Source organism: Cryptomeria japonica, chromosome 7, assembly GCF_030272615.1.
Source record: "Cryptomeria japonica chromosome 7, Sugi_1.0, whole genome shotgun sequence".
Taxonomy (NCBI): domain Eukaryota; kingdom Viridiplantae; phylum Streptophyta; class Pinopsida; order Cupressales; family Cupressaceae; genus Cryptomeria; species Cryptomeria japonica.
The window spans coordinates 49,760,666-49,832,754 of record NC_081411.1 but is presented as its reverse complement, the minus strand read 5'-3'; the positions used below and the strand labels follow the sequence as shown (position 1 = coordinate 49,832,754).

The window sequence follows — 72,089 nt, the reverse complement described above, 5'->3', positions numbered from 1 at the left end:
GATTGTTGTTGGTCTTATGGGCATCTATTGTTATGTCTCCCTTTTCTATTAAGTCTTCATCCAGGTTTTTCAACCTCATGCATTTGTTTGTACGATGTCCCTTGTTGTGATGATACTCACAAAAATGTGAATCATTCCACCATGATGGCTTAAATTGGGGTTCATAGTTGCATATGGGTGGTAGTAATGACTTTGTTTGCCAACAATTCTCAAAATGTTGACTCAAGGGATTACCCCAATCATGTAAAAGTCCTTCGATAAAAGGAGGGTTTGGTGTAGCCCCCTTGATTGTTGTTTCCTTGGTTGTTGTTGGTGTTGCCTTGGCTGGTGTGGTTGGGTTGACTGTTGTTGTTGTTGTTTTTATGTTGGTAGTTGTTGTTGTTGTTGTTGTGATTCCTATTTCATTGATTGTTATTGGGAGGTGTAACACCCGATAGGTTGAGAACTGGTTGCTTAGGTTTGACATTGTCCACTACACCATCATTAACCACATTCTTGTTTCTAGTCCAAAATCTAGACTTGTTTGAATTATTATAGTCATTAGTTATTGTAGGTGTTGTTGTTGGATGAACTAGGAGCCTTGTTGGTGAACTTTAAGGTCCCCTTTTTGATTGAGGCCTCTTCCACTTGGATGCCATTGTCGATGAGCTTTTGGAAACTAGGTAGACATTGTAGTTTGAGTTGATAACTTATTTCATTATTCAAATTGTCTATAAAAATTTCCAATTTCTCTTTTTCAGGAACATCACGAGGATACCTCGAGATCATATGCCTCCATCTTTGTAGGAATACCATGAATCTCTCATTGGGTTTTTGCTTCATGTTACATAGATCAAGCACGGTAACCTCATGTTGGATGTTATATGAGTATTGTGAAATGAATTTATTCACCAACTTGTCAAATGATCTTATAGGAGGTGTGAGTTTAGAGAGCCATTCCATGGTTTGAGCTCCCAAGCTTCTTGGGAATAACCCCATCAAATAGGTTTTGTTGTGGGCAAACTCCAAGCTCATGGTGCAAAATTCCCTAAAATGATCACGGGGATCACTCTTACCATCATACTTATGATACTGTGGGATATTTGAGTTTGGTGGAAAAGGCACCATGTTCAACCTTCTATCAAAAGGATAAGGACAAATGTCCTCCAAGGAGTACCGTATCGTGGACCCTTGTTGTATGTCCTGCATTTGTCGTTGAAGTGCTTGAAGTTGTCATGTAATATTAGCTAGGGGAACATTGTCTTCATTGGACCTTCATTGAGGGACATCCCCTTCTTCACTAATGTCATCATAATCATGGTTATTGTCTTGATTGTGGATGTTGTCTTGGGTGTCATCTCCTCTTAAGTGTTCCTAATTTTGAGTGGTGAATTTGTAGGCCCTTGGCCTTGTTCTTGAATTTTCCATGTCAAAATCCTCATGTATCCTGACTTCTTTGCTATTTAGCATGAGGAGGTACTTTTTTTTATCGGAATATATTAGCCTTTCCATGAACTTTTGGAAGGCAACACTTTTTTGGCATTATTGAATGAAGTCCTTGATGATCTCATTCTCTTCCACATGGGCGAAAAATTGGTTTCTAGGTAACTCATGCTTAATTCTGGTTGAGAATCCCACCATTTTCTTTTTTGAGATCTAGTGTTGACAAGCATTGATGTCTTGCTCAATAAAACTCTTCTGTGACAAAGGGAATTGGCACATCTTCATCTTCCCTTATAGGTGTTGGTGGCTCTGGTTGAGCTTCGTTGTATGTGATACAAATTTTTGGGAAGAAGGCGAGATTAATCTTTCCCCCTTTGTTGAGATTTTGATTGAATGCGTTCCTTTGAGTAAAAGCCCTACTCCTTAATGGTTTTTCGTCAAATTCGTTAGATTTGTATTTAAGATACAAGCACATATGACACAAGAATACTCTATGTGATAGAAAGAGGGCGATTGATATAGAGAAATTTCCTCCTCTTGATAAGAGCCCTAGGACTAGGTTGTCTCTTCTTCAACTCAGTCTTTTGATAAAGACTTCTTCTTCTCAAAATGAGGGGAGTGGTCATACAAAATGATCAATGTTGATGTTGATGTTGGATATGGATACTTTGTTTTGAAACTCAAGCTTTCTTTTCATTTAGAGGTTTAGTTTGATTCTCCCCCATGACAAAGTGTGTCAAATGATATGAGTCAAGCCTCGTGATATAGAGACTTAATTTGACAACTTGAGATATAACTAGGTATTATTGTTGATAAGGTTGGTTGGATGTTGGAATACTTGATCACTCTATTTGATACTCCTTTCTCTTGTTCAATAAAGTCTTATCTCAAGATAGTTGATGATTTGAAACCCGTTTTCACAAAGGTACTTGTTGGATTTGGAAACTCTCTTTTCTTAATGTTTCTCTTTGCTCTTGGTGTTGAAATTGATAGTTGGATTAGTTGGTTATAACTTACAAGATGTTTCAATGTTTGTGACAAGAAGACATAGCACACACGGAAACAATGGTCATCCCTATGCTAAACATTGAGTGTATATTCTTTTGAGTATGTATTGAAATCCTTGATGTTTTCATTCATTTGGATCACAATAAATACACATCAGATAGACTCTTTATTCAAAGTTCATCAACAATATCATAGCCCACTAGTCTTGATACTCTGTTAGCTCAAATAGTCTTGTCACCCCCTAAAGGGCACCCATTTTTTTGCCTTTTGCCAGGAATTAACCCAAAGTGAATCACTTCACAATTGGTTCGTTACCTTGGGAAATATATGGTGAGTAATCTTGGGGGCATATTATTCCCCACCCTTGCACTATGATATTGCAATGTGTGGCAATTGACTTGGTTTAGGGTCTCTATTGCTATGGCTTTTTAGTAAGGGCTTCTATTTGAAGATATCCTTTGCAGTCGCGCAAGCAAAATTGAGGCCTATAGCCCAACAAAGTATCGAACAAGATGTAGTCATGCAAGCATGATTGAGACCTCAAAGCCCTACAAAGTGCTCAATATGAGATAACTCAAATATGCTCCATCCTCCAAGATTTTCATCCCAAACAACAATTTATTTATAGTGAGTTAGAATACTTGGCTTTATCCATACTCACTTGGGTTTTTCTCTTCTCACTAGCCCCCTCAAGCCGTTCGAGAAGACATGCCCTCTAAAGGCTGTAAAATGCTTAAAGTAAAATAAAGAAATGAAAAAAAAGTGCGTTTGGCTTTTTGATCACCCAATTAAGGGGAGAGCATATACCTACCACTTAAGACAAAGCATTCAAAAGTTCATTTTATCCTTCAAGTAAATTGTTTGCTAACCTCTAATTGGAGATGTTGTTCCAAACAATCACAATGTGGATTGTTCTTTTTAATCTTGCAAGTAAATGTTGATTGTGAATTTTAACCTTTGCAAGAAAGTAGAAAGTTTGTCTTGTTCTTTTTAGAACCCAAATTGAAATGTGAACTTTAACTTGCAAAAGAAATGTTTGAAGTTTGTTATAAATTTTATCCTTGCAAGTGTGGTTCCTTTTAAGCTCCCAAATTGAGGTGTGAGGTTCTTTTTAAAGCACCAATTGAAAATTGTGAGGTTCTTTTTAGCTTGAAAAGAAAATGAGTTCAATTTTAACCAACTTTAGAAAAAAAAAGAAAAACTAAAATCAAATCCTAATTTAAAGTTAGTGAAATAAAAAATCTCTTGGTGGGCTTTCACAAGACAATTTCAAATCTCGGTTACAAATTTTCATAGTGAGCACCAATTAATGTATGCTCGAAATGTGGGATCAACCTACAAGAGGGAAAACACTTCAAACACACCAATGAAGCATCAAATCTCTTGGTGGGCTTCGACAAGCCAATTTCAAATCTCGGTTACAAATTCCCACGATGGGCGCCAATTAATGTATGCTGGAAATGTGGGATTAACCTGCAAGAGGTAAAACACTTCAAACACACCAATGAAGCATTGCATTAAATGTTAGAAATCAAAACAAATGAAATAGATTAAAAACTCTAAAATTGCCTCATTGTCCTCTATCTCTAAAGATCTCTAAGATTCAAGTTGGCCCTCACTTGGGAGAGTAGCTTGATCCTCAAGATGATAACCTAGAGAACGAGTTATATGAAAACGCTACTAGAATCGAAATGGGTGCAACTAGGATTCTCGTGAGAGGATAAGATGAAGATGAAGGAGATGAAAGATGCAAGCTAGGTGATTAAGATGCAAAGATATGTTCCAAATTGAAAACTAAATGATGTTATGTGTGTCATGTGTAAAATTCATCTTATTCAAAGTAATCAATTAGAAGCAATAGGGAAATCACGAATCTCTATCTAATGAATAGAATCTAACAAACAAGACAATGAAATAATGCAATATCAAGAAATAAGAATTATAAATAAAATCAATCAAAACTCCCTATCCCAAGATTGCATATGACTTCCATTGCTCTTCTCTTCTCTGTGGTATGATGGCTCGTAGATATTGCGCTTGTAACCTGCAAGTGACACAAAGATTCAAAGTTCGTGATTCAGAGGAATTGTGAGGATTGAAAATGGAGATTGAATGCTTAATTTATAGATTTTTGAAGAATCTTGATTGAAAGGTGGAACAAATTGATCAAGAGGTGGAACTCAGGTGAGCTCACATGCTGATTGTAGGAGTGAAACTCAATAGATTGAATAGATTAAAGGAGTCAATTGATTGAGAAAAAGCTAACTGAAGGAAGAAAAAGAATGATTGGAGGAAATAAAGAAGATGACAAAGAAAGCTTAATTTAGAAAAAGCTAACAGAAGATGGAAATAGAGATTGGAGAGATAAATGATTTAATTAATTAATTGATTGAATTAATTAATTTAGCACGTGCTTGCATTTAGATTTAGATTTCCAATTTAATCTTTGCATGAAAATTTAATTCAAATAATTGAATTAAATTCAATTTAGTATTTGAATATATTTAGAACTTGACTTTGATTTTCAATTTGGATTTTGAAATCGTGCACATGTAATTGAATTTGGAAGAACTAGAAGAAATAAGAAACTAGATGAAATTAGAATTTGGGCATTTGGAATTGGAAGAATTAATTAGCTAATTAAATAATTTAACGCAACTATTTAATTATTTAGAAATGAAATTTAATTAAATAATAAAGATTATTTAAATTAAAGGATTAAAATCATATTTAATTAAACAATAAATATTTAATTAATAATTAGAAGAGGGTTGATGCTTAGAGATTGATAGGATTGAGAGAGAAATTGAGAATTAATTTATTTAAATAATAAAGATTATTTAAATTGGGAAATTAACCATAATTAATTAAATAATTAATATTTAGAAAATGGTTAAAATGATTAAATTGACGAAAGAATAGGAAAATAGAATAATTAATAAGATGACGAGGAAATATGAAATTAGAAGAATAAGATTAATTAAAGTAATTATATAATTGAAGAATTATTTTATCAATTAGAGGAATAATTAGTACATGATCAATGAGACATTTTTAGGTGTCTACATTTGCCCCTCTTTGAGATAATGTCGAAACGACATTGTTTCAAAGAAAATGAAAAATTCTGCCCCAGTATGCCTTGGTACTGTTGTATAGTGTAAATATGCCCCCTCGAGAGATTGTTAATACATTAAAGACATGATTGATCTCTTGAAAAAAAGAAGAATGGTTAGTTGATTAGAGATAGAGATAGGTGATGTGAAGATGACAATGAAATAGAATATGAGAGAATGAACCCTAGAGTGAAATAAAATAAATGTTAGATGAATTAGAAGAAATTGAAGATGATTGATATGAGATGATAGATTGAAAATGATTTAGAAAGAGATGATGAGAAAAGAATTAGCAAACTAGCAATAAGCAGATGAGACAAAAATGAAATTGAAAGAATCATGAACCTGTGTCATTATTTATTGCACAATATATATTCATCACTGAGCCTTATTATTGAACAATGAAGCTTAGCACATCAGGGTATAAGGAACCAAGATGTAAAGATATCTCATTGTAGAAACAAACACGTAGCAGACAAGCACCAAACAAAGAAAAAGATAATGCCCATCATGGCTCCTGTAGTCACTTGTAGACATCCTTGAGTAGCATAGGAACAATATCTGTCACCAAATGATAAAAGATAAAGACTAACCCGGACAAAATTCAGTAGCTATATTGACCTTGTGCCTTTGTTCTCAGTTGCTTGATGTGATGGTTGATAATGTTTGATCTCAGAAAGTTGCGGACCCTGTTTAAGACTGACCTGTTTGATTTCAAGTGTATCTTCTTCTATTTAAGACAAGATAATGATCACTTTGATATGGATATGATACGATTGATAAGATAGTTTGATCAATTGATTGCAGATGTTTGACTAGATAGTCGTATCCTTTGTTAACTTCATGCAAAGCGTATGCTAGATATCTGCTAGGGTATTTGTTTCTTGCAAGACATTTTCTTGCAAGTTTTTCGATTGATTTTTGATTTTTAGTTCTTTTCCAAGAGCTTTTTCGATGTTTTTGGATTATGTAGATTGGTATTTGAATGTTTTTGGATGATTTTTTCAGGACCTTATATGGATTTTTTGGATTTTGAGTTTTCCAGTGTTTTTGGATTTTGAGTTTTTCGATGTTTTTGGATTTTTGAGTTTTCCAATGTTTTTGGATTTTTTTTGACTTTATATGATTTTTTTAGAACTTTATATGATTTTTTGACTAGATAGTCGTATCCTTTGTTAACTTCATGCAAAGCGTATGCTAGATATCTGCTAGGGTATTTGTTTCTTGCAAGACATTTTCTTGCAAGTTTTTCGATTGATTTTTGATTTTTAGTTCTTTTCCAAGAGCTTTTTCGATGTTTTTGGATTATGTAGATTGGTATTTGAATGTTTTTGGATGATTTTTTCAGGACCTTATATGGATTTTTTGGATTTTGAGTTTTCCAGTGTTTTTGGATTTTGAGTTTTTCGGTGTTTTTGGATTTTTGAGTTTTCCAATGTTTTTGGATTTTTTTTGACTTTATATGATTTTTTTAGAACTTTATATGATTTTTAGGATTTTTTCAGTTATGCCCCAAGTGTGCAGACTTGTATGATATGATGATCTGCAGAATGTGTGTGGAGATAATAAATTTTTGAAATGACCTATGTGAATGCAATATGCATGATGAAGATGTATTTCCTATTCGAACAAGATTGACTGAGTTTGTTTTAGCATTTGTAATACACCCATTGAAAATGGAGGTGCAAAACATTTCAAGGATAAGCGGTCAATCGATCTTTAAGGTCCCTCAGATCATTCAAATCAACACACTTAGTGACTAGGATTTACAAATGGAGATGCGGAAAACTTCCCCATTGGTTCTTGAAACTTCTATCTTATTTTGCCCATGTGTGTGCAGATGAGTTAATTCTTGCTCTTGTTTTCACTAAAGATCCTTAGCATCCTACATGACTAGCTACATGGATTATCCTAACTTCAAAAGCATCCCGAATAGAGCCTCGCTGCCAGCAAGCCTTGAGAGCTCTAACGAGGTTATAGACTGTAATTTCTCAAATATTGCTCCATTGCCAGCAAGCATTCATAGCCTTGATGGAGTTATTTGTGTGTTCCCATAGTCAAGATTTCTGTCACACTTGCATGCGTGATATTTCAATTATATATCATTGTTTTTTTGCCTCGAGATGGATATTTGGCATAACTCTTTTTCTTTTTTATTTTCTTGCCTTGACTTGTAAGTAATGAAACCTACTTAGGTGTGACATTATAGCGGTGCTGAATTAGAATTTTAGATTTTTCACTAGTCATATGATCAATTAGGTGTCTAGAATGAATTAGAGATCTTCTTAATATGTTTGAGATATAGCAATTGATAGATTTTGAGTTAACAAGTCCCAAATAGTGAAATCACTTCCCAACCATAAGTAAAGCGTCGTCACAGGGTAATGTTGTAAATGAATGACCTTAGGACCTCAAAGACTTTATGTCTGAATATCTAAGAAAGGAGATGAACCTTGTTTTTCTTGAATGTAAATAGATGATAAACTTGAACAGTTGCCTTGTTTTTATTAATGTTGTTATATGCAAATGCAAAAATTTTGAGGATGCGATGCGTTTGAAAACTATATGTAATGTAGTGTTTTGAATAATATGATGTGCAATGCAGAAAATAAAACCTAAACTAACCCATCCTTTAGGTATAATGTCGTTTAAGGTGCATGTTGTTCATAGGGTCAAGGATTTTTGTGTAGATAGTTCATTGGTCTTTGTTTGAAGAATCGGATAAAGATGTCTTTTCCAATAGGATATAAGCACTCAGCTAAGTGTATATGTTCAACATCTCCAATGTTGATTTTATTAGTTTTTGGATTTTGTGGATCATTAGAGGGAAATCCAGCTCTGGAACCCCTGAATTTAGCTATAGCCTTATGATTTTCATTGCAATCTAACTGTGGTAGATTCTCTTGCCCCCAGTCTTTCAAGTGTGGGTATATGAGACAAATTGATTTTGGTTTCAAAGTTATGACATGAGCGGGTGTTATGCTTGTTTCTATTGACGCACTTGAAGAGGATTATGAAGTCAACCAGGTGTTGATCTCATTAGATGGTGTTATGCTTGTGCATGAAGAAGATGATGAAACAATTTGGGTGTTGATTTCATTAGTTGGTGTCGTGCTTGTTTTTATCACCACATTGGCATGTGATGATGGCTCACATACAATTGTTGACAAGTTGCTCTGTGTAGTATGATCTGGATTGGTGATTTCATTGATAAGGGGTTCATGAACAACTTGTGTAGAGGGATTGGGATCATGAGGAGAAATGTTAAGTTCATTTGAGAGGGGATATTGTGAAGAACATGGAGGATTATGACATGGAAATGAAGGGATGGAGGGATCTTGATCAGAATTTAGAGAAATAATGGGATATTGTTTAGGACATGAAGGTAAAGGTATGATTTGATCTTGTCTTGGAAAGGGATTATTATGAAGGATACAAGGGATGTCCTGATCTTGTTTAGGAGGTGGATGTTGAATGGGACTTGAAAGGACACTTTGTTCTTGAGATGGAAGGGTTTGATTATGAATGGAATAGAAAAGAGCAAGGGGATCATCATAAGATTCTTGGTCGGTGGGATCTTGATCAAAAATTAGGTACGATGGAAGTGTTTGTTCTTGATCTTTATTTGTTTCAGGACTCATTTCTTCTAATTTTGGATCATCCTCTTGACATGGGGAAGGAGTTTGGAAATGCATGGAAGATTGTTGGAATGTTTTAACATTTTGGCCCGATGAAGAAAGATTTTGAATGAGATCCTCTGAATCATGTCTTAAATTAGATTGGATTTGTACTATGGATAGCCCTTGAGAGGTTGTGTTATTAGATAGAGATGGCATGGATTGGTCTTGTGTGACTTCAAGGGATGATGAAATGGTGGATAGATATGGTTGATTCAGGCTTTGGTTGAAAGGGATTTGATTTTGGTTTAAAGGAGTATGAGTTTGGGTGAAAGATGTTTGATTTTGGTTGAATGAATTTTGATTTGTACTTTGGTTGAAAGGGGTTTGATTTTGGTTGAAAGAGGTTTGAATGTTGGATTGATGTGAATTTTGATTTGGACTTTGGTTGAAAGGGGTGTGATTTTGGTTGAAAGAGGTTTGAATGTTGGATTGATGTGAAATTTGATTTGAAGTTTGGTTGAAAGGGGTTTGATTTTGGTTGAAAGAGGTTTGAATGTTGGATTGATGTGAAATTTGATTTGGACTTTGGTTGAAAGGGGTTTGATTTTAGTTGAAAGAAGTATGATTTTGGGTGAAAGATGTTTGATTTTGGATGAATGAATTTTGATTTGGACATTGGTTGAAAGGGGTTTGATTTTGGTTCAAAGAGGTTTGAATGTGGTTGAGTGAATTTTGATTTGGACTTTGGTTGAATGGGGTTTGATTTTGGTTGAAAGAGGTTTGAATATTGGGTTGTTGTGATTGGTATGATTGATGTAGTTGGTTGAAAGAAAAAGAAGGTTTACATGACTCTAATGTTGGTTGAACTGAGGTAGGAACAATTTTATTGAAGAATGAAGGTTGGCATGTTTGAATGGTCTCACAAGAATAAGAAAGTTGGTTTGATATTGATCCCCTCGTGGTCATCACTTCTCTCATCATGTTTTCTAACCAACCCCTATGGTTGTCAGGACTAACCATGTCTGTCACTTCTTGTTGCAAAGTTTTGATTTGTTGGACTAATATTTCTATGGATGGCGATGGAATAGGAATGGAAGGGATGAATCCTCCACCTTCCCTATGAAATGTATAATTCCAATCCATGATGTTTTCTTGTTTGGTTTGGACCTAGGATCACAACATGTAAGATATTTTCTCCATTTCTCTGAATGTGACAATGTTTGATTGAACTTGACTAGCTTGTTTGAGTTGAGGTTGAGTTTGACTGATCCTTTGATTGTGTTTTGGATGTTTGGGGTATGATTTTCTAGGATGATCATGCAAATGATGCTGAACTAAGACAAACATATATGAGGTCTAGACAAGGACATATATAAGGATGATAATGAGGACATAAGTGGGACTATGCAAAAGACATAGGACGATAATGAGTATGTAGGTTAGGACTATGCAAAGACTTAGGATGATAATGAGGACATAGGTGGGGACTTATGCAAGGACTTATGATGATAATGAGGATGTAAGTGGGACTATGCAAAAGACGTAAGATGATAATGAGGACGTAAGTGAGACTATGCAAAAGATGTAAGATGATAATGATGACGTAAGTGGGACTATGTAAAAGACTTCCTAGAGTCAAAAGTATGTAAGGACTTTTGAGTTCTGGTTTCAAAATGGAATTTATTTTTTGGAACTTCGTGTGTGGGATAATGTTTTGTAGTTTTCCAAATCTGAGAACAATTGCTGGTAGGTATGTATAGCTGACTGACTCAATTTTCAAACAATCTCGGAAAATTCGGAGATACGTGGGATAGGGCCTGAAATAGCCCAAGGGACTAACTCAATACTAGTCTAGCACAATGATACATAAACAGGCATAAAATACAATCTTAGGCTAGATAGTGGACACCATTCAATGAGGCCCCTCCAACAAAATACTGAAACAAGATAGATAGATAGAGAGTCTAGTAGCACTGGCTCCACTCCATGACACACACTTCTTGGGCATGCCATTCTCTCTTACCCTGAAGATCCGAAGATCTTATCACTGAGGGATTTCTGTCTCATAATGCAAGGTACATGAGGGGTATCTATGGGGTACGATCCACACTCCCAGAATCACTGAATGTAGGATTTTTGGCAACTATTTGGTTCTTAGTATTAGGTTTTGAGGGATCTCGATCCAACGATGGGTTCTCAGAGAAAGCCACTTAAGACTTTAATTGAGCTTATCGGTGCAGGGAAGGCCCCCACATACGTTGAATTCACTCAACACTCTAGCCGCCTTACCAATATACTTATATAGCGGCTCAAAAAACCCGCTCGAGAGTATGCTGGGAGAGATGATATCCCGAACGCATCCCAATTCGATGTACCTCTGTGGGGTGATGAAATCCCCAGTCAAAGATACCCCTCACTAGGTAGAATAAAAGAAAATTTGGATGTCGTTGTCACCTTCCTTCTTTCTCCTAAGACCTCGAAGGTGGGTGGAAAGTTAGTTAGTGCAACAGTAGGTCCACCCCAAACACAATAAAATTTCGTTACCTTAAGAAAAAGATAAATGATTTAATCTAATGCAGCCTAATTCACGTTCATTTTACAACCCAAATTTAGGTGTTAGATACGCATGAGAATGTCCATTTTAAACACCAAATCGAAAGATGAAGGCATACATGTCAATTTTAACCGTTTGTTGATTTTAAGCACTAAAAACCAAGTGTGAGATACATGCTTGTCAATTTTATCCCATGTTCATTTTAAGCACCAATAACGAAGTGTGAGATTATCCATGCATGTCCATTTTAATATTAATCTAATCCTCTCTACAAATCCACCATAGGTTGTAAATAGAAGACTAGTAGTAAAACCAAACTAACAGAAAAAAGAAACTCAAAACTTGACAGAGGCGATTGCGTAATTATACCTGCGCGATTGTGTGATGATAATAGATCGAATGTGTGAACCGGACAGAGCGAATGCGTAAATCTGACAGACCGGATGCATGATAATATCTAGTTGATTGCATAGCAATAATAGGTTGATTGCGTGACAGAAGGCAGACAACAAAAAAAAAGTTAAAAATTAAGAAAAATAAAAGAAAACTAAACCCGATCAGGAATCTGCACAACCAATTGTGAAGCCCTAGCCAAATCCCTCATCATCCATTCAATATTGATGAGATCGTATTTAACTTGATAAGAAAGAACTAAGCTATTATATCTATCAAAGGCCAGTTGTTCCTCCAAATCCTGTATAAATTTTTCTGCCTGGAGAACCTTTTGATAGTGTTTGGCTTCTCTCCTTTGTTGCTTCATCCTTCTTGCACCTGAAATCTTGAACTGAACTTTTCTTGCCATAAACTGTTATAATCAAATCATAAAATAAAAGCAATTTGATCCTAGATTAACCCAATTTGTGGCAGAATTAAACAGAAAATAATAGACACAAGAAAAATTAAACAACAAATCTTCCTGCGAATGCGTGAACCAGAAAGGGCGATTGTGTGATCTGGACAGGGCGATTGCGTGACCCTGTCAGAATGAATGCGTGACCCGAAGGGTCAAATGCATGATGTTGTCTATGCGATTGCGTGACGATGAATACTTGATTGTGTGATGAAAAAATATTTTCTCGAAATTCGTGCAATCTGAAAAAAATGAAAAATTCACACAATCTGCAAAAATCACACAGAAAAACAGAGAGGTTAATTAGTTGTTGTTCATGTCGGGTTCACCAAAATGTCGTGTGTAAAATTCATCTTATTCAAAGTAATCAATTAGAAGCAACAGGGAAATCACGAATCCCTATCTAATCAATATAATCTAACAAACAAGACAATGAAATAATGCAATATCAAGAAATAAGAATTATAAATAAAATCAATCAAAACTCCCTATCCCAAGATTGCATATGACTTCCATTGCTCTTCTCTTCTCTATGGTATGATGGCTCTTAGATATTGCGCTTGTAACCTGCAAGTGACACAAAGATTCAAAGTTCGTGATTCAGAGGAATTGTGAGGATTGAAAATGGAGATTGAATGCTTAATTTATAGATTTTTGAAGAATATTGATTGAAAGGTGGAACAAATTGATCAAGAAGTGGAACTCAGGTGAGCTCACATGCTGATTGTAAGAGTGAAACTCAATAGATTGAATAGATTAAAGGAGTCAACTGATTGAGAAAAAGCTAACTGAAGGAAGAAAAAGAATGATTGGAGGAAATAAAGAAGATGACAAAGAAAGCTTAATTTAGAAAAAGCTAACTAGAAGATGGAAATAGAGATTGGAGAGATAAATGATTTAATTAATTAATTGATTGAATTAATTAATTTAGCATGTGCTTGCATTTAGATTTAGATTTCCAATTTAATCTTTGCATGAAAATTTAATTCAAATAATTGAATTAAATTCAATTTAGTATTTGAATATATTTAGAACTTGACTTTGATTTTCAATTTGGATTTTGAAATCATACACATGTATTTGAATTTGGAAGAATTAGAAGAAATGAGAAATTAGATGAAATTAGAATTTGGGCATTTGGAATTGGAAGAATTAATTAGCTAATTAAATAATTTAAAGCAACTATTTAATTATTTAGAAATGGAATTTAATTAAATAATAAAGATTATTTAAATTAAAGTATTAAAATCATAATTAATTAAATAATAAATATTTAATTAATAATTAGAAGAGGGTTGATAATTAGAGATTGATAGGATTGAGATAGAAATTGAGAATTAATTTATTTAAATAATAAAGATTATTTAAATTGGGGAATTAACCATAATTAATTAAATAATTAATATTTAATTAATATTTAGAAAATGGTTAAAATGATTAAATTGATGAAATAATAGGAAAATAGAATAATTAATAAGATGATGAGGAAATATGAAATTAGAAGAATAAGATTAATTAAATTAATTAAATAATTGAAGAATTATTTAATCAATTAGAGGAATAATTAGTACATGATCAATGAGACATTTTTAGGTGTCTACAATGTGACTTAATTAAACTAGACGAAGATGCAAATCTATAAAAAGATGTGAATTTAAGCTAAGAGATGAACTAAAATGCAACTATATGCTATGCTATGGATGCTTGATGTTGATTCTTGGATGCTTGAAGATGACTTTGATGTTTGAGATGGCAAAGTGAGCTCCTTAACCTACAAATCGACTATATTTTTCTGCACAAAAGACTTGATCTTGAAGATGACAAGATGAGCTCCTTAACCTGCAAAATGACTATATTTTTGATGCACAAAAGACTTGATCCATTGAAGAAGGAATTGGCTCTATTTATAGGGAAAATGGAGAAATGGATGGTTGAGATTGAGTAATCTCAACAAGGGCTAGGATTGAAAGTTATCAATCCATGCGAGGGATTCAATCCAATCCCAAGTTGACAAATGTCACCTTGAGAGGGCTTTAGAGGAGATGGTCGTATTTTGAGACGTGAGTGGGGGAATTTAAAATAAAATTAGAGAAATAATAGTAAGTGGGAGATATAGGAAAATGCAAGTGGGTGAGGGAAAATAGGTAATTTTGGTAAATATTAAAGATTTATTTTAGCCAAAATAGAAGATGCAACTTGCATTTGTAGGATTTTGCAAGTGGGGGGATTTTTGAAAAAAATTAGAGTTTATTAAATGCAAAAGGGGATTTTAATTAAATATATATTTAATTAAAGGGGGAAAGGGGATAAATGGAGATTTTTAATTAAATGTGAATCTAGAATTAAAATGTCTAGAGGGGGGACTTAATTAAATGTAAATTTAATTAAAATGGCTAGAGAGGGGATTTAATTAAATGTAAATTTAATTAAATGGCTTGGATAGGGGATTTAATTGAATGGCTTAGATAGGGGATTTAATTAAATGTGAATTTAATTAAAATGGCTTAGATAGAAGAAGGGAAATATTAATTAAATCTTTAATTTGATTAATGGTCAAAATAGAAAAATAGGATTATCAATTAAATATTGATTTAATTAATTGGAAGAATTAGGGATAATTAAATGAATAAAATTCACTTAATTTGTTGTGAAACTTTTAGGTGTGTATAGATTAAACATTAATCAAAATCTCTTGTCATCATTTCAAGGTCCGGTACTCAAGTTTAATATTTTTATAAGATTTTTGAATCTTGAAATTTAACATCTCACTATTTGCAAATGATCTTTCAAGCTAAACTTTTTAACAAATATTGATTTTATAGTTTTAGAGCTTTAGATAAATTCTTAAGTCCATACTTGCTTAAATGTAAACTTTCTAAAAATAGAAAATTACAAAGAAGCCCAAGAAGACCAAATATTAAAAAAATGATACTTTTTTGGGTGATGTAAGATAGCTCTTACACATTTAGATGTTCATGTATCACCTATGGACACTATGCAATGAACCTAGAGAGGGTTAGTTTATGGGGTATCATGATCCAATTAAACACTTATATGACTTTGTATAAAGTATCATTTTTAAAATAATGAAATTATAAATTATGACAAGATGACTTTCACATAGTCTAAAATAGGGGAAGTTTACTAGTAGAAATTATAGCCAACTTCATGCACCCATAGATTTTAAATGGTTCATCAAATTTTGATGATTTTTGTTGTTGAACTGTTTCCCTATGTGACTTAGCTACTTATAGCTATAGTTATGGCTTCTAGGTAGTAATGATGCATGTTGTGGGATCCATTATGCATGTAAGGGTAAAAAAGAACACATTTCAAAATGTCGCCCGATACCTAGTTAAAGATACTCCAATAACCATGCACTTAAAATTGTCAATACTTATGCACAAGACCCAATAGTTGTGCATAAATGGCTTAGTAGTCATGCATACAAATGGGCCAATTATGGAGCAGAAAGCTAAAAAGTGAGTGGCTATTGGTAAATGTGAAATTATTAATGGGATTGTAGTTTCATTCTTTTGGTTTCTTTAAATTTGGTAACTATGGGTTGGGTTTGCAAGGAGTACATGTTCTTCCCCTGCATTTCTATTGGTGCTCTTCCCCTACATGTTCTTCATTTTGACATATATTTGTGTCTCATTTATCACTATCAAAGGTGTATCAAAGAAGACCTCATTGTTGAGGTACTTGCTATATTTTATTATAGAAATTAACACGTGATGCCCCTTACTAACATTAAGGAGGAGTGTTAGAACATAATATTATTAGAGTCATAATCTTATAACATGTATAGATCATTCTAATATAAGGTTATAAAACCATTTACATTATATGGTTTATTAAGTATATCCCATTTAAAATAATTGTAACTTATATAATAACTATCATATTATTGATTATTTGTCAATGGTGGTTTTGAATGTGTGATTAATACCTCTACAAATATTTTGTCACCTTTTTAATAGTTAAGGAGGTCCTCTCTCATTAAAAGGTGTTGAATTTGGAGATGAATAGTGAACTCTATTTATGAACATAAGAGGTATTATTGAACATGTAAAAATAGGTAGAAGTGGTTCCCTAGGTTCACTCTATGTTCTAATAGACTATTATGTTAATTGTTTTATATTTAAATGATAATTTATAGGATTTGTTTGGTTCAAATTTATTTATTTATGTATAACTTGTGTAATGTGTTTGATTTGTGAATCTTGTAATTCTTATTTTATCTATTTTATATTTATTCATAATGATTAATAACATAGTACCCAAATTTCTAATATCTCCATTTCTTAAAAACTTGTATACAAGTTTTAGAGAATGTTGGCATATGCACACTCCAATGAGACATTGAAGGTGATTGAAGGTTTTGTCATTGATGGCAACCTTACAATCCTATGGCACCGGCAAGGTATTACACCGGCATCAACAGATCATACTCTACACTGGCACTTAGACTACCGGCACTGGCAGAGAAAGGAAGTATACCAGCACAGAGGCCGACAGGATTTTTGATATATTATATTTTGTTTATTATTGTAAAAAACTTTGAAAGCTGACTTAATATCATTGTAAAATGACACACACACACACACACACACACACACACACATATATATATATATATATATATATATATATATATATATATATATATATATATATATATATATATATATATATATATATATATATATATATATATATATATATATATATATATATATATATATATATATATATATATATATATATATATATATATATATATATATATATAAGAAGTCATTGTAAGACATTTTGTAAGGATATGGAATGAATAAGGAAAAATAATTAGGCGGACCTATTATGCGAAATATAGGTTAAGGGGTATATGTAAAGAATAGAGCAGAAACCAGTACTAAATCTAGCATTGAAGATGCTATTGTAAAGCAGTACAAGTTATTGGATTTGTATAATCCACATTGTAAGTCAGTGAGACTTCCCATTTGAGTAGTGAGCTCTAGGCACTTGGCCTTCCTCCATGTGCAAGCCCCCTATTGTAAGTAATATTCTCTTATTGGCTAGTAAGTGAATATTGTGGGTCACAAATCCCACCGAGGTTTGTGTTATGGTGTGTTTCTTATGTGGTTACTTTCATTTCTATTTATTGCATTATTTCTTGCATACCGGTACACTGTTGTAATATGTTCTGCATGTTTTAAGTTAAGAAATTCCAATTACCAGTTAGATACTAATTCACGCCCCCCTCTCAGTATCTGTGGGAATCCTAACAATTGGTATCAGAGCTTGGTCCTCTATTTTCAGAAGCCTAACAGCTTGAGGAGGGTGAACTCGCAATAATGGTTCCCACTTTTTTGCCACTTTTGACACTGAGATGTACATTTTTAAAATAATCTTCAACTTCCGAGAACTATAACTTTTAAACTATTAAAAATTTGAAGATGATGTAAATTAGTGATTTCTAGCATTTTGTTTGTAGATTCTATATACATTTTTTTCAAATTTTTTTGAAAGAGTTTTTAAAAAAATTTCCATCTCCCTCGAAAAGTAGTTTTTTACAACAAACTACATTTTTTAAGAGTGATGTGCCTCCCGAAACGCATAACTTTTTTTCTATAAATGATAAAAACTCAATTCTTTCGAATTTTGGTTTGTAACATCAATATCCAGGGCTTGCATTTGGTTTTATAGTGATATGTTCAATATTTTTCATTTTATAAAGTTTTGAAGTCCGACTAGTCATAATTCAAACATAGGTTTACGTTTGAACACATAACTTGTTCTATATAAATCGAAATTCAATTTATTTTTTTTTGTTAGAAAGAAGACATCAATACCAAGGGCATAGATATTTTTCAAAAAAAATTTGAATTAGTTTCTTATTTTTCCCAATGCGTTGAACAGAGAAGTTCATGTTCAGTGAAAAACCAATTTTTAATAAAATTAAAAAATCAAGAACATAATAAATTCAAAATATAACAAAATTATATTCGTTGGAAAGATTGCTTCGAGTACTACCATCTAATATTTTTGGGTTATCAAGATTATTTCATTTGTGTATTGAACCAGAGCTCCGAAGTCATTAATTCTTCAGAACTCTAAAATTTTTTGGGAGAAACTTCTAATTTTAGGGTTTCGATCGAACACGTGTTCGATCGGATTGGGTTCGCTCGAACCAAAAGGGGTTTGAGCGAACCCCCATTCGCTCGAACCGGCGAGCTAGATTTTGGCACGCATATTTTTGTAACTGCCATGTTCGAGCGAACCCAACAATTTTTAACTGTTGGCTTTCGTTCGAACTCGGGCCGACGCATTTTTTTTTTTTTTTTTCATTTGTGGAATCGTATAAATGTCCATAATTTTTTTTCGCTTTTTATCACTCAAATGATTAAAATAATTCGCATTTTTGGATGAGAGAAGATATTTGAAAATTATTTTGAAGGTGAATAATTTGAAGGTTTTTTGTAAAAGCATGGGGAACAAGAAGAGAAGGCAAAATAAGACTTCAAGGAATTATTCTCCCGAAACCGAAGAAAGATATCGAGAACAAAGAAGACAAAGATATCATGATGCAAGTATGTATTTTTAATTTTATTTCTATTTAATTTAATATGTATTACGTATCAATTAATTAGAATTCAATATTTTTTATCTAATATTTTTAATAGGATTAAAAATAATTTTGTTTTAATTGGAAAACATAATTAATTTGAGATAATACATGTGTATTTGCAAATTTCAATTTCCATCAACTTGCTTGTTGTGTAATTGCATTTTTCTCCTATATAATTAAGTTCATTTATAATAGATAAGACCTATTAAGTCATAAAATTAATAAGACCTATTATGTCATAATTTTTAGGTTCTAAATTATATATATTGAATATTTAATCTACATGTACAAGTAATTTCATGTGATAGGTCCTTTAATATCACATAATATATTTGTCTTAAGGGTAGTTAAGTATATTAATTTTGTGAAATGTTTTTTCAAATGTGGTCATATTGATTTTAATAATAAGGCCTATTAGGACTATTACATTGATTATAGTTCTTAAATGTGACATAAATTTATAACAAAGAAGATATTTAATTTAATATGTATTACGTATCAATTAATTAGAATTCAATATTTTTTATCTAATATTTTTAATAGGATTAAAAATAATTTTTTTTTAATTGGAAAACATAATTAATTTGAGATAATACATGTGTATTTGCAAATTTCAATTTCCATCAACTTGCTTGTTGTGTAATTGCATTTTTCTCCTATATAATTAAGTTCATTTATAATAGATAAGACCTATTAAGTCATAAAATTAATAAGACCTATTATGTCATAATTTTTAGGTTCTAAATTATATATATTGAATATTTAATCTACATGTACAAGTAATTTCATGTGATAGGTCATTTAATATCACATAATATATTTGTCTTAAGGGTAGTTAAGTATATTAATTTTGTGAAATGTTTTTTCAAATGTGGTCATATTGATTTTAATAATAAGGCCTATTAGGACTATTACATTGATTATAGTTCTTAAATGTGACATAAATTTATAACCTATTAAACATGTTGAATAATTTAGGTGAACTATTTATATTCAACTTCACGTACATGCAAAAACATTTCAGATTAGGAGGTCTATTATGCAATAATAGGTCTTAAATATACTCACATGTGACAAATTATAGTCCACTTACATTATGGTCCGTAACAAATTAATATGAGGTCACCTAAGTTATCGTATGCATGCATCAAAATATTTGTACTTTTAATTTTCAAAATTGGAATTTCTAATTTATCAAAATTTTATTTTATGTGTTAAATTAGTGCTCAAAATTAGAGATTGAACTTTAATCCTAACCTGAGAACAAATTGAACTTTAAACCTAAACAAGTAATTTAATTAGAGTTATAACAATAAGGTCCTAAAAGTATTTAAATTTAATAAACCAAATTGAATGGGCTAATTTTAACATGTAAAGCTTTAAGCCAAATTCACCCCTATTCTTAATCCTAATTGAATAATCTCTGATTAATTCAAGAACCTTACACAAACTCTTAAATTATGTGCAGAACGGGCAAATGAACCTGTTGAAGAACACAATATAGTTGATGAACATAGGGAGGAGATTGTCCAAGTTGAACCAATGGAGACCTTTGAAGGAGAGGGGTCAGGCTCCTTACCTCCTACCACTGATATGGATGAGCATATTGTGGATCTAGCTAAACAGGTGAAGAGAAATATTTCTTATAAAAATTTAGATCATTTACTTGAAATGGATGTGGATGAGTTGAAACGTCTCAGTGAAGAACCTAGACATACTAAAAGGAGGTCAATGAATAAAAGTACAAAAGAAATAATGTCGCATTTCAACAATCTTGATACTACACTAGAAAAAGCTCAATTGTTATCAATTGTACTTACTCATAAAGACTTAATAGATCCAATGAAATTGTTGGGTATAGATACAACAAATCAAAAGAGGAAATCTTCTCAGCTACAAAAATCTATTGTTGATAATGTTAAGAAAGGTTTGGTGAACATTGGTAAAAAATCTCGAAAACTAGATAAGACCATTTCAAGAAGAGTGATGTTGACATCTTTAGTAAATGAAAGATTGCCTCAAAAAAGACAAATCTCTTCACTGTCATCTAAGTTTGGTTTTAGTAGAAGGACAATATCTAAATATGTTAAAAGGAGAAAGATTTTGGATGATACTACCTCAAAAGGGAATTGGGCAATTATGTGTAGAGCTCCTTGTTCTGATAGAATTGAAGATGTTGTTAGGAACTTTGTGACAAGTTTTTGGAATGATAATACTCGCCCTTCATCAAATAGTAGAGATGTTATCAAGCAAAGGATCGGTCCTGATCGTTATGATCTCCATGTAAAACATTGGATAGACACAACAAAACATGAATTGTATGTATTGTTTACTAAAATAAACCCTCATATAAAGATTGGACAAACCATGTTTGAACGGTTAAGGCCATATTATGTGAAGTTAAACAAAGTTTTCAAAACTTGTTGTTGTCGTTATCACATCGAATTTGACTTGTACTATCAGGTGTTTCAAAAGATTAGAGAAGATAATGATGGTTATGAAAATGCTCCTCCTAAACGAACAAGTCAATTCATAGCATCCATCTTATGTGATAAATCAGATGATAATGCAACTGGTCAAATAAATTGCATAAGAGGAATTTGTGGAACATGCGGGGACTTGGCTAAATTGCCTTTGAGAGATGAAGATACTGACATGAGGAAGATGGTAAATTGCAAGAGTTATAAGTACAAAAAAATTGAAACAAAATTTGGAAAGGAATCTACAAGACTAGATTATGTAGAAGAGGAAATACCTATTGGAACATTTATGGAAAATTTTCGTAAGTTGATAAAACCATACATATGCCATGGTTTTTTTGCCAAGTGGCAAGAAGAACAATTTAAAAGATTAAGAGACACTTTCCCACTTGGAACTATTTTATCTATAGTTGACTTCGCAGAGAATTACTCTTTTGTGCATCAAAAAGAGATTCAATCAGAGTATTATTTTTCAAAGCAAATCACTATTTTCGTGCATGTGTGTTATCGACATGCACAGATGAATTTAGATGGTGTTGATAGTACATTTGAAAATCGTGTCATTAAGAAAGAGTACCACTTCTATATCAGTGATGATAAGGAGCATGACACACTTTTTGTACAACATTGCTTTAAGAAGTTTTTTGAATATTTGAAAGATAGAGGCATAACAATAGTTAAACATTTTGTTTGGTCTGATGGATGTGCGGCACAATTCAAATCTTCGAGGCCATTTTATGCACTATGTAGATATCATCGAAATGACAAAATACCACATGTTTGGAGTTTTTTTGAGAGTGGTCATGGAAAGGGTGAACATGATGGTGCAGGAGCTTGTATCAAACGTGCTCTAAGAAAGCATCAAATAAAGTACACAGGAGAACGTATAGAAAATGCACATGATGTTGTTGAATGGTGTAAGAAACACTTTGAGCAACCTAATTATCCTAGGGAATCATCATCAAGAACATATAAGCCCATTCCATATAGAGTGTTTTGGGAGATAACCGGTACGTGTTCTCTTTTAGTATTTTATTCTATTTTTTTTTAATTTAACAACTTGATCTACATGTACATTCTTGTACACATGTACATTTTACAGATGTGGATAGAAAATCAATGCATGGATGCAAGAGTGTGGAGAGGACAAGATCTTTGCATTGTGTCATGAGTACAGATAATCGCCCATTGACATTATACACTAGAGATTATTCATGTTTTTGTTCTGAATGCATTTTCGAAAACTATGTTGATTGCAAGAACCAAGAGCTTGGATATGTTAGTGAATGGAAAATGGTGCCACTAGATGTTTCTGACACATACGAGGATTCAAATGAGGATGAAAACTTTGAAGACATTCCTTTGATTTCTGGTGATTACGATCATATTTCAGGATTGATTAAAAAAGGTATGTATGTACATGACGTACACATGTAAACATTTCCTTAAAAATGACATATAACTTAGAATTTATTTAACTTGTGTCAAATTGCAGGAGATATTTTTGCAGTCATAGCAGAAGATGGAAATATAGAAGGTGTTAGTTATTATTTATTGCGTTGCACAGAAGAGAGAAAGAAGTTATCAAAATCTGAGATGAGTGATGGAATGTCATTTCCCACAGGTTTGAGTTCTGATTTGAATATGTACATACATACAAATTGCTTGTGTGAAATTTTTTAATTTCTCACATTTCTTATATACATGTACATGCAGGATCAATTGTAGTGCAAGGGACATATTTCAAACAAGTTAAAATTGTTCAACATGGGATTCATTTCACTGAATACCAAATTGATAACAAGGTATATCAGTATAGTCACTTGGTCATTATTGTTGGCCTAATTCTTCAAACAGTTCCACGTCGAGGGCGGACTCAAAAGTGGAGACTAGATAGTGAAGATCATGACAAAATATTAAGTGTTATTGAAGAGCGTTGTGAACCACTTGATGTGGTATGAACTATATATACATTTAGTAATCCACATGAATTGAATTTTAATGTACAAGTTCAAGATAAATTCTAGATCTCAAGTAACTTGTTTTGAAACTATTTAGGATAAATATTTTTTAAGTTTATTTATACATTATATCAAATTAGGATGTATTTAAATGTGCACGTGTTTAATTGTATGTAATTGTATTTGTATTTAATTAAAAAATGCATATTTAAATTAGAATGTAATATGTACATTTGTAAAATTGATATATTTAATATGGAATTAGGACATGTACATGTTGTGAACTATTTAACTACAATATACATACCTAGAAGCTCACATACCTACAAATATACATACCTATGTAATATACATGTACTGGATGTGAACTATTCAATACATGACCTATTAAGTTTAGTTTGTTCATTTCATACATACTTTTTTGTTTGAAAATCAAACATGTATAATTGAATACATAATCTTTTGTTTGAAAATCAAACATGTATTTAAATCTAATCTAATCAAACATGTATAAATCTAATATAATCAAACATGTATAATAGATGATCAAACACAAACCAGGTATACAGAATAATCTAGAGTCTAAACAAGTCGTTGTACATGCATGAAATATACAATCTAATCAAACATGTATTTAAATCTAATCTAATCAAACATGTATAAATCTAATATAATCAAACATGTATAATAGATGATCAAACACAAACCAGGTATAAAGTATAATCTAGAGTCTAAACAAGTCGTTGTACATGCAAGAAATATACAATCTAATCAATCATGTATTTAAATCTAATTTAATCAAACATCATGTACATAAATCTAGAATATAATCAAACATGTGTATAAATATAATATAATCAAACATGTATAAAACTTATAACATGTATAATCTATAGTCTAAACTCCATGTATAAAGTATAATCTAGAGTCAAACACAAACCAGGTATAAAGTATAATCTAGAGTCTAAACTCCATGTATAAAGTATAAAGTATAATCCAGAGTCAAACATAAACCAGGTATAAAGTATAATCTAGAGTCTAAACTCCATGTACGTGCATGAATATATATAATATGAAAGTATATAAAAAGATAAATGTAAATGAGCTATAAAGTTTGGAGCAAATCAACAGGGATCATCATGTTGGCTACGAACTGAGCGACCACCTGAGGGGGAGTCCTGCAAAAGTAGAATTTATTTAAATATTAAATATAATATATATATCTCTCTAGACGTGCATGTACATCAAATATATATATACCAAAAACCATAACTAACCTGTACACTAACAGCATCTAAAGAATCTCTCCTACGCACATGCTCAGAGCTCAAGGAAGGAGTGACATGAGCTAACTGTCAATTTAAGGATTAGTCCACAATCAATTTAAATGATCTACAAATTAAAACTTAGAACTCTAGATTATTTAAATTAAACATGAGATCTATATATATAGATTTATCAGGTACAAATTTGCAATGTATGTATACATATCTTCTAAAATTTTAAACGCACATGTACATGTACATACCTGTGTATCACCTAGAGTAGGCTGTATAGTCTGATCCTGTCCCATGATCATATCAACAACATCACTCGTGCCAGCATATCTCTCTCTAGCTATATGTATCACTGAGGAGTGCAAGGGGCTAACTAGATGAGTGGGCATCGTGGATGAAGTGTCTGACTGTAGTAGCATGTCCATAAATCTAGTATGGCTCAAATCTCTCAGCTGATCCTCAAATGAGTCCAAACCCTCATCTGCGATATGTACCTGATCAGCTCGTATCTCCTCACATGAATCCAATCGGCCCTCATCTGTGATATGGAGCTCATCAGCTTGTAGCTCCTCCTCTGCAGCAACAGAGTGATCTGTAGGCGGGTCAGTGCCTGGAGCATGCGTAGAGTGATGAGAATGCTGTGACTGCCTCGGGGTATGCGTCGATGCCGCTATAGCCTGAACATCTCTGAGAATCTCCTCTCTAACATCACCCAATGGTATCCCAAGTCGAGATGAAATAAAACTATAAGCATGTAGTAGGTCCTCGACTAAATACTGCGACATCTGTACATGTCTACTACCTCCAACTATAGCTACTACCTCATCTGGGGAGGGGATGCCAGCAGAAATATACCGATCATCTGAATCTGAAGCCCCCCCATGACTAGAAGATGCATGATCTATGGATGATCGCGAACGTGGTCGACTCATCATATATCTGCCCACCCTGTCAGAAGATATGGTGGCTGCTGCTGATGCAATATGTCCAATCCTATCAATTGCTTCTCTCTGAGAAGCAATCACAACGTGATCTGCTATGGGTGCCATCGCTGGGACTACTGCAGGAAATCTCTGGCCAACAAGGTCCCTGTGTCTAGGCGGAGCTCTATCACGCCTACGATATGCATCTCTATCAGCAATCCTACCCCTCCCCTGTCCATAATATCCCAGAATATCAAGGTAGTTTGGTTTCATCTGACAATGAACCTCATCAAATACCTGTTGTGCAAAGTATAATGGAATCTGGTCGTTATTAGGATAACGACCATGGGCTGCTAAGAATCGTGGGTAAATCAGTGATGCAACCTGTGGGTCGATACATCTGGTAACCTGATATCCCCTCACCTTACTCTTCTCCTGATATTGTGGGAAGCATCTCTCCTTGATGGTCTCCTTCGAGACCACCCCCACCACATTAGCAAAAGAATGAGGACCCCTCACCTCACTCCTCAACTGTCTATATATATCCTCTATAACCTAAGGTGAGAATGAGGTATGAGATACTAAGCAGTCCCTCAATGTCTGCAAACTGTCAAAAATGGACGTGCACGTACTCTTGTACACGCCATCAGTACGAGGGTCATCTAGTATGGCCCTCAACCTATGCAACTCTCGATCACTGTAATGAAAAATAGTAGCAATGTCGGGCAAGGGGGGATCCTACTGTGGAGGATCTTGCTGTGGTGGCTCCTGATGTGGAGCCTGCGCAGGTGGATCCTGATCAGGAGCCTGCGAAGGTGGATCCTGATCAGGAGCCTGCAAAGGTGGATCCTGATCAAGAGCCTGCGAAGGTGGATCCTGATCAGGATCTTGCAAAGGTGGATCCTGATCAGGAGCCTGCGAAGGTATATCCTGGGATGCCATCTATCTAGGTACATGTCATAAAGTTAAAATAAATACGTAAGCAGAGAGAGAGATCATTTTCATGAGAGAGAGAGAGAGAGATCATTTTCATGAGAGAGAGAGAGAGAGATTATATACATATAAATCTTCATGACAGAGAGAGAGAGATCATTTTCATTTTCAAAAAATACATGTAAAAATTTCAAATATTTCAGTGAGAGAGAGAGAGTTCATATATTTCAGATCTAGAGATAACATATATTTCAGAGAGATAGAGAGATCTAATGTACATGTACATATTTAAATCTTTGACATACATAAAAAATTCAAGAATAGAGAGAACTAACACGTCATATGTATGTTAGGACACTATATTATCCTACGAGGAATGTCATATGTACAGTAGGATGTTATAAGGGGTCATATGTGGGTCTAACCACATATGACCCCTTAGGACACTATATGATGCTAAGGGGAATGTCATATGTATAGTAGGATGTTATAAGGGGTCATATGTGGGTCTAACCACATATGACCCCTTAGGACACTATATGATCCTAAGGGGAATGTCATATGTACAGTAGGATGTTATAAGGGGTCACGCATGTGTTAATGCATGTTGACCCCTTAGGACCACATACGACCCCTTAAGATAGTATGTGATGGACTAAGGGGTATGTCGTTCACACTAGGATTCTATAAGGGGTCACGCATGTGTTAATGCATGCGTGAGCCCTTAGGACCACATATTCAACCCCTTAGGACACATAGGAAATTTCATATGTACAGTAGGATGTTATTAGGGGTCATATGTGACCTACTAAGGGGTCACATATGTGTCAATGCATGCGTGGCCCCTTAGGACCACATATGACCCCTTAAGACGCTATGTGATGAACTAAGGGGTATGTCGTTCACACTAGGATTTTATAAGGGGTCATATGTGGTTATAGGATTTTATAAGGGGTCATATGTGGGTCTAACCACATATGACCCCTTAGGACACTATATGATCCTAAGGGGAATGTCATATGTACAGTAGGATGTTATAAGGGGTCACGCATGTGTTAATGCATGTTGACCCCTTAGGACCACATACGACCCCTTAAGATAGTATGTGATGGACTAAGGGGTATGTCGTTCACACTAGGATTCTATAAGGGGTCACACATGTGTTAATGCATGCGTGAGCCCTTAGGACCACATATTCAACCCCTTAGGACACATAGGAAATGTCATATGTACAGTAGGATGTTATTAGGGGTCATATGTGACCTACTAAGGGGTCACGTATGTGTCAATGCATGCGTGGCCCCTTAGGACCACATATGACCCCTTAAGACGCTATGTGATGAACTAAGGGGTATGTCGTTCACACTAGGATTTTATAAGGGGTCATATGTGGTTATAGGATTTTATAAGGGGTCATATGTGGGTCTAACCACATATGACCCCTTAGGACACTATATGATCCTAAGGGGAATGTCATATGTACAGTAGGATGTTATAAGGGGTCACGCATGTGTTAATGCATGTTGACCCCTTAGGACCACATACAACCCCTTAAGATAGTATGTGATGGACTAAGGGGTATGTCGTTCACACTAGGATTCTATAAGGGGTGACGCATGTGTTAATGCATACGTGAGCCCTTAGGACCACATATTCAACCCCTTAAGACACATAGGAAATGTCATATGTATAGTAGGATGTTATTAGGGGTCATATGTGACCTACTAAGGGGTCATGTATGTGTCAATGCATGCGTGGCCCCTTAGGACCACATATGACCCCTTAAGATGCTATGTGATGAACTAAGGGGTATGTCGTTCACACTAGGATTTTATAAGGGGTCATATGTGGTTATAGGATTTTATAAGGGGTCATATGTGGGTCTAACCACATATGACCCCTTAGGAGACTATATGATCCTAAGGGGAATGTCATATGTACAGTAGGATGTTATAAGGGGTCACGCATGTGTTAATGCATGTTGACCCCTTAGGACCACATACAACCCCTTAAGATAGTATGTGATGGACTAAGGGGTATGTCGTTCACACTAGGATTCTATAAGGGGTCACGCATGTGTTAATGCATGCGTGAGCCCTTGGGACCACATATTCAACCCCTTAGGACACATAGGAAATGTCATATGCACAGTAGGATGTTATTAGGGGTCATATGTGACCTACTAAGGGGTCACGTATGTGTCAATGCATGCGTGGACCCTTAGGACCACATATGACCCCTTAAGATGCTATGTGATGAACTAAGGGGTATGTCGTTCACACTAGGATTTTATAAGGGGTCATATGTGATTATAGGATTTTATAAGGGGTCATATGTGGGTCTAACCACATATGACCCCTTAGGACACTATATGATCCTAAGGGGAATGTCATATGTACAGTAGGATGTTATAAGGGGTCACGCATGTGTTAATGCATGTTGACCCCTTAGGACCACATACGACCCCTTAAGATAGTATGTGATGGACTAAGGGGTATGTCGTTCACACTAGGATTCTATAAGGGGTCACACATGTGTTAATGCATGCGTGAGCCCTTAGGACACATAGGAAATGTCATATGTATAGTAGGATGTTATTAGGGGTCATATGTGACCTACTAAGGGGTCACGTATGTGTCAATGCATGTGTGGCCCCTAGGACCACATACGACCCTTAAGACACTATGTGATGAACTAAAGGGTATGTCGTTCACACTAGGATTTTATAAGGGGTCATATGTGGTTATAGGATTTTATAAGGGGTCATATGTGGGTCTAACCACATATGACCCCTTAGGACACTATATGATCCTCAGGGGAATGTCATATGTACAGTAGGATGTTATAAGGGGTCATATGTGACCTACTAAGGGGTCACACATGTGTTAATGCATGCGTGACCCCTTAGGACAACATACGACCCCTTAAGACACTATGTGATGGACTAAGGGGTATGTCGTTCACACTAGGATTTTATAAGGGGTCATATGCAGTTCTAAGGGGTCATGCATATGTTATAACAAATGCATGACCCCTCAGAACCACATATGACCCCTTATGACACTATGTGATCCTAAGGGGAATGTCATATGTATAGTAGGATGTTATAAGGGGTCCTATGTGACCTACTAAGGGGTCACGCATGTGTTAATGCATGCGTGACCCCTTAGGACCACATACAACCCCTTAAGACACTATGTGATGGGTTTTGGGATATGTCGTTCACACTAGGATTGATTTTATAAAGGGTCATATGCGATTCTAATGGGTCACGCATGTGTTAAGACACTATTTGATGGACTAAGGGGTATGTCATTCACCCTACAATTTTATAAGGGGTCATATGCGATTCTAAGGGGTCCCGCATGTGTTATAACACGTGTGACCCCTTTAGAATTACGTATGACCCCTTAGGACACTAGATGTGATCCTAAAGGGAATGTCATACATGTACACTATTATATTATATGTGATCCTCTATGACCTCCTAAGGGAACGTATAGTGTCATATGTGGTTTTAAGGGGTCATGTTGTGCGTGTAATAGGATGTGAAAATGGGTCACATTGTAGAGGAAATTTATTTTGTCTAATTTGTTTAAATTTGGTATCTAAATTTTCTAATGTTTATTTAAATTAATTTTTTTAACGTTTTTCTTTTTTTGCTAATGTTTTTCTAAGTTCTGATTTACTACAGGGTAGTTTTCTATGTTTTTCATAACAATTTTTTAAAATGTTGAAAAAAATATACATCTATACAATTATGTAATTTTAAAAACAAATTTACACATTTCAATCAAAACATTAAATTATCAAACATTTTTCTAAAATAATGAAAAACAATAAATTATCAAACATTTTTCTAAAATGTTGAAAACCAATAACTATATATAATTATTTAATTAAAAAATTAAATTAACAAATAAATTATTTACAAATTTAATAAAAAAAGACATTATTAAACCAAACAAAGGGTTATTTTGTGAACCTGATATAACAAAGGTCGAAAACTGAAATAGGAAAGATGCTAACTGCTGCAGACAAGGCTCGATGATGTGATGCTGACGACTGGTTCGATCCAACCCCCACTAGACAGAAAAAGTCAAATTTAATAATGACCTTTTAACTGTCATTTTCGATATTTATAAAATTTTTTAAAAAACCCTAACTGCAAAGGGTTTGAGCGAATGGGGGGGTTCTAGCGAACCCATTAAATATTGATATTTTAATGGGTTCGCTCGAACCCAAAACCCGCCCGCTGTTCGATCGAACCCAACTGAACAGTTTGGTTCGCTCGGACTCCCAGGGGTAGTCTGAGCGAACATTTGTGTTTCGCTCAAACATTGTCAAATCCGAAATTCCCACTTTTGCCAAATTCTTTCGTTGGCAAAAGTGGGAACCAGCTTTGTGAATTCACCCAGGAAGATCTTGACACCAGTAAAGATGGAAAATCTGATGAAGCAACTAGAAGTAGCTCTTTCAGACTATGATGCAGAAAAATTGAAAAACATCAAACTTGAAGATGATCTAAAGGCAGCTCAGGATATCATTCAGGCACTTCAAGAGAATTTTACCATTGCAAGAAACAAGAGAAGAGAATTGTGTGAAAAGATGCAAAATGAAAATGATGAAAATGAATCACTTAATGATGAGATAAGCAAGCTAAAACTGGAGAACATAACAATGAAGAATGAGATGCAGGATATGACCATGAGAATTTGTAAAGAAATTGAAGATAGGAAGAAGATTGAAGAAGAATTGACCAAAAGACTAAGTGATGCAGCAAATGAGAACACAAGACTTGGCTATGAAAATGACCTATTAAAGATAGATCTGATGCACACTCAGAATGACTCAAATGAACTGATGAGACAGAAAGAAGTTCTAGAGAGAGAACTAGTTACTGCAAATCAACATAAAGAAAAATTCAAGAAAAGCTCAGAGGAACTTGGTAACTTGCTGAAGAATCAAAAACCTAAAGGTGACACTTCTGGAATTGGCTTTGAAGTTGGAGAAAGCTCCGATACTGCAAACACTCAAGATCACAGCAAACCGGTAAGACAACCTAATGCTTATAAATTCAATGGAAAATGCTTTAACTGTAATAAGTATGGGCATAGAGAAAATCAATGTAGATCTAGAAATTATCAAAACATCAACACACCCACCGGTCAATGTTCAAAATGCAACAAAGTTGGTCACAACTCTGAAAATTGCAGAATGAATGTGAGATGTTATGTTTGTGGAAGATTTGGACACCTATCTAATCAATGTAGAACACAAACCGGCATAGGTTATGGAAAAGCTATTCAGAAAAATAATGTGACTTGTTATGCATGTAACAAGATTGGGTATATTGCAAAATTCTGTAGAAGCAAAGGATCACCGACAGACAATGTTAAGTGACTACTTAACCGACATGCATTAAATATGGTAGATGGAAAATAGACTTTATAAATTTGTGATTTTAGCTCCATTTCACTTCACCGTAATTTCAAACATTCGAAGAGCGCGAAATTTGTAGAGCTAAAGCATTTCGAGCAAAGAGGCAAAGGCATTTCGGCAATCAAAGGCAGAAAAAGGTATTTATCATCATGGCATCCACCTCTGCACTTGAATATATAGCAAACCCTACTATAGTCGAGGTTATAAAATGCCCTAGGCCCATATTTCAATAAGTTCCCGAAGTAGCAAAGAAAGATGACTCTGTAGGTACTTTTTCTCAAATTCCAAAAGGTGTTGTTTATGTTGAAGACCCCAGAATTTACATCCATTGCAACATAGAGGAATTAGGAGATGAGGAGATCAAAACAAGGTATAAATCTGTCATATGTGATGAATCTGGAAATGCAAAACCAGAACATAAAATCATTGAAACCCTAGGATTTACTGAAATCCTCTGCATCCCTGAATTTCCCAAGGATGTGATTAGGATAGTCTTAAGCAGGGTTCATGGTGAATTTTTTTGGTTAGAGGCAATTCATAAAATCACCAAGGAAGCTATCAAAGTAGTGACAGGGTTACCCTCAACCAGTAAAAGGCTAAACAAAACCAAGGTCTCAAATGACCTAGTTACTAAGCTAACTGGTGCTACATCTGATAAAAGGTCCTTAAGAGTCAATGATGTAACTGACACCAATGTAAGGTTTATCAACATGATATTAGGGTATAAGGCAACTCATGCAAATAGACTCAATTCAGTATCAAGTTTATGCATTAAGAGTGCTTATGACATGATCATAGATAATGTAAAGATTGATATATGTGAGTGGTTGAAGGATGAGTTAATTGACAACCTAGGCAAGATTAAGAAGGATAAGAAAGGAACTTTCAGGTTCCCGATATAGGCTACAAAGAACTTGGATTTGATATACCGGTAGGTAAACAACTAACAGAACTATTCAAAAATATGGGAGAAGATAAGGAAAACAATATCCATGAACACTTTCAAGCATTAAAGGCCAAAATGAAGAAGAGAATCAGATTATCACAAAAGATTGTTGACAAATATAAGGATAACATATGCTTTGTAATTAAAAAGGATGAGATCTGGATGGAAGCAGTCATCCCTAGAACAATTTGGGTAATAAAAATGGGTTATGAGATAGATGACCTTATCATTGAAACATGTGCTAAAGCACTTCTGCAAGCTCCTAAAGAACCTAAAGAAGAAGTATTTGGTAGTGCTGAGACTATTGAAAGCCAAATACAATCCCATAAGAGAGTGAAAAAAGTCGAAGCAGTTGTAAGAAGAGGTTCTAGACAAGCAAAGGCTATTAAAGAAGATGTGATGAAACAAACCGGTATCACAAAGGATGAGTTAGCAACTCCATAACCTGAAACTCACCTATCACCGGTAGGTACATCTTCGGAGAATGACATGCCTGCAACTTTCAAGAGAGTTGTAAGGAAAAGAGATCCCTCACCGGCAACCACACCCTCACCTAGGAGGACAAGACAGAAACAACAAGCAGTAAGATCTCCGGTTAGGAAGACTACACCGAAGAAGAAACTGACACCTAAGAAAAAGAAGAGGACAAATCAAGACATGGCCCCTCTTGACATACTATTGAATGAAAATATAGAGGAAGGGAAACTCAAGAATATAGAAAAATTATATGACACTCTGACTGCAAATGAAAAAGAACAAGTAGAAAATAGTGTTGTATTGCATATGGACATGTATAATAAATTTTTGATGAAAGTGGCAGACAAAGTACCAGATGAATTATTTAAGAGATTGGAAGTAAGGAGACAAGTAGTAGTAGAACTTGACAAGAAAATCAAGATAGAAAAGCTACTTGCTGTGTACCCAGTGAACTCACCCAAAGAAATTGATGATTTAATTGCTGAAGCCAACCAGTCAGTATTTTCTACTGCACACCAGCACATTGCATTAATGGTTGGAAAAGTTAATGAGGTGACTGAAGAAACAAAAAATGCATGGGATATATTCCTAGTTGATAAAGAAAAACAGGAAGAGTACATGAGCCACAAACCTATAAAGGTTTATCAGAAGGACAAGGACAAGGGTAAAGGTAAAATTGGTGGACCACCTAGCATCAAAGTTAAAGACAACTTACCCCCACCTCCCTTGATTACTCCACCGGTAACAACAACTACTACAGAAGATCAACCGACAGTTGAAAGTATGGATGTAGAGGATGTCAATCCTAATCCTGAAGTCTTATATATAGTGGATGTTGATACACAGAAGATCAACATTGTGGTAGACAAAGATACAGCTGGTAAGACTGAAATGGCTAGTGAGCCACCGATAGCTGAGCAAACTGATAACACTCAACAGAAACCGACAGATGATGACAAAGAACAACAGGCAGAAACTCAAACTTAGACTGAGACAGAGCAACAAACAGAGAAACAAGAAGAGCAACAGGCTCCGGAACAAGCACAGGTTCACAAGGAAACAGAGCAACCGACAACAGAAGAAGTACAAAAACCATTGCTAAATGAAATGCAAACACAAACAGACCTACCAAAGGTCACAACAGGCTTGGTTACTTCTACCACCAGCGGTATTCAGAATGTTGGTTCCCCATCAGCAGGCTATAAACCAACTAATGTGACTGAAGTACTCTTAGATTCAATTAAGAGGATAATAGATTGTAGCTCACAAGCTTATAAGGCTATAGATGACACCATACCAATTTTGAAGAGGCTAGCTCCTAACTGCAACATAGACAATAAGGATTCATTAAGTCAAATTGAAATTTTGTCAAAATACATCGATGAAAACACAGTGACAATTGAGAAAATAAAGGAAGAGGCATTAAAGGATAAAATGGAAATTGAAAAATAAAGATTCTTTGAAGATCAGATAAAGAAGTGTACAAGAGAATTTGACACACTTCTACCGGAACTATGTAATTTACTAAAAGAGTTCAAGACTTTGTACAAAGACACATGCAAGACAAACCTACTAGCAACTGATATAGATAAGCAAATAAGCAAGGTACATGATAAAATAAATAAACTTGTATATAATTTTGTTAACTCACCGGATACACTATCAGTTTTTGAATAGAAGATAACAAATTTTGAGGATGAATTACTAAAGTTGGGAAGAGAAAAGGAGAAAATAGAAAATAAGGCAAAAAGTTTAAGGTTAAGACTAAGTCCAAGATTGGACTATCTAGCATTCATGCGGACATAGATATCTGAGGCACTTGTACAGGGACAAAGGACACCGACAGAGCACATGCAACATCTCACCGGTACAATTCAAAGGACAGAGACAACTATCAGAGACAATAAAAAGTCTATGGAGAGTATAAACTTAATTTTGGCAGATCTATTTCAAATTGTAACAACCCAGTTACAAGGTTGAAACTACAAACTCTACTAACATCTTGACAACCTTTGTCATTAATGCCAAAGGGGGAGTAGTGGTATGAGAAAATCCATTATCACAAGGATCATATGCTCAGGGGGAGCACACACATTTTTGGATTACAGTTTTGGATACACTTTTGAATTTTCTCATGAGTGTTGCCATCAATGCCAAAAGGGGAGATGTTGGCATATGCACACTCCAATGAGACATTGAAGGTGATTGAAGGTTTTGTCATTGATGGCAACCTTACAATCCTACGGCACCGACAAGGCATTACACCGACATCAACATATCATACTCTACACCGGCACTTAGACTACCGGCACCGGCAGAGAAAGGAAGTATATCGACACAAAGGCCGACAAGATTTTTGATATATTATATTTTGTTTATTATTGTAAAAAACTTTGAAAGTCGACTTGATATCATTGTAAAATGACTTATATATATAAGAAGTCATTGTAAGACATTTTGTAAGGATATGGAATGAATAAGGAAAAATAATTAGGCAGACCTATTATGCGAAATATAGGTTAAGGGGTATATGTAAAGAACAGAGCAGAAACCGGTACTGAATCTGGCATTGAAGATGCTATTGTAAAGTAGTACAAGTTATTGGATTTGTATAATCCAAATTGTAAGTCAGTGAGACTTCCCATTTGAGCAGTGAGCTCTAGGCACTTGGCCTTCTTGCATGTGCAGGCCCCCTATTGTAAGTAATATTCTCTTATTGGCCAGTAAGTGAATATTGTGGGTCACAAATCCCACTGAGATTTTTCCCACACCGGGTTTCCTCGTTAAATCAATGTGTTATGGTGTGTTTCTTATGTGGTTACTTTCATTTCTGTTTATTGCATTATTTCTTGCATACCGGTATGCTGTTATAATATGTTCTGCATGTTTTAAGTTAAGAAATTCCAATTACTGGTCAGATACTGATTCACCCCCCCTTCTCAGTATCTGTGGGAATCCTAACAGAGAATATGTAAACATTTCATGCAATATATTTTGGACCCACACATTTTTCCTTCAAGTAGGTCAATTATTTTTCACATATGCATTTCAAAGTCTCCTTGCAAATTTAGATCTAAACTCTTTTTATTTTTATTATTCGTGCATTTATATTGCCCTACATCAAACAACAATAGTCTTGTAATTAATAGTTTAGTTATGGTTTTTAAATTTAACTTGGAAAGAATGAAAATTATCTAATAAACATACACATCTATTTTCAATTTTGTTATAACTTTTAAATTTTATAAACAATTGTTATTATTACATCAAAAACATGAATATATTGATTTTCTAAACTTACAACATAAATAAATATGAAACCATCTAATAAATCTATAGGTAATAACTTAGGACAAATAAATAGATATAGCGGGCCAAAGAATCATAAATTATATTTAATAATATATTATGATGCATGAGGCTTGACCTTATTTAAATGTAAATCAAGTAAACAAAAAAAAATCAATGACCTTATTTAAATGTAAATCAAGTAAACGAAAAAAAATCAATAAACTATTAAAAATTGCATAGACATAAATGATCATGTGAATTTTTTTATTATATATTGAAACCAAATATAAACTACATAGAAAAAGCAACGAGCAGGTTGTCAAAAAAGAAATAACAAAATACTTAAAACAACAAATCAGATTAGCCATGAAATATACATATGGACTTACAAAAGAACATCTAATGACAGGGACAATATTAAGAATGGAGAAATTTAATATATTTTATATAAAAATTCAAAACAAACAAATAAAATTAAAATATGGAAACAGACTACCTAGCAATATATTTTCCCTAGTGTGAATCTGATGTCGAAATTTGTGAGGTGCAGAAGATAAAAGAGAGGGTCGGTTATAAAAACGACAAAACTGAAATAAGTGGAATAACTTGCAGTAGAAGACACAAGTTCGGACAGTGGGACCATCACAATAAAAAAAAAAGGATTTTATTCTGAGAAATATGCAAATATCCTGCTGCTTGGCACAAATGTCAATAATACTTTTAAAGATGGGCGCCAAAAGTATTCCTATACCTGGTCTACTGTGTCGTTGATAGTAGAAGAGGCAAGGTGATGAAATGACCTGGATCATAATTTGATTTGCACAAGAAATAATGAGTGGCTTCGATTTGTATTGGACAAAGCCTGGACAGAGCAGTACAATAATTGAATCCAGCTGTCACATGATTCTTCGCATATCTTCTTCACAAATCTCATGCCACCCACTCATATATGTTTAGGGTTTAGGGTTTAGGGTTCACCTCTCACGTGATTCTGCATTCCCTCCACGCAGCTTCATACACCTTTCATCATTTCTCTGCAAATCCCTAATACGCTTTTGCGCATTTCTTACAAATACGAAATGCTTCACTTCACACAACACCAAGCTTACCCTCGTAACCTGCCTGCTCCATTTTAACAATTTCTTGGCCCTTCCCCTTCCTAACATTAAGCCTGCTTCCATCGCTTTACTTTATAATCCTCTTTCACTGCGACACGATTCCATGGCGTCTAGTTCTACCACTGGGAGCAAAGGAAACGCTGAGAGTATTGATGCATTTCATGGAATCGCACCACGTACACCTACCTGTGCCTCAGAACCCATGAAAAAGCCAGCTTACGATGTCTTCATCAATCATCGTGGACCAGACGTCAAATCCACTGTAGCTAGCGTTCTCTATGGCATTCTTACTGGCATGCAACTTTCAGTTTTTTTGGACTCAAAAGAGTTGGGAAGTGGTGATTTTTTGCCCCGAGCAATAGAAGCAGCAATGAGTAGCGCTTTACTTCATATAGCTATTTTTTCGGAGAGGTATGCAGAATCACCTTGGTGTTTGGCAGAGCTATCATTCATGCTAAAATCTGGCGCCCCAATTATTCCTATTTTCTACTATGTAGATCCTAGTGAGCTCAGACGGGTGGACCAAGGGAACGAGGGAAGGTATGCGCAGTCCTTCAAGAAGCACGAGGAGAAGGGTAGATATCTGGAACGACTTGAGGAGTGGAAGAAGGCACTCCACATCGTCTCATTTTACTCTGGTCTAATTATAAACAGTAAAGAGTAAGTGTCACACATTCGGCCTCCCCGTTTTAACAAATATGTACTCTTTGTCATTTTTGTGCGATTTAACTTGTGGCACAATAAACTGTCAATATTTTGATTTTTCAATGTTTTTATTTATTCAGCGATGAGGATAGAGTGCTGAAGAATATGAAGAATATTGTAGTGAAAAGCATAAAAAATGTACCATTAAAGGTTGCAGAGCATCCAACAGGTCTGGAAGAAATAGTGAACGATTTTGAGGAGAATACAACCCAATCTGTTGAAGGTGATCAGGGTGTACGAATTATTGGAATTTGGGGTATGGGTGGTTCTGGAAAGACAACCCTTGCAAAAGAGTTGTATAATAGAAAATTTCTTTTGTTTGAGCGGTCCAGTTTTGTGTTTAGTGTTCGAGATGTCTCCATTAAAGATTTATATCAGAAGCAGAAAAAAATACTCCAAGACTTTGGTGTCCAAAACGCATCATTTGACAATATTGAGGAAGGTAAGGAAGCTCTTTCAAGGCAATTGAGATTTAGAGTATTGATTGTTCTTGATGATGTGGATAGTGTGAATCAATTGAATGCTCTGTTGATAAAAGATAGACTTGAAAGGGGCAGCCTTATCATTATTACCACAAGGAATTATGATGTTCTTAAAACTTGGGGCATCACTTCTATATATAAAATGAAAGCTCTTGATTCATTATATGCTAAACAACTTTTTTGTTGGCATGCTTTTACCCAAGCTTCTCCTCCAGATGGGTTTGAGGAGCTTGTTAAAATGTTTTTGGAGGCTTGTCATGGATTACCTCTATCTCTCATGGTAATCGGAGCACTACTTTATGGAGAGTCTTGTAAAAAACGTTGGGAGTCTTTGCTACACAAGATTAAAAGGATATTGCCTGATGATATCCAACAAATACTCAAAATAAGTTATGATGCCCTTGATGAAGAAGAAAAAGAGATGTTTCTGGATGCTGCATGTTTCTTCATAGGAGAAAATTACACTTTACCAATTGAATTATGGGATGGATTGGAGTGGAGTGGTCAGTACACTTGGGGAAGGCTTTTGAATAAATGTTTGGTTGAGTGTGATGAATACAATTATATAAGAATGCATGACCACATAAGAGATTTGGGAAGGAACATAGCTGGAAAGCAGTCACCATATCGCTTTTGGCTTCATCAACCAATTATTAATGTTCAGAATGAAAAAGAGGTAAGATTTCATAATAACTTTCTAGCTGTGAAATTAATTATTTCTTATTTTTATAAACAATGCAAAACAAGTGTTTTTTGTTGCATACAAATTTTTGTCCATGAAGTTTTATTAATTTTACAGTTAAATAGCTATATAAGAAGTGAAGGCCTTAATGATTAAAAAACTACGACATTATTTTTCTGCCGTGTTCTCTCCACTACCCAATTAACCCATGGCAAATATTGGCGTTCATTAAAAATATATCGTTCTGATCTCCATGCAGCTGTATCTGGTGTATCCAATAGTCATTGTAAAAACTTTTCTTCCGGACTTTTTTTTTTCCTCCCAAACATGAGGCAGGGGCAAATTGACCCTCCCCAGCCTCCAGGATGAACTGCCTATATAAAGGAAATAATATAACACAGTGAAAAAGAAACGTTCTCACAGTAAATAATGGATACATCATATACAGCTGCAAGGAGATTAAAAAAGTATGTTTTTAATAAATGTCAATATATTTCACAGGTTAAATTTGGGACATCATTCTTGTTAGAACAGCAATACACTTTTTAGTTCTGCAATTCTAATTAGGAGACTTTTCTTTGGACAACTTACATATTTAAAACTATATGTATAAAGTGTACCAAATTCAAAGGTTAATTGGATACAACATATGCTGCAGCAGTATTGCTTCAATTTAAAATATTTTCCCCTTTATTTCTTTAGACCGTCAAGTTAGGACTAGATTTCAGAATCTCCGATGACACTCTTAAATGAAATGCAATACTGGTGTGAATTATTTGAAATTTGAATTTCTGTGACTCGTCGTTTGATCTACTGGTTTCCTCTTCCAGAACCAATAAAAAGATAGTCTGTATAGCTAGACGGAGACCTATTTTGCAACCAAATAGCAGAAAAAAATTACCGATTTATATAGATAGTACGTGTTTGGACAACCAAAAAAATTATTGATCTGAGTACTGGCTGTATTGGCTCTTCTATATTTAAGTTTTTTATTTTATATTTTTTCCTATGCAGAACAGAGTCGGCATTCATGGCATAGTAGCGACCCCATATCGAGTAGGCTGGAGTAATATTCATGTATGTCTGACCAAATCTTTTGTTTATCTACTCTTCTAATAATTTTAATTGTTTGTAGAAGTTTATAATATTATATTTTAGTTTTTATTTGATTTTCTGGATATTTTATGTTATCTCTGTTTAGGGTACAAATAAGACCACACCAGAGGCAGAAATGGTCAGAATAACTGGTGAGGTTGATTTTCGAGTTTGGTGCTGGAATGGAAAACTTAACGTAAAAACAAATAGCGGAACCTGGTTGCTCTCACCCTCTTCAGTTGGACTCAAGTATTTAGTGATTAATGGAAATTCTTTCAATGAAGTAATGGGTGAAGTATCAGGAGAACTGGTTTGGCTCCGGTGGTTTGAAATTGGGCAGCGAAAACTTCCGTCAGGGCTTTCAAAGTTGAGGGTTTTAGAAATCTATGGGAGGAGGTACGGCGATGAAAATCAGTTAGAAGAGCTGTGGGGGGAGACTGATGAGGCAAGTAGCGTCCGTTTAACCTGTTTTAAATATATCCTTCAATCATTTTATGATTGCTTTATTCATTACATTGCTCTACTTGAAAATGTGTTGCAGGCCCCTGTGCAGTTAAGGGAGTTGATTATGTCTGATTGCGACAAATTTCAAGGTTTTCCAAAATCAATAGGACATCTCAATCATTTGAAAAAGGTAGTAATCTTCGGAGGCCACAATGTTCGTCTGCCAGACGAATTTTGTCTTCTCCGATCGCTAGAACACCTGGTGTTAGATGACTGTAATATACAATCACTACCCAGCGATTTTGGCAATCTGAGCAATCTGCGGTATCTAAGCTTGTGCTGGAATGAGTTGAGGAGGCTGCCTGCTTCTTTTAAAAACCTGAAGCTCCTGCAATATCTGAATTTAAACTGTAGTAGTGAACTCACATTCACGCCAGAGGACTTCAAAAACGTAACAAAGCTCGAGTTTCTCTACCTTACTTGGTGCAGCAAACTGGGAGAGTTGCCTCGTCACATCACAAATAATGTATCATTGAGAGAGCTCGATGTCCACACGTTCAGCAGGTTAAGGAAGCTACCAGATGACATCGGCCGACTCAGCAGGTTGGGACGGCTGACTATAGATGAGGTGTTGTCGACAAGCTTGCCGACCTCTCTTGGAGGTTTGTCTTCTTTGACGGAGCTTTATATTGTAAGTTGTCCTAACCTCAAAAGTCTACCCGACTCTCTTGGATGTTTGTCTTCCTTGACAAAGCTTTGGATTCAATGTTGTCCTGAGCTGGAGCGTATACCAGACTCTCTTGGAGATCTGTCTTCCTTGACGGAACTTTTAATTTTGGATTGCCCTAAAGTGGAGCGTCTACCCGACTCTCTCGGAGAATTATCTTCCTTGAAAATTAGAATTGAGCGATGCCCAAAGCTGGAGAGTCAAAGGAGTGAATTCAATCAGGCAACTGAATAATCTTCAAGGGCTGAATATGAACAGATATTCAATTATATTTGGCTGCTCTAATGTAAAGCTATATTTTCTAATGGTTTTCTTTCATCAGAAGTGATCATGCATGGTTTATTCTATAATATTAATTTGCAACATGCGACACCTGTTAAAGTCTTGAAGGAGAAGCTCAACAACAACCTTGAAGTTCAATCACAATTATCTAGAGTGCAATCCCAGTTGGCAGTTATAGCTAAAGACCATAATGGATCTCTTCTTGCAATGTTTAAGATCACTACTTATGATCATATACTTTGTACTCTTGGAGAAAAATTTGTTTTCTTGTAGTGTATCTGATTGTTACTCAAATCTTTAGCTTTCAGTTGTTTTTATGTATTGCTTCCTTGTATTCATACTGGGTTGTCTCTTTCAGGCCTTTTAGCTTGATAGGCTTCTTCCAGTTTGTTGATATATTTTGTACATTCTTTTTCTTCTAATTAAATTGTGCATTTATTAAAAAAAAAAAAAAAAAAAATTGAAATAGTCTTCAAACTTGTACACTATTTTCTAGACATTTGATATTTGCTTATGATCAATTTCCTTTGGAATGCAATCCACAAATTTCTTCATTTCTATGTGAAGAGTATGTACACATAATGAGCTTTTTGCTTGTTTATTTCTTTTTTTATTACTTCATACCATAACAAGATTTATTGGATTTATGTAATAAAGCTATACTTTGTTTTATATTAAATGTATATATGTTGAGTAAAAGAAATAAATATGAGAAAATAATATATTGGTAATTTGGAAAATATCTACAGAAAGTTGTATTAAAATTTGAATATTTATGAAATCATATAATCAGGTATGGACTGTTTTTTGTTATAAAATATCCACTTAGGATAATGGTACTTTTATCTAAAGTCTTTTTAGTGACTTTACATATATTTGTAGAAGTTAAAATCTTTTTTTGAATTAATAGTAATCATTTATTTGTTGAATGATGATTCTATCTAAAATCTTTTTCTTGACTTTACATATTTGTAGAAGTTAAGGTTTATTTTATTTTACCAATATTAACTGCTTATTTAGTAAGTACCCATGCCACTTTAATGAGACATCTCAATTGATGGAATAACCACTTAAAATTGCAAGGATACTAGAAAAGTTTAATTAATGGGAATACCAATTACAATTTTCACTATTAATATTTAGGAGATGCTACTCACTCGAATACTTGCCCTTTTAACTTCAACCATAATCGAAAAATCATTATTATTTAAGCTATATAAATAATATAGGTTTTCTATATTAATTATTGAGGAGATAAATAAATAATGTGAAATTAATTGTTTTTCTCTTCTATTAAAAAAAAATAAAGAAAATTTATTAACATCACCAAGCCCAACATATTTTTAATATTCTAAATTTTAGATGAAAGTAACATGTAAACATATTTTTAATTTCTTTTTGGTTTTTGTTGGAGATGGTCCTCTAATGTGGTCCTTCAGGCAAAAGCTTGTGGGAAGCCTTTCAAAATCTGTTGTCTATTTTTTGCTCCCTTGGCTGCTTTAGTCTCAGTGCAAGGAATTATTCCAGGATGATGGTTCTTTCCTAAACCTTTTTGTTTTGACATTGAGTTGGACAATATTTAACGATGAATGGGCCAAGAACACTTAAATAGTGAGGCAATCTCTTTGATTGAAGGGTTGAAGAGAATGGTTGAAAGTGACAAGTTGGGTGTGGAAGTGTTATGTGGCATTTCTCATTTGTTTATACCAATATTATGCTTATCAAAATTTGTGTTGAAGCTCTTTCTTATTCTCATCCTACTAGTCAAGTTGAGAATTCCATTCCTATGCCTACATCCTTGCCTAGTGTGCCTACATATACATGTCTTCTCTCGTGACTAACTCTACCCAAAATATTAATCATACACATGTTAGTCATGCGGGAATCCTATTAATTTATACTCTTACATACTTCATTTCATGAGTCTTCCATAAATGTTTCCCAACCATCTCATATACCAACACATTATAATGTTCCCTCTCCTTATTCTCAACCTCCAACAACAGACAATAACATTACTTCTCCTTCACAATCCAATATGTCTAACATCAATCCATCCACCGAAGCCACTATCAATAACCTAGCTCAAAGTGTTTCATCTTTACAACAACAATTGGCTTCATTAACCCAATCTTACTTCAAAGTTCCTACTTATGATGTAGCAAGCCCACTATTCGATGAGATTGTCTATGTGGTTGCTCCTAAGAATGTGGAGATTCCTCAATTAGAGTTATACAATGGAAAACATGACCCCTTGACTCATGTGAAGACATTTCAAAACTTATGTAGTGATTTCTCTCATGATAAAAGACTAATGACAAAATTATTTACTCAAACCTTTAGAGACAAAGCTTTGCAGTGGTATTGTTCTTTGCAATGGTATCTCAAATACACCGCTCATTCTCCTCCATTTAACAAAGGACTCACATCATGTCCCCAAAATAACAAGTATCATATTTTAGATAAAATGCTCAAAAAATGAACTATCAAGATAAAGATGTTGGGCCTAAATGAGAAAGTTACTTTGGAGCCCATCCATGTCAAAGCATATCCAGGGTCTCATGGTCTCGGTTACATATCCTAAGGCACTTCATCCAAAAATTTTGGTGCAACTAATGCAAAATCCAAGTATGCTTTCAAACCCACCATCACATCGCCCCATCATTCCTCCAAACCATTTATCGTTGTACCCCCTCCTCTATCATATAAAGCTAAAAAAACCATCCATCTCCCTCCATCGTCCTTTAAATCTATTTTGGGTCCCTATACCCAAAAATCCCCCACATGCTAAATTTATTTTGGCCCCTTATATCCCACAATCCCATCTTCCATCTTTGTTCTAATCATCCCTTCATATGCAAATCCCATATCTCCATCACTAACACAAGGGCATCAAGAGCCTCATAAACATGCATTATGTCACTTTTTGGTTTTGGGTTGTTTTAGTGGTTTTTAGTCAAATAAGGTCATTTAAGACTGTGTGTGTGAAAAGTGGACCTGTATCTGTATCTGGAATACACAACACTTCAATTAAGTCATTAGATGCATGGTTAGTAAATCAATAATCAATGAATAATAAACCATTACAAAGCGACCTATTGCCTTCTAGTAGATGTGAGTTTAGATTGCTCTCAGATTGCTAAGCTATCCAGTGACTAGACCACACCTAAACAAAGGATTTTTAGATCTATATGAGCATAAGATTGAGCTAAATGAATGCAAGATTTAAGCTAGATGAATGCATGATTTGCAAGATTTAATCTAACATGATTTAAGCAATAAATGAATATTTAAGCTAAATGATTTAAGAAATATGAAATAACTAATATGCAATATCTCAATGCAAATTCTCAATGAACCTAGAGCAAAAACAACATAATAACAATATATTCTCCAAGATCTTTGATTAGGAGATGAGAGCCTGAATTTATAGAAAATTCAGAAAGAAACCAACGACTGAGATCAAACAATGATGGAAGGTCAAGGTTTTCCAAGAGGAAGCACACTCCAAGTGAATTGATGTGATTGGCTACTTTTCTTAGTTTTAAAGGAAATTGAACTAAAATTAAGATAAAATCAGAAAAGACTGATTTATTCTCTATTTCATTCAATTTTGAGATTTAATTGTTTTAATTGCTTTCTTTGAGATTTTTTCAATTTTTTATTTGATTTCCAAGATTATCTCCATTTGATTTCTTTTCTCAATTTTTAATTCTTTTTTTCAATTAATTCCTTTTTTGATTTGTTTCCTTTTTTGAAGATTTATGACAATTTTTATTTATTTTTCAAATTAATTCCTCTTTTTGGTGATTTAATGGCAAATTGATTTATTTAATTTAATATACTAGGATATTTAATAAAATAAATAAGATAATTGTTTAAAATGATTTACTTGAAATGATTTAATTAATTAAATAAATACTTAATTAATATTGAGTGATTAATTTTGCCATGTGACATTGATGATTTTAGAAATTAATTGTGTGCTCAAGATTTATTTAATTGCCTTTGGTTAGGACCTTGGTGACGTTGTCAAGATTAGGGGCCCATGTTTTAGATGACCATTTTTAGGGTATTACAAAGACCATTTTGGAAATTTTTAAGTTCACTGGCCAGAAATTGTAAAAGTTGCAAAATTTGTCATGTTGCACAAAACATTGTCAAGCAACTTTGTAAAAGTTGTCACATTTGTTGTATTTGTTACCAACTTGGTTAGTTGGTTGGTTGGGTAGTTGAATATGGCTAGAAATGTATAAATTTTTCATGCAAATTTGAATTTGAGGGTTGGAGAATGATTGAATGGAAAAAGACTTCGTTTGCACATTTTTACCTTGTATTTATGTGTGTAAATGTCTGATTTTTCAATTAATATGGCCTTGTACGGACTAGTATGGGTTTGAAACTTATATGGATAAAAATATAATTTAATTTAAGATTTTTTTAATTCTTACTAGTCCTCAAGGAAAGGTCGTTTGATTGGTCTAATAAGCCAATCTTCCTAACAACCCTATTCAGAAACTAGGGTTTCTAGTTTTTGAAAAAATCCATAACTTTCGTTTCCATCGTTGGATCTTGATGAAAACTTGAGTAATTTTTTTTATATAGGTTATCTTCATTCTCACCAAATATATTGGCTTAGTTATTTGTTTTGTGAAATTTATTAATGGTTGTTCTTTGCATTTCACTGTGGGACAGTCTTAAAAACCTATTTTCGTGAGGGTTTGTTGAATCAATATTTTATTTTGGATGTTATCAAGTTAAAAATTGTTTTAATACACTCCTAAGGTAGTGTATAATATATGTGATTCCTTCCCTTGGATGGGTTGAAACAAGATCAAATAAAAAATGCTCTTCATGAGTCTAAAGAGAAGTTTGTCATTTGAGCAATTTGAAAGTCTTACAAGAATGTACTGCAATGGTATGATTAAATGAAGGGTGTTTGTTATAATTTCATCAAAATTAATTATAAAAGGGTTGAAAATTACATTATCTCATGCTTGTGTTTGGTGAATGCTCATCGAGTTCCTCGAGCAAGTTCATCAAGAAGAACTAGTCATGGTCCTAGATTGAAGTTGCGCTTGTAATGAGTCAAGATTGGTTGTGAAAGATTTTTTTGTTTCTCTACATCAATCACCCATCATAAACATCATGGTCCTTTAATTCCAAATCAAGATCAACAAAGGCACACTCCCATGCATCCTACCCATCATCCTACCACCATCACTCCATCCATATTCCCTCCACATCCTCCATGTTCTCACACTCCTTCCAATGCTACTAACATCAATTTGGATGTCAAGTCAAAGATGCACAAAGCTACAAATCAACAAAAATCTAAAGATCACCATGTCCACTTCAAAATGCATGCTCAAACAAAGCAAGATTTGATAAAACAATTCAGTAAATCTCAAAGGCCACAAAGGCCCACAAAAGAAAAAACAAAAACAATATGGATCCCAAAGGAAAAAGAAGCAATGTGTCCAAAAGAAAAATCTCCAATGTAATCCAAAGTTTCTATTCTACAAACTAAGAATCCCTCCTCTACATCTCCTAAATCTATTTTAGGTCCCTATGTCCCAAAACTACATATCATTATTCCTCCATCCTATCCACATGTTGCATCCATCTCCCCTCCACTCATCCCACATCCCCCAAAACATGTGCCAATGTTGGTCCTGACAACATCCCTCCACCATACTCACTTTCCCTCATTCCATCCAAACACTTGCCACTACCATATACCTTACACCACATACATTCCCAATTTAAACCATCTAGTTCAAGTCTTTGCATAATCCATTCAGTCCTAATAAAGTTGTACCAACATCTAGTGATCACTCCAAATGAGCTCCTATTACTTTGATATGGAACTTGATGCTTGATTCCTCCATCCATCTCCCTTATCACCTATCCTCCAAACCCATTTATCCTCATCCATCTGAGCCATCCAAAACAATTCGCCCAAAACATTAGAAAAAGTAAAAATAAAATTAAAAAATTGAAAAAATAAAAGAAAGAAAAAAAAAAGAAAATCAAAAGAATACAAAAAAAAGTAAAGAGAAAAACTTCTCCACTAATGAAAACATGGCAAACAAGCTCCTTGGACAAGTACCATGATGAAAACCTGGAAAATAGACATCATGTGTAATTCCCTTCATCCTTTTGGTCTCCATACTTCGGGGAAATTTCTTCTAGCTATCCATCCATCACCTCCTCCATTCCATCTATTGGCAGTGGACCAGCATCCCTCATGGGGATTCACGACATGGTTTAACAGCCTTATGTGGATTCTATAAGTCTAGTGTTTGTATCAAGCATTGATAGGTCGATCTTTTAGTGCAATGACAACCCTAGCTTGTTACAAGTGGTATTAGAGCTTGGTCATAGGTTTGAATCATGCAAGCTGCGACAAGTGATGGTGGGAGGGGGATTGTTGGCAATGGGCGAACGTCCCTTGTGGGGATTGATGACATGTTTTAACAACCTCATGTGGGTTCTATAAGTCTAGTGGTTGTATCAGGTGCTGAAATATCGATCTTTTGGTGCAATGGCAACCCTAGCCTGTAACACCATCTACCTACTATACCCATTATATCCTATCCATTTCACTTCCTCCATCCTACTTTGGATCTTGATAAAAAGAAAAGGCCACCATGTATACATACTTTGGACACGTCTTGGCCTCCATTTTCCTTCCTATCCACCCATCACTCCTCCCAACCATATAATACTTTTTCATACCTTCATAGTCCTTATCCACCCATCACCCTATCTTCCATCCACTTCCCTCAGCTTCATATCCTTCTGTCAATCATCTTATCATATCCATCCACCAATCTTTATCTCTTAGTTCCTCCATCCCTTTGTCCCTCATCCTTTCATATCCTAGCCACATCTATTTTGCTTCGATCTCCAAATATTTTTCATCCTATCCTCCATCCTTTCATCTCTCCTCTTGTATCATTCCATGACTTCTTACATCCCTCATCATTTATATCTAGCTCTAGGCTACCCTTATGCAATTCAATGCCATCCATCCAACCAATCCATCTACTTCTCACAATCCACCATTGCATGCAAATCCTATCCATATCCCTCAGCTATCCAAATTCAAGCGCTAATCAAATCATCTAATCACATCCTTGGTATTTTTCCTAGCCTTGTTACAACCTTGATCGTAATCAAATCAGCATCATCGAGATGCATCCTTCCCAATCCTTGTGTTGTTTGAGGATATATCATTCTCACATCAACAACAACCCATCAATCAACAATCTTTTGTGTATTTTCATCTTGACCAGGGTAACATTGTGTCTATCCCTGGGTCCTCCTCCTTCCTCCATAGCTCTTGTACATCTTGTAAATAATGCCTTGTGCATAGCGTTAGTCTTGTGTCTCCATCTAGTTCCACTTGTACGTATGTGTCCTTAGGTCTCATCCTTTGCGTTAGTCAGTTATGTCCTCGAGATCATGTCCCATCAATTGGTTCTTAAACAATCATCCTAGAGCATCTGTGTCATTGTGATTGCATCATGTACCTTTTGTCATGCAACATCATCAATATTTTATCCTATCATCACTCTGCATAGGATGTATCCTTCCTCAAGTCAAACATCATCAAATGCAGTCCTTCAGCTATCCTTTTGGCAATAGATATTTGAGGCACGCAAATTGACTTTGATTTCTTTTTTTTCCTTGTTTATCTTTATTTGAGCTTCATCATTTTGACTCCTCATGGTCGCCATGATCCTTTATATCATGGTGCACTATGAGTGATGAAACCTGGGGCATGGTCTTGTTTTCTTTTTCTTGTGTTTTTTTTTATGATGTTTTCTATGTTGTTCCCTCATGAGGTCTCAATTATCTTATGTTACACTATGGCATATCTTCTACTTGTGGTTTTTCTAGCATAATTTAATGCAAAGTTCTCTATAACTTTGTGTGGTGCTATACTAATCTTTTTTGTGTTTGTTTGTTGCATTTGTCCATGCATTGACTATGAAATTACCTTGGTTCCACATACCCTGGTGCATCACATACAATGCTAAATCAAAATAAGTGCTTGTTGCATGGCAACCCTATTCCAAGGTGCTCACGCTCCATTATCATTTCATGCATATGATTTGCTACATTTGCATTCACTCCTCTTTCCTAGATGATTCTTGTCACACTTAGACTTTATTTCGCATCTCTTCCCTCCTATTCGCTAGGGCAATGTTTCTTTGAGACTTCGCCTAAACCTCTATTTCCCATGCACCCTCTTGAGGGGCATCACTAACCCATCCTTCCTCCATCTTGGGGCATTTTTCTCACACCCTATTCTTTGAGTCACTGGTGTCTTATTTTCTTTACATTGACGCAATTTTAGTGCCACTAGGAAGAGGGGTAAAATGTAGACACCTAAATTTGATTAATCTAATCAATTGAATTTAGCCATCCCAAATTCTTTTAAATTAAATAATTACGCATTATTTAATAATTAGTGTTCCCTCACTCTAGCTAATTAATTTTATTAATTACACTTTAGTCCCTTTTTTAATTAATTTTTTGACAACCCTAAATCATTTAATTAATTAAATATTGTCCCTTATTCTACTAAATAAAATAATTTAATTATTCTATTTAGTTCATTTCACCCTTTTCTTCTTTTTGAATTTAAATATAAGTCAAATAATCTAATTGAATCACATGTCTCCTAACCTAAACCCTTCTTCTAACCTAACCCGTTGCATAACCCTTAGGTTCTAACCAACCCTATCCCCTCAACCAAACTTATCCCTTTCAACCTCCCCCCTCACATGTGTCTATACATTCCTAATATCTTTAATATTTGGAAAAATAATATTGGTTATTTGGATATTTATCTCTGAAATAGACATGTGTCCATTTCCCTTCTTGACATTTGTCCTCCTCAAGGACACTTGTCATCCAGGGTTGAGCCACTTGTGCTCTTTGAGGACAAGTGTGGAATCTCCTTCTGATGAAATAGTTCTAAAATAGGGTAGACAACTAAGGGAGAGTGAATCGGTTGTCACCAAAAACCTACAAAAATTGAACTTATTCTCAAATCAAGTAATCAAGCATGAAAGCACAAATTAGCAACACATCATAAACACACATAACACCAAGATTTTTGACGTGGAAACCTTGTTAGGGGAAAAAAACATGGTGGGGATGAACCAACAAAATAGGTATACTTTGTTAGAAGTATTACAATGGGGAATGAACATGCATTCAGGCACACTACTCAAAAATAAAAAGAGCTACAACCCAAGGAAGGCTCACTGCCTTACAAATAATCACAGATTACTTCTGAAAAATCATGAATTAAGAAATAGCATCCTTAATGCATGGTTACAGTTCTGGTTAAGCACATAACAAATTCATTTTCTTCTCCACACATCTTCTCTGCTTCCGAAAGATCAATACATTATTCTATCACTCTACATACTGTTGACTCTAAATTTTACTTTGAAAGCGAACAACCTTATGGGAAATTCAGTGACGGGGACCTATTGCACAAAACTCACTGAATGACCTCCGAATTTAAGAAGCAGACTCTTCCTTGTGATTGGGGGGAAAAGGGAGAGAAGAAACTTGAAACAAAATAATCTAAACTATCAGGGCAATGCGCTAGAATATTTTAGAAAAGCATTAATAGCATATAAAACCTAGAAACATTCAGTTTTAAAGCTCATTCAACAATCTATATATCTAAATAGAACCACAATCAAGATACCACTAAGATCCCTTTTAACATAAAGAAACATACATCATGTATCCACTAGATAACAAGTGCAAAACATAGTTTAATCGACGAAGTATTAGACATATATCTCCAAAGTCATCAGAATTACAAGAATGCATAGAAAACTATTATAGCATACTGAAAATAGGCATCACAGAGGCCATAGGCACAATTTGATTATCCTTTCCTCATAAAACAATAACAGCTAAAAGGCTTAATTCCTATCTAGAATACTTAATTGTCTCTTTTTATAAAAGTTTTGAACCCCTAAAACAGGGAAAAACCAAGCATAAATAGAGCCCATGGCTCAGCTAATAGTTCAAAGCATCTGCCTTCCTCCCACAACCGCCTTTGACCGGAAAAACTATCATGGCATCCTACAGGATCACACCCAGCAAAACCGCTTTCGAGTTTGTTATTTCCACCTTATCCTAGTGATCTCCATACCTGCTTGAACATAAAATATTTAGATGTGAACTACAACTTGAGAGACAGGTCACCATGGAAAACATGACAGTTCCAGGGACATCCGAAAAAGAGTGCATAAATAGAAATAGAACGAGTAGCGTGGAGGTGTCATGTGTCTCTATCTTCACATGATGCAAGGTGGTGTCTAAAAGAATACTCGGTCATCAAAACCCAAGCCATTTGGAAAATCCGTGCTCCCCCTAACCTCAAATAGAAAAAAGCAGGCCATCAGGAACAATGCTGAGATGACATCTGGCCTATACATTGAGCACAACTGGAAAGTCAAAAAGAAAGAGTGCCACTTGATCAAAAATACCGCCTATGGATTTTACCTTGAAATAATGTGAACATTTCTTGGCGACTAAAAGGGGGCATTCTGCCTGTGGAAGGCTAGAACACAAAATTGTTGGTTCAGAGACTAGACTTCATGTCAAGATAGGGTAGCGAAGATCAAAGACTTGATATAATGGAGACCATTCTTCCTTGAAGGGCAATACTTGTGCTTCTAGGTTCTGATAATGTTGATCTAGACAGATTATCTCATCAAATGGAAAGCCTACTGGTTCATCATGGACCATTTTCAAGAGCATGTAGAGCTAGGCTAGGGGATGTAGGAGATGCTCGACCTCTTCTGCTAAGATAGGATTGTTCAAGCACTGGAGGAAAGCCCTATCCTACTGCAAATGCTCGACCTGATTTAATGCTTTCTCAACCCCCAATATAGAACCATCCATGGGGAATGGAGAGGGCAGGCCTAATGAAACAAACCTCTCTATGTGTTGCTTGATGTCTTGGATGAAGATCTGCAATGAATCAAGCGTCGTTGATACGTGCATAATCACTTTGTGGTGGTCGATGAAGTGATAGGGTTGTCTAGTTTCCTCACTCTTCACCTAGTTGGTGTTACTCAATTCCACCAACTCTCCAAACCTAGCTTCCAAGTCCTTCTCAGTCTCTTCTAGGGCTTGCTTCTTGTCAATCTCAAGGTGTTTTCTACAAGAGTTTAACTAGGAACCCCACCAATTTACAATGCTTTCCATATGCTCATTATGGTTGTCTTGGCTTCAACTTATCAATTTTGACCTCCTACTATTGTGAGTTGTTACAGAGGTGTGGAGGAGGCTACTGACATGTTTTGAATGCATCTTGGGTCCATATGGGGTTTGCAATCATTTTATTTCTTACCAATTTCACCATTTTGCCTAGAATAGGGCTACAAGAAAAGAGCCCCTATAAGGCCTCCAAAATCTGGTTTTCAAGGGCTTGTGGGAAAACGATCCAAATGACCATGCAATAAGTTTTTTTTTCTTCAATGAGACACCTAAACCCAAGAGATTTCAGTGGTCTTGATTTCCCATCACACCATTCAATGCCCTAACCCAAAAATGAGGTTTTGAAGGGTTTCTAGGCCTTTGACTGGTAACAGTTCTTCAAGTTTGGTTTTGAGGGACCAAATGGATTATTAAAGGATTATCCTTGCATTGGAAGCTCTGTATGGACCTCTTACATCATCCCAAGTTCTTGGGATTTGGTTTGGCAATCACCTCTGCACTTTACACCAAACTTTCACCTTGTCTTCACTAGCTGAATTGCTCTTGGACTCACCTAGGGCAAGCTGTGAAAAATAGAAAATGCAACTTTTAGAGCTCCTCCTTGCATATATACACTATATATTGGGTTTCCTACCATTTCCCAATAGGTCGTGATGAACACGCGGTGGGATTTTATGGGGCACCCATTTTACATAAAACTGCTATTTGCAAGCCAAAACTGGCTGTTTGCAAACCAAAATAAGAAAACACTACTAAAAACTAATTTCAAAGCTTTAAATGAAGCCAAAAACTCTATAACACACTACAAAAGCTCAATCCATCACTGTATTCTTGGATTAAATCCATTATATTCACAAAATTAACAAAAACAAGCCAAAATGTTGATAAGCAGTCCGAAAATGAGTAGTTTTAGATTGTTTTTCTTACAAAACAAAAGTTCCAACCTTGGTATCCATGCAATAGAGGGTTATTATAGTTTTTTCACATGTGGATTCCTTCTAGGGCGTTTAACAATCCCGAACTTCAACGCTAATCAAATTAGGACATAATTTGTCATGACAACTTTCAAAAGTTGTCATGACAACTTTTGCAACTTTGCACTTTTGCACTCTACAACCTATGAGACCTATTCTAAGTATTAATCATGAATTTTAAGACACTTCTAAGACTAATTTAACCCTCTCTAATTCCCATACCAAGTTTTGACACCTTTGACCATCAAAATGGTCAACTACCTACTCAAACCACTTCCTATGTACAAAATGCAAACCTAACTCTACTAGGCCTACATTCTACTCATCTCACTCACTCTTGGACCCTCCTGGAGTCCTTATTCACTATTGACCTGGCTAGGGTCAGTACAAGCCAAAATTGAGAAAACTAAATAGTCTAAGTACTAGGTGCTCCTAGACCATTCTCCCAAACAAAAGGAAATTATGTCACCTTCTTGGGAATCGAATTCTGATCAATGCTTGGCTTCTGAAAATTTGTCTCAAGCACCCATGTAGCTTTAGCATCATCCATACCTTGCCATTTGATTAGGTTCTCCCAATAGGTTTGATGCCTTGTCTTCTTGGTGATCCTTGAATTCAATACCTTCTCAGCCTTTGGATTTGATCTTGCTGGTGATTGGAGGTTGTTCACATCATCAAATACCTTTGAGTGACTACAATCTAGACCTTGAACTGGTCCTTTATAGGCAACTAAGTCTGTTATGTTGAAAATCAGTGACAAGCCAATGTCACTAGGTAGGTCCACCTTGTAAGCATTTTCTCCATACTTAGCTAGAATGGCACAAGGACCCAACCTTCTCATTTGCAACTTGTTAGGCACTCCTTGCTGTAGCCTTGCTTTTTTTAGGTGCACCATGACAAGATCTCCCACTTGAAATTATAGATTCTTCCTTTTTTCATCAACTTTTTGTTTGATTTTGCTTGTGTTATCCACTAATGCTTGCTTGACTCATTCATGTACCTCCTTCATTGATTGAGCAAAGTCTTATGCATATCCACTTCTTTTTGTTGCACTACCTAAGTCTCTCAACTCTAAAATACCTCTTGGGTGCACACCATAGACCACTTCAAAAGGGCTATTGCCGGTAGTCCTATTTATGGTGTCACTGTATGCATATTTAGCTTGTGAAAGAACTTGATCCCATGTCTGCCCATACTCTTTTGTGAGGCACCTCAATAAGTTTCCCAAGCTTCTATTCACTACTTCGGTCTGCCCATGTAATTGAGGATGGTAGGTAAATCCAAAAGAAAGGTTGGTGCCAAGATTTTACCAAAGTGTCTTCCAAAAATGACTCATGAACTTTGAGTCCCTATTTGAAACAATTCTCATGGGTAAACCATGTATCCTCACTACCTCTTTGAATAACAATTGAGCTATTTGGCATGTATCATGAGTAGTGTTGCAAGGCACAAAGTGGGCCATTTTGTAGAATCTATCCATAATGACATAAATGCTATCATATCCCTTCTTTGTCCTTGGTAAACCTACTACAAAGTCCATACTAATGCATTCCCAAGGTCTATTTGGTATGGGAAGAGGTTGGTATAAACCGGCATTTGTAGAAGTACCCTTGGCCTTTTGGCAAACTATGCAAGTCTCCACATACTTTTTCACATCTTGATTCATCCTTGGCCAATAGTAATACCTCTGAACCAACTCTTGAGTCTTATTGACTCAAAAATGTCCACTAAGGCTGCCATTATGCTTCTCTTGTATGAGGTTTTCTCTCATTGAGCCTTTAGGCACACAAAGCTGCCCACCTCTAAACAATAGTCCATTTTGCAAAGTAAAATTAGAATAATCACTATGGAAGTGATTTTGATACTCCTTTCACACCTTGTAGGCATTTGAGAAGTCTTTATCCTCTAGGTACAAGTCCCTAAAACTGTCAACTCCTATGCTTCTCAATTAGATTTCTTGGGCTATCAAAAGTCTTCTACTTAAAGCATCAGCAACCCGATTCAACTGTCTTTTCTTGTGCTTGATTGTGAATGTTTAGTCTTGCATGTAATCCACCCATTTGATATGTTTATTCCTAAGTTTATCTTGAGAGTTTATAAAACTCAATGCTTGGTTGTCTGTATAGACTACAAATTCTTTAGGAAAGAGATAGTGTCTCCACTTCCTCAAAGCCTGCACTAAAGCATACAATTCCAGATCATAAGAGGATTATTTTCTCTTTGCATCACTTAGCTTCTCAATATGGAAAGATATTGGTCTTTCTTCTTGGCTTAGGATAGCACCTACTGCAACATTGCTTGCATCACATTCTACTATAAAAAGTTTCTCAAAACTAGGCAACACTAGCACCGGTTGAGTAGCTATCTTCTCCTTCAAGGTTTCAAAACCTTTGTTTGCTTGTTCACTCCACTGAAACTTTTCCTTCATTCCACCTCTAATGGTGTCTAACATTGGTGCACATATAGCACTTAATTGCCTAATGAACTTTCTGTAGCACTGAGCTAGTCCATGGAAGCTTCTCACCCCTATTGCTGACTTAGGAGTAGGCCAATTTACTATGGCTTCAACCTTGCTAGGATCCATCTTGAGGTTTCCTTGAGACAAAACAAATCCAAGGTAGACCAACTCCTTCTTAACAAATTCACACTTCTCCAAATTCATGGTTAACTTTTCATCATATAATCTTTGTAACACAATTTCCAAATGATTAATATGTGTTGCTCTATCCTTATTGAAAATGATAATATCATCTAAGTAAACCACCACAAATTTACCTATGAAGTCTTTCATCACCTCATTCATGAGTCTCATGAAGGTGCTTGGAGAATTGGATAAGCCAAATGGCATTACAAGCCATTCATAAAGACCCTCTGTTGTCTTGAATGCGGTCTTCCATTCATCACCTTCCTTGATTCTAATTTGGTGGTATCCACTTTTGAGATCTATCTTGGTAAAGAACTTGGCTTCCCCTAAGCAATCCATTAGGTCTTCTATTCTAGGAATTGGGAACCTATATCTGATGGTGATCTTATTTATGGCTCTATAATCGGTGCATAGTCTCCAAGTTCCACCTTTCTTTGGGGCTAGGACAACAGGTACAACACAAGGACTAATATTTTTCCTAATTAAGCCTTGATCTAAGAGCTCTTGGATTTGCTTGGCAATCTCAATGTTTTGTTGGGGAGTCATTTTATAAGCCACCTTATTAGGTAAGGATTCTTTGGGAATGAAGTCTATTTGATGGCTTATGGTTCTTTTAGGAGGCAAGGTGGCTAGTTGTCCATCACTTACTATGCCTTTGTATTTCTTCAAAAAATCTTGAGCCTCTATTGGCAAATCTGGCTGCTCTTTCTTTTCTTCCTCTTTGGGATTCATTACTAGTGCAAACTCTATACCTTCACCTTCCTCAAGTGTCTTCAAGAACTGTTTTTCACTTGCCAAAAGAACATTAGGACGTGTTGCCCTCTTTTCACTTTCCTCAAGGATAGACTGAATCTTGAATGTGACTCCATCTTTCTTGAATGAGTATGCATTCTTGGCTCCATCATGGATAGCTTGTCTATCAAATTGCCATGGTATTCCTAATAGAAGATGGCATGGATCCATGGGTAGGACATCATATAACACCTTGTCCTTATACCTCCCAATGGTAAAATCTACCCATGCTTGCTCATTAACTAGGACATGTTGGCCTTTGTTCAACTAAGTGACTTTATAAGGGATGTTGTGAGGTATCCTTTGCAATTTGAGTTTACTCATTGCCTCTTCTGACACAATGTTGTATGTTGACCCTGAATCAATGATCAGTTTGCAAACTTTGTCCATTATCTTGCATTTGATCCTAAATAAGGACCTTCTTCGACTTGACTCTTCTCTGACTGGTTCTTTGATCAAAGTTCTCCTTATCATCAAATTGTCACCTACCTCTGATTCTAAGGCAACCTCTGAAGTCTTGCTGCTTGAAGACTCTTCTTGTAGATAGTTCACTCTCCTTTCACCACCTTGTGATGATGACCCCTTCTCTGGACACCTATAAGTTGGATGACCAAGTTGGTTGCAATGGTAACACTTCATTGTTGCAAAATATGAGGAGCCTCTAACTTGTCCACTAGATCTTCCTCTAGAACCACTATTTGATCCCCTTCCTCTATTGAATCCTCCTCTACTAGTGCCACTTTCTTACTGCTCAGTGAGTTTTGCCTCACCTTGTGTTCTTTGTTTAGAACCTTTTCCTCTGAAACCTCCCCTATGGCCTCTATTGTCTTTTCCCCTACCTTTGCCCCTATTGTTACTTGAATCATGCTTTCTTTTCAGTTTTTCTTCTACCTTAAGGGCAAGTTGATAGGTTTGATGGACTAGTTTTGGGCTCATTAAACTGATTTCTTCTTGGATGTTCCACCGTAGACCATTTAGGTACCTAGAAACTTTGAGACTCTCTTCTTCCACCACTTGAGATCTAAGGCTAAGCTTTTGGAACTCTTCCATATAACTACTGACATCAAGGTCTTTTTGTCTTAAGTTTTGTCTTTTCTTATGAATTTGCACTTCATAGTCATCAGGGAGATAGACTTCTTTGATTTTGACTAACATCCCTTTCCAAGAAGAGATGGGTGCTTTGCCCATTTTCTTCCTCTCATCTTGTACAAATTTCCACCATGTGAGAGAAGCTCCTCTCATCCTAGACTTGGCCACTTTGACTCTATGAGCTTCAGTTATGCCTTCACATTCAAAATGGTTCTCCATGCCTTCTATCCATTCTAGGACCACTTCTACTTCCATCTTACTCGTGAACAATGGTACTCCTTCTAGTGATTTACCACTCAAGGCTTTCAATGCCCGTAGGAAAGGTTCCTACTCCATAACAAGATTAGGTTCAAGTACTTTGTCTTCTTCTGACACCTTTGTTTCCTTCCCCTCTACTCCTTCAACCTTTCTTAATACTTCATTTGCCTTGGTTTCAATTTCACCAAGCTTACCTTCCAATCTCGCCAATTGCTCCTTCAAGAGCCTATTCTCTTCCTCCTGATCATCCACTTTCCTTGCCAATTCTACATTGGTCACCATATTGTCTCGAACTGATTCTTCCAGTTCTAAGGACATCAACTTTTCTAGCCCAAATCTTATAGGCTCTGATACTAATTTGATAGGGTTGTCTAGTTTGCTCACTCTTCACCTATTTGATGTTACTCAATTCCACCAACTCTCCAGACCTAGATTCCAAGTCCTTCTCAATCTCTTCTATGGATTGCTTCTTGTCAATCTCAAGGTGTTTGCTACAAGAGTTTAACTAGGAACCCCACCAATTTACAATGCTTTCCATATGCTCATTATGGTTGTCTTGGCTTCAACTTATCAATTTTGACCTCCTACTATTGTGAGTTGTTGTAGAGGTGTGGAGGAGGCTACTGACATGTTTTGAATGCATCTTGGGTACATATGAGGTTTGCAATCATTTTATCTCTTACCGATTTCATCATTTTGCCTAGAATAGGGCTACAAGAAAAGAGCCCCTATTAGGCCTCCAAAATCTGGTTTTCAAGGGCTTGTGGGAAAAACGATCCAAATGACCCTGCAATAAGTTTTGTTTTTCTTCAATGAAACACCTAACCCCAAGATATTTCAGTGGTTTTGATTTCCCATCACACCATTAATTGCCCTAACCCAAAAATGAGGTTTTGAAGGGTTTCTAGGCCTTTGACTGGTAGCAGTTGTTCAAGTTTAGTTTTGAGGGACCAAATGGATTATTCAAGGCTTCTCCTTGCATTGGAAACTCTATATGGACCTCTTAAATCATCCCAAGTGCTTGGGATTTGGTTTGACAATCACCTCTGCATTTTACACCAAACTTTCACCTTGTCTTCACTAGCCGAATTGCTCCTGGACTTGCCTAGGGCAAGGTGTGAAAAATAGAAAATGCTACTTTTAGGGATCCTCCCTACATATATACACTATACATTGGGTTTCCTACCATTTCCCAATAGGCCATGATGAACACACAGTGGGATTTTATGGGGCACCCATTTTACATAAAACTGTTATTTTTAAGCCAAAACTGGTTGTTTGCAAACCAAAACAAGAGAACACTACTACAAACTAATTTAAAAGCTTGAAATGAAGCCAACAACTCTTTAACACACTAGAGAAACTCATTCCTTCATTGCACTCTTTGATTCAATCCATTATATTCACAAAATGAACAAAAACAAGCCAAAATGTTGATAAATAGTTCGAAAATGAGTAGTTTCAGATTGTTGATCTTACAAAACAAAATTTCCAACCTTGGTATCCATGCAAGAGAGGCTTATTATAGTGTTTCCCACTTTTTGATTCCTTCTATAGTGTTTAACAATTCCTAACTTCAATGCTAATCAAACTAGGACATAATTTGTCATGACAACTTTCAAAAGTTGTCATGACAACTTTTGCAACTTTGCACTTTTGTACTCTACAACCTATGAGACCTATTCTAAGTCATTACTCATGACATTTAAGACACTTCTAAGACTAATTTAACCCTCCCTAATTCCTATACCAAGTTTTGACACTTTTGACCATCAAAATGGTCAACTACCTACTGAAACCACTTCCTATTTACAAAATGCAAACCTAACTCTACTAGGCCTACATTCTACTCATATCACTCACTCTTGGACCCTAATGGAGTCCTTATTCATTACTAACCTGGCTAGGGTCAGTACAAGCCAAAATTGAGAAAACTAAATATTCTAAATCCTAGGTGCTCCTGCACCATGAATACATTGGTCTTCTTGATCAATTGTCGGCGGTCTTCTATTCCCTTCTCTCTCAATTCTTCATCTTGACTTACATACAACATCTGGATTAAGTCATGAGCCACGGGGGTCTTGGGACTAATGACAACAATAGAACTGTTGAAAAGGGTTTTCACCTCAATGCAAAGGAATTGTGCTTCTCTAATGAACCTCAACACGGGTTGCAATGAGGGGTTGTATTGCTTAATTCATTCCCAATGGGAAACGTACAATTCTACCAGAATCAGAAAAAAGTCTTGAGAAACCTACATGGGGGGATGAATACTTAGCAACTATGAGAATTCATCACTTTTTTTAGTTACTTCATGTTGCAGCTCCCTGCACCTGTCTTGCTCAATGACCACTTGGATTTCTAGAGCGAGGATCCTGGCACTTCCATCCTGCACAGTCTACTAGAGTTGCGACATACGATCTTGCTCCTACTGCTACAAAACCTCTACATCTAGAAATTTCCTCTCGACTTGCTCTAGGTTGTTCTCTTTTTCATGCAACTCTATTTCAAATCTCACTTTCTCCTCCAAAAGCATGACTTGTGCATCACTCAGTTGTCAGGTGTACTCTTCTTTTAGATGGATCTCTTCATGCAGTTGTGCTTGCATTTGGGTGGCGTCTCTAGAAGTTGCCTTTAGCTGCTAGATCTCTTGGTGTTTCTCCTACAATTCCTATAAGGCTACATTTCTTGTTGCTTCCTAGCCTTTCAACTGAGAACTCACATTATTAAGGGCAGACTGTAACTTTCCTTTCTCCGAATTAGCCTGCATCAGCAAACCTTGCAAGTGATTGATCTCGACACTCCGAGCTTTGTCTTCTTTTCTCTATTGGGCTAGAGATTCTCAGAGATTCACATTCTCCATTAGAATCTTCTCCAGACAATGACTCTTTTTAATGAAGTCCAAAGACATAGCCTTTGAAGTTTCTTCCATAATTTCAACCTTATCGGATGTTGTAGCATTTAGGAGGTTGACACCAATAGCATGCAGAGTGTAATCATTGGGTCTCATTTGGGCTTCGGACTTATCAACCTTGGGGAACATGTTTGCAAAGAAAAGAATCATTTTCCTTGTTGAAATATGTATGCAGGTGCACATGGGCTGGCCTGGCACCCTCCTTTTCTTTTCGTTTGTTGGCCTTGCCAATACAAGTGGTCTTGGAATAGGCAACTTGCTGCTAGAAATCATCTAGGTTGGCAATAACTTGGCCTGCAAATGTTGCACCAAGGGGAATCGCAAAGGGGAATTGGGAAATAGGGCCACCAAAAGTGGTTTGAATAGGACGGGCAAGCATGGTTGGAGAAAACAATGGGATGAAGGGAGAGGCTCTAGAGGAAAATGGATCAACAAACGCTATCCCAACAATTAGGGGAGGAGTGGACTCTCCAAAACCAAGCCTACACAAGACAATGGTTGCTTCAAACATCTGCGTGGAAAATGCCATGGGGATAAAAATGGGGGTCAAAAATGGAATGGAGGCCTATGGAAACACTTCTTGGGGGTCAACAGGTGTCTTGATGGGTGCTAATGTAAGGGTGGTGGGAATATGGGTTTCCATTGCAACAAGAGGGGCAACAGAAGAAACAACTTGAGTAGAAGGAAAAGGCAAAGAAGGATGTACCTGAACCATGAAAGTCACGAGTCATTGAGGATCTAAGGGAGCCTGTGGGGATTGAGAAGATAAACTCTTCTTTGTAGAACTCAGATACTGCTTTTTACTAGGAGGGGAGTCATGCACCTGCTTCTCAGCTTGTCTCTTACAAGCCTAGGAATGGGGTCTGTGAGTGGAACTAGCGAGAGGAAGAAGAATATGGGGCTCATAATCTTTCTTTTCGATACTTATAACCTCTGCATCCTACTGTTGGGCCACCTCGGGAGACAAGTACCCAAGTGGGGAGCTATCAGCTGTCTCTTCATTCGATTTATTGTACTAGCGCCATTCTATCTTGAAACACTAGTCCAAGGGGGCATTCCCAATATTATCCCTAGGTTGACTCACTTCCTGCCGATAGATCCAAAAATCCTCCCTCTTCTTTTTGGACTAGGAATCTGAAGTGATGGCTTCTATCATTGCCCGAGGAATGGGCTTTTCGGGGTTATACTTTTGCATGACTGGATAGAAGCTCAACCAGGGGGGGCACTTTAGGATGGGAAAATAATTTAGACCCACATACAAATTTGGGTCATTGAGCTGTGGATTTGTGCATCCCTCCCATGAGATTTGTGGTTCATTCTTTACTGCATTTTTTCTTCTACTAAGACACTCATCTGGGTCATAACTCCAAGAATCGTCAATCACCACTAAATCAAGTTTCACCAGCTTAGATGTCAGGCCTTCCTCCACAATGTTCCTTCGAACCAGGGTGATGGGGCCAACTGCCTTGTGGTCTTTAGTGATGGAGTTGTCATGCTTTCTTGCCCCGATGGCCCTCTCGATTCTTACCAACTATCATGCAATTTCAAGAGCAAGGGTTCTCTAAGTCACATAGGTAGGTAAGTGGAATGGTTCCTCAGAGAAACCATGCACTCAGACGAAAGAGAAATCACTACTTATGAACCAGTTGTAGAGGGGCGTTCATTATACATCTAGTTCATTTGAACCTAAGAGAAGTGGGCAAGCGATTCATTAGGGATTGAACTGAAGTCCCTAAGGACAGGAGTTAAGAAACAATCAGAAAATTGATATGCATCGTAAGAAGCTAGTAAATGGGTGTCCAAGCTAACACCGACATCTTGTTCCCTGACTCATCGTAGATAGCCAACCGCATGTGTTGGCTGAAGAAAACCTCATTTTGGTGCAGGCACAGATGGACTAGGACCGAGGTGAATTTGAACCGCCGCAACTGCTGAAACTCTAATAGCTACATTATCATTGCTCTATCTATGAAGACTGAGAAGTCAAAATGGAAAGACTCCCTCTGCTTATGGCATTTGAAAAGGAAACCCATCATAGCGGTTGTGATTTCCCAGTCATTTTCATGTCTGCATAGCCATACAAGAGTGGATGAGATATCTTTGAGGTCATCATGTTTCAGGTCATTGTAGGACAAAGGGAGCCTCGGGAGCCCATAAGACAGACTCCGATTGAGGACACTTGGTAAAAAGATAGGGAATCCCTTCTGGTGTTCCAAAATTCTTCCATAGTGGTCTCAGAGAACACCTCCATCCCTTCAAAGATGGGAAAACACATGATAGCCCTTATGGCTTCTGGGGAGATCACTACTCTTAAGAACGAGTCGTTGATTGAGAAGGAAACGGGGTCAAAACCGTCGACGCACACATCCATGAACTCTGGATAGTAAGGAACCATAGGGACCACAAATTGGGGTGCACCATTGTTCTAGAAATGAGTCGCCATGGACTGTGGCTCCACTCTGTGATGAAGCATTCTACTACATGCAGCCTCCCTAAGGTTTTTGGGCAGCTTGCGGAGCTCGGGCTTGACAATATTTTCAATAAAATCTATTATAGCGGATGTGTTGCGGGTAGTCATCTTTGGCCTGACTTTGGTTTTTGGATATTCCATCTTGGGTGGAATAGCATGAGATTAGTAAGAGAGCTCCCCAAAAACATCTACCCACAATCCCCCTTGAGAACCACCTGATGAAGTAGCTTCGACTTCCATTTTCTGTAAGAGAGCTTTTCTATGTTAACCTTTCAAAAGAAACTAGACACTTAGGTTACAAAAAGAGCAATAAGATGAATATCGGGTGACCTCCTTCTTTTGAGGTATCGGGAAGGACATTGCCAATTCATTTTGTAGTTGCAATTAACCTTGAAGAGGACGAGCACCACCATCTACAATTTCCAAGAGAAAACTTATTTAGCCTGCTGTTAATTGAAGCCACTTGAGACACAAATCTCGTCCGGATGGATCTCCTCCTTAACCAAGAAAATCGACAGCCAATGGGGTTCGCACAAGTTAAGATAGTCCTATGGGAGTTATGGTTTAAAACACGATGTACCTACACATACACATGGCGTCTATTTGCATCACCTCTTCCTTCAAGGTACCGAATAGGACATTGCCAATTTTGAATCAGACCTCGCTTTCTTATGTGAATTAATGAAGAATACAAGAGCATTGGAATTCAAGAGCATTGGCATCTTTACCACTTGTCACCTTGAGCTGAGAATTTGTTATAAATATGTTTTTTCGAACATTCTTTTGCACAATATCAACTTCAACAACGGAGTTTTTTCAGGAAATGGATAAGTTCTTGTTAGACTCGTAAACAGCAAGGCTTAGGTCACTTTCCTTGGAAACATTTTTGACCAGAGGTTGCAAATGATGACAAGGTGGAAGAATCCCTTGATTATTGTTGCTATCAATTGGGTGCTTGGTGAATATTTTATAGATAACATGGACCAAAACTATGTCAACATGGACATTTATTTGCGTTTTGTGGCTTCGTTGCTAGATTCCAGGTTGGTTGGGCTATTGACCTCGAAGTTCACCAAGGCACTCTTCTCCCAGATTTATCTAGGGGGATTGGAAGATGTAGTGGCGTACTACGTCCCTTTTAGGGGCCTTCCTCTAGCATCTGATCTGAGGTGCTTCATTACTTCTGGCAAGGAGGTAACTTGGCACCCACTTATCAGTGGTATGAGGACAATGATGCTGTCATCCAATAATTTTCGAGTGGAGCTCACTGTGGAGTTCCTCCTTTGAGTCCATCTAATAGTTCTTGTTCCGGATGGTACCAAATGGTACTCTGATTTCAAGGATGACATTTTTCCATGGGTCTTGATGCTGCACATTCAATTGAATCTGGTTGTTATCTCCATGGTTGGGGTGCCTGGTGGCATTTCTGACCATGAATGGTCATAGGGAGAGGATACTTCAGATGATAGTGGAGACCCTGATTTGCAGATGGAGGACGATGAAGATGGAGAAGATCTTTGAGAAAAAGGTAGCCTGTCTTCGAGTGCTTCATCTCATTTCTTTTTGTAAAAAAAGGATGGAGGCCTATCCATGAATTGTATAAAAACAAAATACCCATAATATAATGATTTTCTTTTTTTTTTACTTAATTATGGCGTATCTTGTGATTTCATTTTGCCTGCTTGAGAAAAAGTAGGAATAATTAAATAAATAAGGCACACAAAAACATTATTTACATTATATACATTTAGAGAGAAACTGCTAATGAAAAGGTTTGGGATGGAACCTGTTGAAGGGATCTGGAGAGAGTCCCCTTGCATATCTTCAAGGTCAAACAAATTGAAACCTTTGTAGCCTATGATGCAGAAAGGTCACTCCCATAACCTATCAAACTTAGCATGTTGTCCGGGCTTGGCCACTCTTTCATTATACTTCAACACAAGGTCACCTTGTTTGAATCTTGGGTCAAAACTCTTTTTACTATTGAACCAACTCTTGATGGTTTGCTGACAGTTCTGGAGAGATGTGAATGCTTCTTCGCTAGCCTCTTCTAATTCCATAATCTTTGCCAACCTTACATCCATGGGACAAATTTCTACTACTTAAATAGACTTGAGTAATTATAGGGCTGGGATTTCCAAGGAAATGGGAAACACTGCGTCCTTATCATAGACCATCTTGTATGGGGAGTTCTTTAAGACCTGCTTGGGTGTTATCTGGTCATCCCATAATGTGCTTCTGAAATGGTGGTGCCACTCCCTCTTGCACTCTGAGCCTATCCTTTTAATGAGTCTAATAAGATTCTTATTAGTGGACTCGACAAGCCCATTTCCTTGCAGATAGTAGTTAGAGGAGGTTTTGGTTAGGATTCCCAAAGATACTAAGAGGGGGGTGAATCAGTAGCTGACCGGTATGATGAATTTATGAACTTGTTAACTAAATTACATTTCAAAATAGTGTACTGGCAAGCCAAAATTAATGCAGTAAATAAGAACAATAAGCACAACATAAGAAACACACCATAACACAATGATTTAATGAGGAAACCCAGTGTGGGAAAAACCTTGGTGGGATTTGTGACCCACAATATTTGCATATTGGCCAATAAGAGAATATTACTAATACAATAGGGGCCTGCAAATGCAGGAAGGCCAAGTGCTTAGAGCTCACTGCTCAGATGCAAAAAGGAAGTCTCACTGACTTACAAAAATGGATTATGCAAATCCAATATCAAGTACTACTTCAGTTTAGCATTTGCTATGCTAGATCCAGTACCGGTTTAAGCTCATGCAATATACATAAACCTTATTCCAATATTCACATCATTAGTCCATTATCTACCTTACTTTATTTCATTATGCTTACAAATGATCTTACAAGATCTCATACATATATGAGTCTTATTACAATATGCCTTGTCGGCTTACAAAAGATATTATAATTAAATACAAAACAAAATCTTGTCGGCTATGGTGCCGATAATCATCTTTTCGGTGTCAGTGCTAGTGTCTGCTTGTGTTGGTGTTTGTGCTTGCTTGTGCCAGTTCCTTAGGATTGTAAGGTTGCCATCAATGAAAATACCTTCAATCACCTACAATTTCTCATTGGAGTGTGCATTTGCCAACAATTTTTAGGTAAATACCTTTACTAAGGGAAAATTGGGTGATTCATGAACCTATGAATGCACATGCATTATCTGATATTATGGTCTTTGGCAGACCATATCGACACACCAGATCCTCTAGGAATGTCAGCACCTTAGTCTCTGATGAATTCTTTAAGCAAACAACTTCAGACCATTTGGTGAAGTAGTCGGTAGTGGTCAGGATCCACTTATGTCTAGCCGAGCTCGGGGGATTGATCATCCCTATAAAGTTGAGTCCCCATTGAGAAAAGGGTTCCTCCACCATTATGGGTCTAAGTGGCATTGCCAACTTTTTACACCTACCACTTTAATACTGGCATTCTTTGCATTCCCTCACCAAGGTGTGCACGTCTTTGAACATGGAGGGCCAAAAATATCCGGCACGAGTGATCTTGATGATGGTTGTTTGTGCTAAAAAGTGACCTCCTGATGAGCCATAGTGTAATTTATGTAGGATCTTGTTAGCTTGGTATTGGCTCACGCAACAGAGTAGGACCCCATCAAAATTTCTTTTGAAAAGTATGTCATCCACCAAGCGAAAACTGTTATTCTTAAGTCTATAGAATCTCTTCTTTTTTAGGGGGGAGGCCTTCAAGAAAGTTTCCCATCTTCATGAAATGTTTTTGGGCCTCCATCCAGCATGTCTCTACGGGCTCGGAGGAAAGCATCATGACTTCTTCTATGATCATCTCATTTTCTCGGGGCTCGCACTCCTGGGCTATATATGCACACAAACCTTTGCCATGAATTATTTTGGTGGGTCTGACATCAATGTCGTACTCTAGGATTTTAGTGATCTAGTTTGCCTTTTTCTTGATGATGTTGCCTTCCATGATGTATTCTCTGACCGTAGGATGAGAAACATACACAATAGTCTTATTGCAGGTGATGATGTGCCTAAATTTTTTAGGCCCTTGACTATGGCCAAAGCTTGCTTCTTAATGAAGTTATACTTAGCCTCGTATTCCTTTCGAGTTTTTGAATGGAAGTTTATAGGGTGCTCACTCCCCTTTTCTGCATCTTTCTGGGTCAAGACCATAGCAATGCTATATTGACTAGAGAAAACATACATTATGAAGTCTGTAGACATATCCGGATTGGATAACATGGGGGTTGAATAGGTAGCATCTTTGATTTTCTCGAAAGCTTGTTTAGCTTTGAGAGTCCATTTGAAATGTGGTTACTTCTTGAGCATCAAGGTGATAGGCCTTATCATTCCTGCAAAATCAGAAATAAAATGGCTAACAAAGTTAAGCTTTCCTAGGAAGGACTGGACCCCTTTTTTATTGATTGGAAGGGGAAGCTCTTTTATTGCTTTAACTCGATTGGGGTCGATGGAGACTCCTTCCTTTGACACCATATGTTCTATTAATTTACCTTGAGGGACTCTGAAGATACATTTTTTGGGGTTTAAAGAGATCCCAAATTCTAGACACTTTTGGAACACCGGCTCGAGATGATCGAAATGATCTTGTCTATGCTTTGAAAACACTATTAAGTCATCCAAATATATAAGGATTATTTTGTTGATGATCTCCTTGAAGTCCAAGTCCATAGCTCTTTGAAAATTCACGCCAGCATTTGACAACCCAAAAGGCATTTTTTGATAGGCGAATGTTCCCCATTTGATTCTGAAGATCGGCTTGCATTTATCCTCTGGCTTCACCAAGACTTGATTATAACCGAAGAAATCGTCTAGCATTGAGAACATTTTTGATCCCACCACCATGCTTAGCAATTGTTCCATTGATGACAAAGGGTAGTGATATTTTAGAGATGCTTGGTTTAAGTCTCTGAAGTCCACGTAAAGTCGGATGTCTCCATTCTTTTTCATCACAGGCACCAAATTGGACACCCGTGTACTATGCTTGATGGGATAGATTATTCTTGATTCTATCAGCTTCCTTAACTCCTGGGCCATGAGGCACTCAATTTTTGAATTGACCAGTCTTTTCTTTTGTTAGGCTAGCTTGGCTCCATCAGTGATTTCGATGGTATGCTGAATGACGCTAGGATTGTAACCTTTCAAATCTTCATAGGACCATGCCAAGACACCCACGTATTCATCACAATATCGGGTCAATCTCTTTCAGTCCTCTAGAGAAACCTCCTTTCCTACTTTGATCACTCTCCCATCTCCTACTGACATTTTGGTATAGTCTCATTTATCAGTTGTAAGCTTTTGCTTATCATTTTTGGCATCATCATGGTCAAACAAATTCTCCATGATGATCAAATTGTTAGGAAGCTTGTTGGATCTCAGTTGGATGATTTGGTCCCCGTAAGCCTCTTTCACCTTAGATTGCAATTGATTTGCAAACTCCCTTAAGTTTTGAATGAACACTGCAATCTACTCCACATTTTCAAAGACTTGCCAGTGGGTGTCGTTATCAGGAATAGCTAGCCAAATGACCACACAGACCATTTGGGAGTTGGCAAGCAAGTCTGCAGCAGGGTCAAATTGCGATCCAATTTAGCCATTTGATCAACAACAACATTTGTTTTTCGAGGAACTCTTTGGATATTGAAAGCATCGAAGCTTTCAATCAGATCCCATGTTCTGTGACAGTAGGACCTCATATGGACATGTTTGGTGCTGGAGACTCCTCAAACTTATTTACCACCAGCTCAGAATCACCTAGGACTTGCAATTGCTTAATACCATTCTCTCTGCCAAGCTCAAACCCTGGATCAGTCCTTCATACTCTACTTCGTTGTTTGAGTATGCAAATTATAGATGAAAAGACTTCAAGATCCGTTCACCTGAAGGTGAAGTGAGGCAAATCCCAACTCTTGAACCTACTTTGCATCTTGCACCGTCAAAGTGCAATGTCCAAAGTGCAGACAATAGCTCTTCTTCAGAAAATGGTTCCTTGGTAAACTTTGGGATGACCTGGTTTTCGTCAAAAATGTAGTAAGTAGACCTTTGGCATGGTAGTTAGTGTATGGATCAGAGTCTATGAATTCATTGAGGAAAACCTCCTGATTGGGTGGAATCTCCTCGATCACTTCTTCATCTTCTAGGATCTCTATAGTTTTCCTTTCTTCATTTGATATGGAAGTATGAGGGTTCAAAATTGATCATGACCTGATTTGCTACATATTCAGCGTGAAGGGGCTCTGAAAGGATTTTGAGTTTGGCACCACACTGAGTGTGGAGGATAATGTGGGACCAGTCTAAGGACAAGTAGCCTCCTATTTTGGCAATAAAATCTCGGGAAAGGAAGAACCCCAAAACAAGTGGGATGTCGATGACTACCACTTCTTGGGACACGGTAACACTAGGATATGTGAACAATGTCAATGAAAGTTTTTTGATAAGACCTACAGTATAGAATTTATTTCCATCTAACTACATAACACCTCTATTTAAAGGCTCATATTTGATATTCAAAACCTCAGTAATTTGCTTACGCATGACGATAGTGTTGGCTCCAGAATCTATCATAGAACCATGCAAGAGTTTATCCCTGACTATGAGGGTCAGATAGAAGGGGTTTGGTTTGAGCTTACCTTCCATTTGAGACTTGGGAGGCACGACTTCAATAGTTAACACAGTTGGAGAGCACGATGTATCTGTGGAGGGCTGAAACCATCCTTCGTTGATCTATGGAGCTTTGGCAACATTTTCGCTTGCATTTCTCCCAGTGTCGGACATGGCCTCTTTCATCTGATTCTTTTTCTCTAGGATACTAAGGATGTCCCACAAGGAGACTTTGGCCAGAGCTTTCTTTAGTTGTTCCACCACATCCAATATTGTCGACACCGACGCTTTTGGTTCTCTTGGCTTATAGAGGATAAACTCCTTCCTTGGGTATTTGGGAGCAACTGCGGGTTGTTTAGGAGCTTTATCTGTAGACATTCTCCTTGTTGTGCTTGTATTCTCCCTAGTGAAATTCTCTTTCGAGCAGAGGTTGTAATTTGATTGCACGAGGGGGGATGGGCTCCTTTGAAGTAGTTATGCCATTGGTGAGCACTGCATCTTTGTCCTCCATCCAAGAGAATAGTGTGTGGTCTAGAACTATCTCTATATCTTGTTGCATCAATATACCCTGCATTTGGGAAATGAGAG

At 36.1% G+C, this 72,089-nt stretch overlaps 1 protein-coding gene across 1 annotated transcript; it reads left to right on the top strand.

The window, feature by feature from the left end:
- The first annotated feature begins 37,866 nt into the window (after positions 1-37,866).
- LOC131062380 (disease resistance protein RPV1) lies at positions 37,867-42,770 on the top strand. Its single transcript, XM_057996013.2, has 5 exons — positions 37,867-38,706; positions 38,832-39,909; positions 40,930-40,992; positions 41,117-41,455; positions 41,552-42,770. The coding sequence occupies exons 1-5, from the start codon at positions 38,150-38,152 to the stop codon at positions 42,413-42,415; spliced, it is 2,901 nt and encodes a 966-aa protein (XP_057851996.2). The 5' UTR covers positions 37,867-38,149; the 3' UTR covers positions 42,416-42,770.
- Positions 42,771-72,089: the final 29,319 nt, after the last annotated feature.

What these genes read in the sequence shown, in the direction of transcription:
- LOC131062380 (XM_057996013.2), top strand. Translation starts at nt 38,150, where the DNA reads ATGGCGTCTAGTTCTACCACTGGGAGCAAAGGAAACGCTGAGAGTATT. An exon ending in CTAATTATAAACAGTAAAGA is followed by an intron (nt 38,707 to 38,831) that starts GTAAGTGTCACA and finishes TTATTTATTCAG; the next exon opens with CGATGAGGATAGAGTGCTGA. An exon ending in ATGTTCAGAATGAAAAAGAG is followed by an intron (nt 39,910 to 40,929) that starts GTAAGATTTCAT and finishes TTTCCTATGCAG; the next exon opens with AACAGAGTCGGCATTCATGG.